Below are 60,948 nucleotides of genomic sequence, written 5' to 3' on the forward strand. Positions count from 1 at the left end.
CCCTCCCGCTACGACAAACCTTGATCAACACGACCGTGCGCCTTGACAAAACGTTCTCCTGGAGGCCTCTCTTAAACTAGTACACATTTCTATCAATCATAGCGAAAAACAGATAAATCAATTAACTGCTACTACCACCGCCCTCCTCCGCTCGAGTGACCCCCTGTCGACAGAGGAAATAACAACCTTAAAGGCTATTGAGGAAATGAAGTATCGAAGTATCATAACCACCAAACTATGTAAGCTCGACCGAGACAAGGTTCCCAACCCCACACTACCTCCGCTGACTCTATATAATTATAGTACCAATATACAACCCCCCAGACAGCAAACAGCTGATGAACAAAACATCACCGAACCTTGTGACACCGCAATTGTTAACTTATCTAAAATTACCTTATCATCTGACGAAAAAAATTGCTTTCAAAAGGGCAAAACTTTTGCCCAGCAACAGGCTTCTTGACGAATTCTGGTTACTCCGAGACCTTGAAAATTTTGCAAGAAATTTAAGATTGCGAAAATACTTCTTAGGCAGGCCTTCAAACTCTCAGAACATGCAACAACGTCCAAAGAGCAATTGGACGCCGAAACCACATCGCAATGGCTGCCTCGATCTTTACATAGCCGCTCTACAAAGAGACATAATGCGGGAATACCATAAACAGAAAGGAAAACGGTACAACTTAACAAAATCGGAAAGGGATTGCCTGAAAACTCTGGGAACAGGGACCGATATAACGATAAAGCCAGCTGATAAAGGGGGAGCAATTGTGATCCACAACACTGTCGACTAACTCGAGAAGGATACCGCCAACTTAATGATCCAAAATTTTATGAGCGTCATGAGGGGGACCCAACGATTCACTACTCATGCATTGTAACGTCAAAACTGAAAGATCTCTTGGACACTGGAAACATGACCCTTAACAAACATATTGTAATGAAACCACTAAATCCAAGACCAGGTGGCTTCTACATGCTTCCTAAAATTCATAAAACTGGTAACCCAGGGCGCCCAATTGTATCAGGTATATGTACAATCACCGAACCTATCTCCGGCTTTATAGACAAATTAATAAGCAATATTCCTACAACTCTGGATTCGTATGTCAAAGACACCACTCAGTTTCTAGGAGAAATCTCGGATATGTGCGTACCCAAGGGAGCATATCTGGTCGCTCTTGACGTTTCTTCCCTATACACAAACATTCCCCACGATGACGGATTAGGTGCCCTAATTGACATGTACGACCTTCCTAAGAGACCAGATACCCCGGATTGTCATGTCATTTTCTGTTTAACGAGGCTGGTCTTAGAACTTAATGCATTTGGATTTGATTAATGAATATTTTAGGCAAGTCAGCGGAACCGCTATGGGCACTAAAATGGCCCCCAGTTATGCCAACTTATTTATGGGAAAGCTAGAGTCCAAATTTCTTTCTGAATTCCCCTAACGCCAACCTTCTACAAGAGATACATAGACGATATCTTTCTTATTTGGACACACAGCGAGGAGGAACTGCTGGATTTCGTAGGCTGTTACAATTCTGTACACCCGAACATTAACTTCACTTACGCCTACTCTCAAACGGATATCAACTTCTTAGATGTAACTGTAAAAATTGAACATGGCAAACTCTCCACAAATCTCAACCGTAAAACGACAGATCGACAACATTATCTTCATTACCAGAGCGACCCCCCCCCCCCCCCCCCATTGCAAAAACAGCGTCCCCTACAGCCAAGCCCACCGTTTCAAACGGATTTGCACGAAAGAGGAATATTTTGATGCGAGCGCCCAGAACCTAAAGACAATGCTCGGAAAACAAAAATATCCATTACGTGTAATTGACGACGCAATTCAAAAAGCTAAACGATTGAACCGCGAGGACTTAATTGCGAACCGGCCCCCCCAAACCCGACCTACAACGCACGAATCTATGCCTAACTTACAGCACAAACTTTCCTAATGTAAACGGTACACTGAGACGGCACTATAATATTCTAGAACAAAGCGAACGTCTTAAACGTGCGTTTCCGTCCGCCCCCGGTGTGGTCTACAGACGATCACGTAACCTAAGAGACTCACTTGTAAACTCTCGGCTGAATTCGTCATTGTCAAATGACGAATGCAAGACGTGCACGAAACCGGGATGTCTGGTCTGCAAACAAATGCAACATACTAGCAGCGCTAGCAGCACACAATCGCAATTCTGCTCAAAACTTTGAGGGAACCTGACGTGTAACTCTTCAAATGTGGTTTATCTGCTTGAGTGCAGTGTCTGCAAAATGCAATATATAGGGCAAACGAAAAGAGCATTCAGGGAACGCTTTAATAATCACAAATCTCATTCAAAATTCCTCCCAAGCCTACCTCTTTCCAAACATATTAGCCTCCCACATCATTCGTTCGGGAAACTTTCGGTAACAATCCTTGAAACCGGATTTAAGTCAGACCGCGAACGGGAGCAGCGCGAATCGTATCGCATATACCGATTCAACACGATCGATAAAGAATAAATGAAAATCAAGGAACACTTGCAGCGAATAAAACGTTGTCTAAGAATTAACTGGGAACACCAATGCTCACCCTGACCAAGTGGCACTCTATTTGCTGGTGAAATTGGACCATTATTGTGTGTGTGTGTGTGTGTGTGTGTTTGTGTGTGTGTCTGTGTCTGTGTGTGTGTGTGTGTGTGTGTGTGTGTGTGTGTGTGTGTGTGTGTGTGTGTGTGTGTGTGTGTGTGTGTGTGTGTGTGTGTGTGTGTATGTATGTGTGTGTGTGTGTGTGTGTGTGTGTGTGTGTGTGTGTGAAACAGTGATCCTTCCACACGCGCTTCTGTGCACGCTGCGTCCTTTTTCGTCGGTCTACCCACTCATATGCGAGATCCGCTAATATTCCATTTTCTTTTCAATGAAAGGCGAAGCAAATCTGCGCTTTCCGCACAATGCTGTCCTGCTGCCCACAACCTTACTCGGTCTTTACCCTAGGCATGCGTATTTATTTCTATTTATTTTAAGTTTTGCTTTAATGATTTATCTTTTAAATTTGTATTTTAATTCTCTGTCCGGTACGACGACGGCTTTGCAACTATCCAAGGGCATTCGCCCCACCCTTACTGCGCCCCCCCTGCCCCGCGATCTGCTCCTTGCTACCCTCTCCCCCTTCTTCCGCGGCGTGCGGCGCCCGAGGGGACGCGGGGTGACCGTCGCGGAGACGGACGCCCACATCGGCTTAGCCTTACGGGCAATTGGTACCGAACATCTCGTTCCAGAGCCTATGCCGTCCGTTTATGACCTATTGTACCCACCGCAGTGTCGGAGATCTCATATACGCCTCTTTAGCCTTGAAACACGCCGCCCTAACGTGGGATGCGCGCTCAAATAAAACTTTTTTTTTTTCCGGGCGTTTGATTTTGTTTTAATATGTTTGCTTTTTTTCATATGTCTTTTTACTTTTATTTTTCGTGACGTCCCGTCCTCCTCGTCCCATTGGCCGCTTACTGCTTTGCGCGGTCTGATGCCCTCACATGTATGCCATCTCCTGACGAAGCCGAGCCTCTCGGCGAAACTGTCGTAGTACATGCAATAAACTCGTAGCATAGCAACTCCGCAAGTACGGATCTCTGACTTCTCACAATCTCCCGGTCCATTGTTCTCAAGCTACTCTGCCTCACCTATATATATATTATTGTGAAGGACATCCGCCCTACACTTCACTTCCGCTAGCTGCAGTACGAGAGCAGGGCTTGGGAGTTTGTGACCGGTGTTATTCGTGATCACTGGTGTGGCACTGATCCGTATTTTGTTTTGTACCGTCACCACCTCGGGCTCCGAAGATTCACAGGCCCGTGGCACTGCAATATGCTGAATCGATTCGCGAGCTCCTTCTCTGTTGACGTCGTTTTCCTGGTACCACTCGTGAATACTGCAAGTGATTAAACAGTTAGCACCGTCTCGCCTACGTCTCCCGTGAGGTACTGGACCTGTGGAAGCTCGCACGAGATTCCTCCCTCATATGGTGCTAATTAAAAACGAGGCTTGTGTTCACCCTGCGAAAGTCTACATGATTCCGCTATGCCAGGAACCGAACCCAGCCACCTTGTCGCCGCTGGCTGGCCGGCCTAGGGTGCCTTCATGTGCGCTTTGCTTAGGGTGGAGACATCTGGCCATTTTGTCCTACACGTTTATTTTTATTTTTTGTTCAGAAGCGCGTGAAAGAGCGTGTCCCTGCACGCGTCTGCGGCGCTGACTGTGCTATGGTGACATTCTGTTTTCGTCAATTTCTTTGTATTTTCTCTGTGAGGACGTATTGTCGGCATCGGGTACTACAAAGGGTGGCATATCACCGTAAACAGAAGGACATTGAGGCACCCTAGGCTGGCCCCGCCGGCGGGTGGGTCGTCGCGCAGCGGACTGAGTGCTCCCCCGTGAAGGCTTGGCCCAGTTTGGCCAAGCCTCTGGTTCGGCCATGCCAGGAGCCGAATACAGCCGTCTGGTCGCCGCTGGCGGACTGGCTGCGCGCTGCGCTGCGGTCTGGGTGGCCAATCATAAAAGCGGCAAGAAGAAGCCTCATAGTACTGAGACCTGATATGCATGAAGGAACCAGCCGTCGACGCCACGTCTCTTCTCATCTCATAGTTACACGGGCCATTTTAACTGTGGTTAGGCAAACGGGAATTAGCGGTCGCTAACCGTCGTTTGGCCAAACTGAACAGAGATGGCGTTACACGGCCATTTTGCTTGCAGTTAAAGGGTTGAAGCCAAAACGAAAGCAACTGCAATGTCAAGGACACGTTCTTATATCCATTTTAGCTGTTTAGAACGAGTAATTAGACCCATATTTTATTTTTTGTGCGTAAGAAACTATTATCAAAACCCTTAAAATAAATACAAACATGAGCGACATGAGGGAAGCCGCATTGCCATCGACCAGAATCAATGGCAGCGCCTGAGGAGCGCGGGCTTCGCCCCGTCCCGCGACATCGCGTAATTGCTTTTGCTGCGTATCTGTTTCCGATACATATTTCTTTCCGCGGCCTTTGTCTCCACGGTCCTTTCTTGGTGTGTCCACTGGCATTCCGGTGCTTCAATAGCCGGCAATGCTGCGGTCACCGCCGAGGTGATGCGTGTTTTCGAGGTCGGCAACGCGGTTATGCGTGTGAGACCGAACCCCCCCAAAACACGTTTTTACAACCTCGCATGATTTTTGAACAAATTGTTCATTACGCAAGGTGTAAATCTATGCTGCTTTATGTAGATAACGTGTTTTCACCCCAAATATTCACCAGATACACGGGAATTTTTAACAGTGTACATCTGAGACATTACACGCCCATTGGGGCTGACTAACTTCAGGCTGTATAAACATACACCCAACACAATTCATTTTTGATGTACTTATATTTGTTGTTTTTACTTTCACACAATGGTCTTTAATGCTTCGGCCCTGAGAGTAAATTAAGGAATTAAGGAATTATTTATTTCTCGAAGCTCGGGAGAGCGCCATCGTTGTGTGCAATAACGTGTAAACAACAAAAGCCCTTGAATCGTCCTTAAAGTTTATCTCGCATGAAATGTAGCATTTCCCAACCAACCATGAGCGTACGGAACAATGAACAGTTCGAGGATACAGCAGCGTTGCTTGCTTGTCAACCAAGCTCCAGTGCAATAACAAACGTTTCGGCTTGCTTTCATAGTAACAAAAACAAAACAATTGAACAAAAAATAAATGTCAAACACGAAACCTCTTTCTGGTATACAGAAGTTACCAAATGTTAGCGCTGAAAAGAGCAGAAGTTTCGAAGAGGCGCGTCAGTTTGTAACATCTATTTGATACATACGATACATGAAACACGGCATTCTGACATTTGGCAAACGTCTTTTCACAAACAACTTCTACGTCTTCCTACATCCTTTTTCTGCGGCAGGCTTTTGTCATTTGAGTTCGAAACATCGCTGTAGTCTCCTTTGAGTGTTGAAAATATTAATTTGTACTTTTGTTTATTTGCACGCTTCCGGCGTTTTCCATTTTGGCATTTTCCAGTAAAAACCAAATTGTCAAAACCTGTTCGGTGGGCAATGTTCAGCCTTATCTGATCAATATTATATAATAAATACACAAATATATAAACAGCGAAACAATCTCGAACAAACAACATCACTCCCGTCACCAGCCTCGTTGAAAATTATTAAAATTTAGAGGAATGGATACAGACGGTGATGAAGAAAAAACACAGGACGAGCGCTCGTCCCATGTGTTTCTTCTTCGTCCTCGTCTGTTTTGCGCGCTGTGTCTTACGATGAATATGTATCTTTGTGTAGTACGTCGAACCCTTCATGGCCGCCAAACATATCTTGCCATCTGAAAATGTAGGTGCTTCTGTAGTTACTGACAATTTATGGAACGCAGGGAGTGGCTAGTCACGAGCATTTCATTATTTCTGCGCTTCCCACAAGACTGCGATAATTTGCGCTAACAACATCACAGTCCGATTCGCAAAGCAAGAAGAACGAAGATGGTAAGCCGAGCCCCGCCTTTCCTAAGCTGTCATTTACTATACTTTTAGAGCGCAGCTCTTAGGCGACCGTTTCCGGCTTGAGCGGCGTCGCCGTTGGCGTAACCACGCGTTGCATTATGGACGTTTCCCATTGTAGAGGTGCGTTCTTCTGCCTCACGGTTTATTTACAATATTTACAACATGGCTCACGTCCTTCCGAACTTCTCGTCTTCGCTGCTCGCGAGCCTGGTTGCCTTGTCCCAGTGATCGCGCTTCTTTCTTCTCTTCTTTTCGTAAGCGGTCACTACAAGTACTCCCCCCCTAGTGAGTAGATGGAGGTGACGATCGTTTACGTTCCTGGGGGAGCTATTGTCGAGAAGTTTCATAAGTTTTGTCCCTATTCAAGTTCCATGCTTTGTCTGTCAGGGGGGAGCTATTGTCGAGAAGTTTCATAAGTTTTGTCCCTATTCAAGTTCCATGCTTTGTCTGTCAGGAACTTAGCTTGTCGAGGTCTTCGAAGCGGTGTTGCATCTTGTACACAAAAAATCTGAGTCAAGGTGGGCAGCCTTGACTCTGTCTAACAAGACGACTTTATCGTTGCCTTTTACGAGAAGTGTCATAGTTTTGTCACTGCGTATTAGAACCTGAAACGGTCCATCGAATGTGGGCTGTAGGAGCTTCTTGACTCCGTCGTTTTTGAGAAAGACGTGTGTACAGAACAGAATATCAGCCGGAATGGACGTGTAACGTGTCGACGGTACCCTTGTGTATTAAGGTCGGGGGTCCTGCATGAGGATACGGAGTCGTTTCACATAGTTTTCGGCACTTTCAATTCCGGTCTTACTTGATTGGTTGAAGAATTCTCCTGGCACACGGAGTGACGTGCCGTACACCAACTCGGCCGTGCTACAGTTGATATCTGTTTTGAAAGTTGTTCGTATGTCGAGCATAACCAATGGAAGGGCTTCCGTCCATGCAATGCTGTTTGGCTCAGCTTTGATTGTTGCCTTGAGTTGACGATGGAATCGTTGTACCATCCCATTGGATGTCGGATAATAAGCTGTGGTATCGATGTACTTGACTCCGAGAAAATGGGAAAGGCATCGAAACAGTGATGATTCGAATTGTCGTCCTTGGTCGGTGGTGATGGTTTGGGGAATTCAAAATCGACGTACCCACATTTCAATTTGCGATATTGCAACTGTTTTGTGTTGTGATATCTCTCATCGGAGCGACCTAAGGCTACCACGTAAAACGATATATGGCGGTCAAGATGTAGCGGTATTCATGCGATGGGGGAAATGGTCCTACAATGTCAACATGAATGTTGGCGAAGCGGGCATCTGGTGAGCTGAACGCGCCTAATGGTGTGATGGTATGCCGGTGTCTTTTTGCACGCTGACATTGCACACATGTCTTGTCCATGCTTGCACATCAGAGTCTATGCGCGGCCAGATGAATCTTGGAACAATAAGACGTTGCGTGGCTCTTATTCCTGGGTGGGATAGGCCATGGAGAAAATCGAAGATTGTCCGGCGTAAATGGATGGGACTGAATAGTCGAGGTTGTCCTGTCGACATGTAGCATGCTACCGTGTCGTCAGAGCCATGCATCCACATATCCTCGACGAAAGTGTTGCTGAAGTTTTTTGGCGTTTTTTGTAGTTCGGCATCAGCGCGTTGGGCTGCTGCAAGCTCCACATCGGGGACCAGATGAGGCTCGAAGAAGCATCGATTCACACCGATCCTGGAGAGCGCATCAGCCGCAGCATTTTCTGTGCCTTTGACGAAGCGGATGCCTGTCGTGAATTCTGAGATGAAAGCCATCTGCCAAACCTCTCGCGGAGTGTGTGGTGAGCTGTTAGATGTTAGTGCAAATGTCAGTGGTTTATGTTAGGTCAGGACAAAAAACGTTTGGCCTTTATAATAATGCCGGAAGTGCTTGATTGCGAGGTATATAACCAGCAGCTCTCTTCCAAAGGTGCTGTACCGAACGTCTGTTGGTGACAGTTTTCTTAAAAAGAATGCCAATGGATGCCAGTTTTCTTCTCTCTTCTGTTCTAGAGCAGCTCCCACTGCACCATCAGAGGCGTCGACCATAATGGAGATGCGTGGCGCTTCGGGTGTTTTAGGAGCGTGGCGTTGGCAATGGCATTTTAACTGCCTCAAAGGGATCCTGGGCAGCCTCATTTCACTGCAGTAGTGACGTTTTCGTCTTGTTTCCTTGCAGCATTGAGAAAGGTGGTTGACTTATATGAGCGCAATGTGGGATGAATCGACGAGAAAAATTAGAAAGCTCCAAGAACTCACGGAGGTTCGTTGTCGTCGTCGGTGTTGGAAAGTTTTTGATGATGTCGACCGTCTCAGGCAGTGTTCGGATCCCGCTGTTATCTAAATGGTGTCAAGAAAACGTGTTTCTTTGACACCGAATTCACATTTTGTCACATTGACGATGAGCCCGTAGTCTTACAACTGAGAAAAGAGCTGTCGAAAATGGTCGGCGTGTTCTTCAGGTGTGGGACTGAACACAAAGGTGTTATTGATGTAAGCGAATGTGAATGTCAAGCCGCGAAGGACTTGATCAACAAAATATTGGAAGGTTTGCGCCGCGTTTCGAAATCTAAACGGCATTCTCAAGAACTCGAAAAAACCAAACTGTGTGACGATCGCAGTCTTGGCAATGTCTGTAGGTTCGATGTTGATTTGGTGGTAGGCTTTAAACAAATCCACTTTGCTAAAAATAGTGGCCCCTTCTACCATGCCGCCGAGGTCTTGGATATGTGGGATCAGGTAGCGACCTGCTATTGTAGCCTTTTTTAGTGCTCGACAGTCCCCACAGGGTCGCCAGTCCCCGTCTTTTTTTTTTGGTACCATGTGGAATAGGGAAGACCACGGACTCGAAGAAGGAAGCATATAACCAATTTCGAGTCTGTGGTCAAACTCATCCTTGGCGACCTGAAGACGGTCGGTTGTCAAACGTCGTGGTCTTGCGAAACCCGAGGGGGACTTAGTCTTAGTGTGATGGGTGACATTGTGCTTTACGCTTTCATCATAGACCGGTGGGCGGAAGAGTTGAGGAAACTCGTTTACAACGTTCTTCCAGGCAGTGGCCACTTCCGCTCGTGGGAGAGACGGACTGAAAGGCGTCACCTTCGATAAGAGGACTAGAACGCTAAGCTACGTGTCGGTGTCGAAGAGCATGTTCCTTATCAAGTCAACTGTGAGGGCGAACCTTCGCAAGAAGTCTACTCCGATTATGGATTGTTGAACGTCGGCGATGATGAAAAGCCAGCGGAACATCCTGCGGAGACCCGTTAACTGGTTTGAGTGGCGGAGATTCTTGGCGTTGCCGACGTTCCTCCATCGTAGGGGGCACATCGCTTACTTCTGCACCAGTGTATATCAGAAAACGAACCTACGTTTGGCGTTCGGTGACGTAAAATAGTCGACCTGAGGTGGGGCTCTCGACGCTGCTGGCCTTCAGCGCGTGCCTATGCCGCTCCCGAGTAAGTACACGTCGAGGGACATTGTCTTGCGTGTTTTGCATAGCGTCGGTGGTACCAGCATACCTCTGACTCGGGGTCGGTGGACTCGTTGCGTGCGTAGCTCTCGTGGCGGCGGACATTCCCTCTCGTGGTCGAACAAGGCGACGGTCGTACGCGTAGGCTGCGGAGCTCTTGACTCAGCTGATCCACCTTGACCTCCACGCGCTTGTTGAAGTCCAAGATTTGAGTGAGATGAGCTCCAACCTCAGATGGCGTTGGTGGCGGTGCCGATGCGCTTTGTTCCGGTGCAGAAATGCTAAGACCACCTACATCTATAATCTGGTACGCAAAGCGAGCCAGAGTGGCGATCGAGCCTTTCATTGTTGCGCTCAAAATCATGCGCACTTTGGCCGGAAGGCGTTGAAAGAACTGCTCCCTCAGAATTGCTGCTTTAATTGTTGTTGTCACGTCACCGAGGAGCTGTTTTATTCGTCGAAGAAATTCGGTAGGCTTTCGATCGCCCAACTCCTCGCAAGTCAAAAGCCGTTGCAGTCGGGCCGGATCGGATTCTGTTGTGCGTCGTATCAGCTTCTCCCGTAGTTTCTCGTAAGGTTGGTCGTCCGGAGGTGAGCGCAGTATGTTCCGTACCATGGCCGCTGTTGCTTGCGGTAGAGCCGAAACCACGTAATCAAACTTCCTCGCGGACGACCTATTATTATGCTTTCGGAAAATGCATTCTGTCGTTAGAAACCATATTTCGGAGTCGGCCGACCAGAACTCGGGAAACTTAATGGTTGTTGTCATCGCCCCCAAGATTGACGGAGTCCGAGCAGAGCCGGTGTCATCGCCTTGACTCATGATGTAAGTAGAAAGCTGAGCTCACCGAGACCTAAGGTTCTGGCGCTGTTTGGCTGGGTCAGGGCAGTTGTCTTTTGTTACCGGGTCATCACATTGTAGAGGTGCGTTCCTGTACCTCACGTTTTGATTTACAATATTTACAGTGTGGTTTACGTAGTTCTGAACATTTCGTCTTCGCTGCTCGCAAGCCTGGTTGCCTCGTCCCCGTGATCGCGCTTCTTTCTTCTCTTCTTTTCGTAAGCGGTCACTACACCATAATGACGTTACACGTGTCGTCATGTGTGGCGTTACAAGGGTGACGAGTGACGTCACTCGTGACGTCACGACGCGTTGCATGATGGGTAAATTTTCGCGCTAAATTTAGCGTTAATAATGCCCCGCTAAATTTAGCGGAAAAGATTGCCCGCCAAATTTAGCGAAAAAAATGTCCCGCTACATTTAGCAAACAAATTTCACGCTAAATTTAGCGGGAAACTTTGTCCGCTACATTTAGCGGGAAATTTAGCGAAATCTTCGCGCTAAACGGGAGGGGAGCAGGAGGGAAGGATCCCCTCCTCCCCTCCTGCTCGAAAGCAGGAGGGGAGGGGTACGGACGAGGAGGTGGGGCATACCCTACTCTCTGTACCATACCCTACTCTTTGTACCTTTTCCTCCTCTGTCTCAAGAGCTGTGTGTAATTATGCGTTACAGGGGATTGTAAACGTCTTTCGTTTTTTGTTTTTTTTTTCTCATGAGAGTAGAAAAGCTAATTAGTGCAATCTACTGTCTGCGCGAATGAAAAATCCGTCAGTGTAACCCAGTTTGGCAGTCAATGTTTTCTAGTGGACCGCTGACTGTGCCTGACTGTACGTCAAGCATTTCTGATGGCCAAGTTACTCCGGCCGACAGTCAAACTGCAGTCAGACTCCGCTTGTCGGCTTTCTGATGGTTTCCTGGTGGCAGTCGGCCGCCGCGAAATGCCATCAAGATGTCTTGGGGGCAATTCTGATTGTACATCGATTGTCTCTCACTGTACGGCAAAAAGCTTTGACGTGCAGACATACCTACGGTAAAAGGACGTAAAGTTCGTTCGGATACCACTATTTCGTCAAATCTATGAATGCGAAAAAAATTCAATGCACGAGGAAACGATTTCGGGACGTGAGCCCATAAAACAGCTGATGTTAGAGATATGACACGCAACCGACCGACAACCCTGATCAGAAGCCCGCCGAAACGCCGGACACGCCACTTTCGCTTCGCCCATTGAGGCTTCGCCAGCTTCGCCGAGCTTCCATGAACGATCGCTCTCGACTCGTTTTGTTTGACCGCTTGCTCCAACCTGTCGATCCTGCCCGGGCTCTACAATGTCTTATGTTTTAGTAGAATTTCTACTCGACAAGACCCAGCCTGTCGTGAGTTCCGACAATGTAAGGGACTTTATCGCTGTAGTTGAAGACGACAAAGTGTACCAGGTCTACTAGGCCGGAGACGCGCGAACAAAAGGATCGTTCTACGACGCAAAATTACTCTACATGGCAGGTGACTAGAACTGAAGTACGGCGGTTGATGTTCGAGTGCTTTGCAAAACATGCTGAAGGCTTAACTGCATATGCGGCCGAAGCATTCTTTAGAGCGATGCGCTCATTGTCGGAATCTCGTGCTGCATTACTAAAATGCTCCTGACTCGGTCCGAGAGGTTTGGGCTAGAAAGTTTATACCTTTCTATCTGGCATGGGCTATTGGCCTTACCGCTGTGTCGCACCTCACTAGTATTGTCCGCGAACATCCGCGAGCTTAGTTCAAATATGTCTGCTGCTCGCGTTCGTCCGTCGACGCCAGGGCTGTAGCATGCATGCTTGCTCTCTAGCTTCAACGGAGTCGCATAGGTTTTGTGAATTAAAGTGTATACGGTCGTCCCGAAAGGTTCAGACATCGAGGGCGTTTCTTTGTAACATGCTCACGGTGCATGTGGTCCCGTTTGTAAACGAATGTCCCTTTTGTCTGAAAAACGCAAATTTCAAAAGGGGGAAAAAAACAAAGGACGGGTAGACACTTTTTCTGATTTTTGATGTCATGAATAACATTCATTTTAAGGATTTGTGAACCGCTTCACAGTCATGCAAGATGGCCACCTCGGCTTGTGAACCATTTCATAGCCATCCAAGATTGGCACCTCGGAATTTGAGCTTTATATAAAGAGTAAAACTATACGCACTCCGGAGTACACTTCGGACGGCAATGGCTATACGCACTCCGCTAAACTCGTATAAAACGAATGGTCAAATCGAGTTTCCTAAGCGGTGGAATAGCATAGGGGGTCTGTGGCCGACCACCGAAATGTTCGGACGCAGGATGACGAGCTCCCAAGGAGCGGTATCAGCGGCCGTATCTGGCCGTGGGTTATCTGATGTTGAAGGCTCGGCTGACTATAAGATTATTTTGCCACCCCTGCCCAACGGATACATCGCTAAAAATTCTGTTTTTTTACATTGCGACGTCCGCAACCGGCCGTATCGCATTCAAGATTTTTGAGAGGAACTTCTGCGTTTGAAGGTGCTTCCTGAGTTGGAGTCGGCGGGCGCCCACCAGATTAACCACGTGTGGATGCTTCGCATGCACACGTTGGCAGCGAAGCAGTGCCTAGTCGACGCCAAGGAGCTGCGAGTGAAAGGTGGGCGGTGCCTGGTACTTGACCCTTCCAAAACCGAGGTCAAGTTGCGGCTTCACTGGGTCCCTTACGACGTGTTTAGTTGCCAGGTACGTCGAGAACTCGAGCTCTACGGAAAGGTCTCGGACGTCAGCCGGGAACACTTCCGCGAGAGGGGCTTCGAGGGCGTCGAGACCAACACGAGGGTCGTCCAGATGACCCTGAGAGACAGCGTCCCGGTGGATGACATCCCTCATGAGATTCGTCTCGAGGGGTGCAAAGTCCTCGTGCTGGTTCCCGGACGAGCTCCTCTGTGCCTCCGCTGTCGGCGCAAGGGGCACATCAGGAGAGACTGCCACGTCCCCCTGTGCACGGAGTGCCACCGGTTTGGCCACGAGAGTGCGGACTGCGTCCGCACTTACGCTACCATGGCGCAAGAACGGGTGGACGACGATACGAGCGACCTGCAAATGGACGAGGCGGAGGCGGAAGACGCGGCCGGAGGAATCACACCCCCCACCGCAGATCCCAAGAACACGAGCCCGGACGTCCGCCCGGCCACTCAGGTCGAGGCCTCAACCCGAGTGCGACGCCTACCACTAGCGACGACCGCTGAGTCTGGGAGGAATGCGGCTAGCACCACCCAGCCTTCCTCCCGGACGACGCAGCGTCCGGTAACGTCCGGGGCCAACGCCGGGGACGACCAGCAGCCCCAGGAAGACGACAGCGGAGCTGCGGAAGCCATGGATGCCGAAGCGATCCTGGCTGGCAAGCGGTAGCTGGACGATGCTCTCGCCGAGACCGCTCCCGAAGACGAAGGCGGGGGCGAACCGCCCTGGCACCACATGGCACCCAAGAAGCACCGAAGAGCACCGCCCAAGCCCCGCATCCCCGCGAATGGTCGCCAGCGCAAGGACTCGTTGTGAGTGAATAACACTCGGACCCTTTCGTATGTGCTTAGTTATTAAACTAGTTTAAACGGGTGAACCTTTCCTTTTGGCGAAGGGTCGTTTAAAAGCCTTTTTTCTCAAATGACACCTGAACGTTACCAACCCTTTCGTTGCGCCACATTAAATGTGCGAGGGTTTAACTCTAGAAAAAAACAACACCAGGTGCAAAGGCTTTTAAACGAGGAAAACATCGATATCCTTGCCGTCCAAGAAACAAAAATGCACGAGGACGATCAAATTGCACTCGCAATAAGACCATTTTTAAGTGCGTACGAAGTGTGTGTCAGCCATGCTGTCGGTACATCCGCGGGATGTTTTTTGTTTCTTTCGAAGCGTATTGAGCTTACTGACCTTAAGGTCACTACAGATAGTGGGGGTCGCCTAATTTTTGGGACTTTTTGCTGGGGAGTTTGCAGTGGCGTGTTTTGTGTATTTACGCCTCAAACAAAAAAAAATTGGGTTGTGAATGTGTTTATACAGCCTAGAACTTGGTCTGCCTCACAGGGGCGACGAGTCTCCCAGCTGTAGATGAGAAATTTAGCCAGTGCGGTACAACCGCTAGCCTGGGATCTTTAACGTGCATAACGCAGTAGTGATACACGACCGTACGCCGGTACGATGCTCATTCAGATCGAAACGGGCAGGGATGGGGCTCGAACCCAGGATCCCTGGGCTCTGCAGCGCGAGCTTTCGATCCACGTGCTCAGAGCTGGTGTGCGCTATAGTCGGATGCAACCTAAGAACAATCTTTTAGCTCCACCCACAAGCGCATTGCGCCCATCTGAAGTGCCTCCGCCGTCGAGAAAGTAGTTCGCTAGCAACATTGCTTTTTCTTCCTCCAGGAAACGTGTCTTAAACTACTACAACATTTATTTAATTCATTCAGGACATTTAAATAATTTAGAATACGTTTTTGTCAACGAAATAGCTCTTTAGTAAAGAAAGAAAGTCATGTCCAAAGTGCCGTCTTCCCAATTCATTTTCTGTCCAAGATACTGTCTAACATACCGTCTAACATACCTCTCAGCAGTGCTAAGCCTTGCGCCCGCGTCGAAATTTTTGTTGGCGATACCGTCGCTGGATTCTTACGTTGTCGAGCAAAAACTGCTGCAAACGCAAGCCGATACCATTAAGATTTCGTGGCGTAACCTCGGGCACATAAAACACGGTGCAAAAAAGCAGAATAATTGTCACGAGAAACTAGCGTCGCGTTGCTAAGGCCACCAGCCATGTTGAGCTTTTTTTTTTTTTCAAAAGGTTCGCGATTGGTCCACGGAATCGTGACGTCATGAAAACGATTGGCAGGCGTTTCTTGGCTTAGGATTACATTTTCCTCTGAGAGGCATTTCCGGTTTTTTCTTAGCTTGCAACCAACTATAGACCACTCGGCCGCCGATCCCCCATACGACCCAAACAGAAACTGTGAGAGAGAGCTTTTTTTTTTCGTCAGATAACAGAATATATTAACTGCGAAAAATATATGATTTTTTTTAGGAGATTTTAATTGTGTGTATAATGTCCGAGATAGGGCATCAGCGAAATCGCCTCGCGATAGTAGTAGTACCTTGTTAAGAGATATTTTGGATGAGTATTTGTTGACCGACGTTGCGGATATTCACGTCGAACGTGAGGAACTTCGTTTCACCCACTTTCAGCAGTCATCGCATGCGCGATTAGATCGCATATATGTGTCCGCGGAATTAGGCCCAATTACAGTGGCATACTCTGTCAAACCTGTGTTTTTCAGCGATCACTGTCTCGTAGGCGTAACGGTTGGGAAAAAAAGTAAATCGTCACGAAAATTTAGCTGGGGTCTCTGGAAATTTAATGTCAACCTCCTCAAGGATAAAATCTTTACTGATGGAGAGATTAATATTTTAGATAAATTAGGCGAAAATAAATACTGAAGTTTCACTGAGAAGTGGGAATTATTTAAAGAGGAGTTTAAACTGTTATCTATAGAAAAGTCGCCCATCGCCAACTACGTATCAAAGAAAGAAGAAAATGGTTTGCAGCAGTACTTGCTCGCGCTTCTTAAAGACGATAGCGAGTGCCCTGGTAGATACGCTGAAGAGATAAAGGTAGTTAAGCGTGAATTGCAACGTTTTCAAAATAATCGTTATCGTGGTGCGGTTGTGCGGGCGAGGGCGGAGAAGTTTTTGCTCGGCGAACAGCCCACAAAGCGAGCACTGGCGGATGAAAGATGCTTTGCGCTGGCAAACGAGATAACCGTTTTGGACCATGAAGGCGTCATCTGCAAGGACAAAGACGGCATTCAAAGAGAATTTGTTGCACATTACACGAAGCTCTTTGGAGACAAAGGTGAGCCGAAAAAAACAGCCGCCTTGAAAGGTCTTCTCCAGATAGCACCTGAGCTATCCACAGAAACAAAGGACTGGATGGAACAACCCATCACAAAGTCGGAGATTGACCGAGCCATTGAGAACCTCGCTGCTCATAAAACGCCAGGTCCAGACGGCCTCTGCGCTGAATTCTATCAGCATTTCAGAAACCAGTTGTCGGTCTTCCTTTTCGAAGTAATCCGTGAGGCTTATCGACGTCAAGCGCTTCCGCCCTCGTTCCTACAATCGCACACGATACTGATCCCCAAGTCTAAAGACGAAGCCCAGAGACGTAAGGTATCGAGCTACCGTCCTATGGCGTTGAGCAACGTAGACTATAAGATCTTTGCAAAGGTGTTGGCGAGACGACTTCAGCACGTTATATGCCAGTTAGTTGGGGATCATCAGACCTGTGGAATTAAAGGGAGGGCAATTCAAACGAACATTCATGTCGCGAGGACTATTCTCAAAAACTATCGAGCAGAGGGAAGCCCGGTAGCGATGATTCAAATTGACCTAAAAAAGGCGTTTGACAGAGTATGCCACCGGGTGCTGTGGGAGGTTCTAAATAAAGCCAATGTAGGTAACATTGTTTTTGAAGGAGTCAAGATGGCGTACTCAGGTTGTACGACGCGTCTTGTCATTAACAATTCCTTGTCAGAAAAGATTAATGTCCTATCTTCTGTGCGACAGGGGTGTCCCGTGTCTTCTTTATTATTTCGTTTCTACCTTGAGCCGCTCTGTCTAAGTGTTATCAGAAGCGAGCACGTTGAGGGGTACACAATGGGGAACGTGGAAGTGAAAGTACTGGCATATGCTGATGATGTTGCTTTTTTCTGTCAGGACAAGACTAGCATTTTAACAGTTTTAGATTTGTGCAAAATTTTCTGTGATGCTACAGGTGCTAGTATTAACAAAAATAAATGTCTCGGGATATGGTACGGGCAGGGGGGCGATGCGCCGGTTTATTTTGAGGGGATTCATTGGACATGTTCCCAAGGAAGATACCTGGGAGCTCCTCTGGATCACACGGAAAAGAGTTCGCCTTACTGGGAAGGTGTGATAGAGGATTTGAAGGAACGCACGAGGGAATGGAGGGGTCGTAACATGTCTATTTTCACCAGGGCCTCTGCTTTTAATATCTTTTTAACCGCGAAGCTCTGGTACGTTTTTCAAGTGTTATACTGTTCGCGCTGCAATATTCAAAAAATGCATAGGATTTTTGCGCTGTTCATTTGGCAATGTGCTGGAGAACCGATGCGACGAGATAACCTTTTTCTACGTCCACTCAAAGGCGGTCTTGGGCTGTCTCATTTGTTTCTTAGGCAGTTAGTATCGCGTTTTATTTTCATGAGAGACAAGAGACACCCATTATTACAATTCATGTTTCAAACGAAACTTACCAGTCATTTGCCAGAATTTTTTGTATCGTCCGTTAACGGTTCCCCAGCAAAGATGATTGGGTTTGTTAAGGAAGTAGTTGCCGCCTTTCGTTTTTTGAGTGTACGGTACTCTTTGGAATACTTGGCCACCGTTAAAAGGCGGACCCTGTACCGGCACCTATTAGAAAGTGTTTTTCCTGTACCTGTTTATCTTTCACTATATGAAAACGGACCTGGAAATGATGTGTTAGGCCGAGTTAAGAAGATCAGAATACCTCCAACCGCAAAATCTTTTTTTCTTTCGCTTGCATTCTGGATCGCTGCCGGTAAAAACCTGGCTTTGGGAAAGAGGTTTGCCTGTTCCTTGGGGCGTTAACTGCCCACTATGTAAAGTCCCGGAAACAGTAGAGCACTCCTTTTTGTACTGCTGGGACGCTGTTTTTCTATGGGATGTTCTCAAGAGGACTTTGAAGAAAGAATTAGTCATAACATCCTATAATATACGTTTTCTGGCTGTTGAACGTGAAGATAATGTTCCCTATGATCTTTTTATGCTGCTAGCAATATTCAGTCTCTGGAAATCTCGCATGTCGGTTAGACATGCCGAGCACCCACCAAAAGGGGCAAGAGCATTTTTGATTGAACTGGTAACCCAGGTGAAGAGTGTCTATGAATACAGAGAGAGTTTGCCGGAACGGGCAAACCTATTTGATGATGTGATGAGAATGAAAGTATTTTAATTGTACGGCTGCCTACAAGTGCTGGGTAGTCGTTTTTATTGTTTTAAAACGATGAATGAAGAAAAAAAAAGGAATAGCATAGGGGTTAAGGTGTCCGCTTTGTACGCATGTGGACGCGGGTTCGATCCGCGGAGGACCTGCTTTTTTTTTTCTTGAACATTTTGTTTTGTCGAGACATTTGGCGATATTTATGAGTGCGTATAGCCATTTCGTTTGAAATGCACTCCGGAGTGAGTATAGCTTTACTCTTATATAAATGCTGCCCTTGTTAATGAAATTCCTTTGGCAGTAGCAGTCAGATGCCATCTGGTGGACCATCAGGGCACGTACCACCAGTGCTGCTGACTGCCAGTCAGTGTCCCAAATTACGTGTCTTGATGGAATTTTCAATAGGGTGTGGAAGACAAAACACCCAATAAAAATTATTTTCAGCTAGAAGCTTTTTTTCTTTCTCTTCATTTGCATAGGTTTCTTCCGTTGATTGCGGTGATTGGCTCGGCGAATGTTAGGCAGGAATTTAGATGCACAGAAGGTTGTGGTATGCGACAATAACCGAGGGCGGAGGTTGCGTTGCATATTAAACAACACGCCTATTGGAAGGGGGGGGGGGAGAATGAAATATCACAGACTGAATACGGGAGAAAAAAAGTAATGAGGAATGGGAATGGCAAATTGAGTTACTTCTCAAGCACTTATTTACCTTTGTTTTCTGCAAGAAACAATTGAATGGAAATGTTTAGTACGTATCTGACCGCCAATTTAAAGTAAAAGAGCAAGATCAAAGCACGCGTTGTAATTTATTTTACCTTGTGTAAAAATATGTATCGAAAGATGAAGCTCTATGTCGACGGAATCTGTTTATATGAGGGTCCTTCCACATCAAACGTCCCAGACGATACGCTCGATCACCTCCGATTTGTAAAAAAATAAATCAGGGTTTCTGCCCTGCCCTAAATTGCATTGCCATCAATATTTTTGAAGAAAAAACATTTTTTTTGATGGCGTGAGCACGGTGTTTTGTCTAATTTTTTGGCGATGCGATCTATACTTCGTCACACCCTACGATGGACTAGAGGCAAAAGCTACGGACCGTCATATCCAATCATGAGCCATTGAGAAGTTGCGTGGTATTTCGCTTCGATGCACAGATTGGAGCCCGCGTCTCGGATCACTAATGGGGATGGGCGTACAGTATCGAAGAGCACTGAGTGAGAAATACAATACAATTTATTTTCTTTTTTGAATACATTTCGCTCTGTACCCACGCAAACCAAGAAGGCTTGTGTGTGGGACGCGGCAGGTGACTAACAACCAGGATGTTTACAGTTTTAACTCATTCTATGAGTTTAATCAAACAAACAAATTATAAGAAAACAAGCGGTTCATACACAAGTACACTATAACCGGCGGAACGGGCCTCTATTAGGTACATACTGTTATGTAATATTATATCTCAAAGCGTTGTTTTAATAATCAATATAATTCATACCGTGGTTACGGTCGTATGTTGGTACTTTTTATTAATTCACATTTTTAATTTTTCTGTTCATTAATCCATATTCTTGCCCTTTTTTTCATTGCATATGGATATTTGCACTCAATCAGCTCGTCAAGGAGTTGGATCAAAAGTTTAGGCACATAATATTTTTTGTAGCCCCTTCATACTTTGTCTTTACAAATGGTTCAAAATATTTCATATTTTGTCGTGATGTTCTTTCTTTATCAATTTTTATGTTGTGGTAATTGATTTAAAAAAGTGATTATGTCATGTTTCAATTTATCAAAAAAGTAAAATACGCCAATTTGTTTATGTATATCATCTATTACATTTTCACATTGCAAAGAAAGCCACGACATACAGGCTCTTTGCAGTCTTGAAGCTATAGGAATGATGCAGCGCTTTTTTATTCGGAGCATTGTTCGTCCACCCCGTCCACCCCTAATCAATGTTAAGCAAGTCATACTTCAGAGTATAACGTGATTGGACCTGGCGGCCCGTGGCGTTGGTCTTTAGTCCATCGTAGGATGAGACAAGGCATAGTCGCATCGCGCGACTGCTCCATATCGCCCGTTTGAACATAAATAAAAACTACGCACAATACCGAGAAAAAATTACATCTTGTAATTCAGGGACGCTGACTTCGGTGAAAACAGTCGAATCCCAAAATTAAAACTATGGACCGGAGCTACCCTTCAAACGCTAATCGCGTTAAAATATGCCACAAAATACACCCCCAAATTTGAAGAAAAAAAATCCCGACAACACGAAACCCTAGCTATACCGCATTCTGTGTGCAAGAGTACTTTTCTCAGATGGACAGAATGGGCTGCACGGTTATTTTATACATATCTAGCGGGGATATATCATGCACACAAATTGCAAATATCCTTTGAACGAAAACTTTCCTCGGATTTACGTATGATAGATATTCTTGTTTGCAAAGAAGTAATGCGTGACTTGCATGGAGGTCGCAATATCAGCCATTGGCGTGGCCTTGTTGCTGAGAGCGTTCTTCCTGCAGCATTCAATTTGAACCGTCAAAATTGTTTCTATTGAACAGAACAAGTGGAATTGATTCCAGCATCCTGCGATGACGTCACGCCCAAGCCGTATACAGCGTGGTACAAGCTTCGCTGGGTTTGTGCTTTGTGCATGTTTGAGCTATTAAGGCGGATTTGCGAGTAAGCAACCGAAATTGCGCGAAATCTGGAATACCGTAATTACTCGAGTAATAGCCACGCTGTTTATGAAGAAAACTTGAGGGTTCCCTTCTCCCCGGAGCACCCGGATTACCAATCACCGCTATTGACAGCATGATTCCAGCTCTTTACAAGACAGAGAGAACGCATTCGTGCGAAGATACCATCTGTGAGGATCGCATTTGTATGGAGAATCGTGTTCTCGATCTGGTCATTCCCTATGTTATTTATGCGGAACGTAATGATCGGCTGTATTTGTCTTATGTAGTAAAGTAGGCGCAAGGGCCTTGTTCATAAATAGTGCGGCCATAACTCGAGTAAATACGGTATGTCTAATTTGTTCCACGCTATTTTTTTCCAAAAACCGAAGGTGTTTATTTCACAAGACCATGAGCCTGTTTTTGTTTTTCAGAGTGTCCGCGTTTTCTGCGGAATAAATGCGTTACGCTTGGTTTCTTTAGCGGCAGGACACTATTTTTTGTGTTCCAAATGTCACGCGATTTTCGGTTTGTTTTTCGAACTTACATTTCAATCTTTAGAGTTGTCGTACCATCGTGGCAGTTTTTTTTTTTTTTTTGAAGACTGGACCATTTCTTGCATTTATGTTGCATATCTAAATGAAAAATAAACTACTGCACTTCAATATAGTGACCTTCTGAAGTGTAAACAAGTGGGAACCAAGTTGTCACACGTATAAGACACTCGGTGCCTGCGGCTTTCAGATGTCTTGCTTCTGTATTTTCTAGATGAAAGGCCTGTCCTTTTCATTTTTGCCCTTTATCAATATTTTCCTGTCGTACTTCGACGAACCACCTGTTATTTGTACAACAATCGCGTGATCTGGGACTCTCATGAGAACCTGCAATCTTGTCAGGGAAAGGGCATACCAAGAGAAGAAACCTTTATAAAGGTGACCTTCAAGTGCGTGAGGACTCGTCAAAAACCAAAGGTGACAAACAAATCTTTTTGCTTTGTATTGTTTGAGTCGAATAATGCCAAATAATAAATAAGTATATATACGGCCGGAAAACTATCTTGGTTATAACGTTGAGGGCAAGAGAACAGTGATCATGGTTCTACTGAAAGTATTCCTCGTGCTTTGCTTCATGGCGAATGGTAAGTCTTTCGCCCGAGCTACACTATCACCTTCGTTTTTTGTTTCTATCTGTTTCTTACTCCGGTTTCTCAAGGAGGAAACTGAAATTTTGTGTGTCACTTGATGCCTACGCCGGTTTCAAGAGTCAATATTTAGAACTTAATGTCTCTTAAGGACCATTACCTAGGGTGTTTCCTTCTCAATTCATGCTCGGTTTTGGTGTCGAATTTCTATTTTCACCCAGAAATATGTTTTGGGGAGCTATATTGAAATGAAAGAGAGCACGAACATTAAGCTTGGTGGATTGCTTTTTTTTCGAGTTACTAATTACTGAAATGACCGTGGAGAAAACGGACGTTTCTCCGACCTGTCGGGGCTCGCATGTTTGACCGCTCGCTATTTTCTCACTTCTCAATATAAAGCTCTGAGATTCGTTTGTGACATTCCTGAAATGTTTTTCATTATGCTTAAGAAATATTGTAAAGAAGCACTACTTTATATGTTTCAATAACTTTTTAACAATGTCGAACTGTGTTTCATTGACGAGTTTTGGCAAATTAATAGAAATACTATATTTTATATTCAATAATGTATGTTGATAAAACATGTTACATGTGAAGCAAGAAATGTATCGAAAAGCTAGCAAATTCGGTATCGATTTTCTTCAAAAATAAATTTGTTAGTTTCCTTATTTTTATTGGTAGCAAGGTACAATCGCGACAGATGAGAAAATATAAAAAATGATATATAGTATTTTGTTGATATTTCCGCAATTAAAAGTAGAGTCTTGTTCGATTTGCGTTGTTAAATGGCAAGCTTTATTGTGAAATAAATAACTTTTTAGTGTCCATTCCGGACAATTTCACTTGTTTTTAATGTTACGCGTTATTGAAGTATCAATATTAGGTAATAAGTATACCACGCCACAATGCTGCACAAGTTAACACCCATGCAAGGACGCTGTCACGACGATTAGATATTTTTCTTGATTGAAGCGACCACTTAACTCTTTTAGGCCTCATTGTTGACAAGGCTGGCGGCGCTCTCTTTGCGCGCCATTCTTCTATCGGGCTAAAAATGTGAGAATTTATTAATTAAAATCTAGACTCTAAACCCTAAGAAAAAGTGAGCACCCCCGCTAGTAATCATATGCGTTTTGACGGCTGTAACTACCCCACAGGCTTACTTAACTACCCACTGGGCTCGAGCCATTGAGCGTTACCACCTTGTTGGTGAGTGACAAGCATGGGGTAGTCACGTCTTATAAACTCTTGAATTGAACATTCAAGTACATGCAGCCATTCAATAGTAAAAGTCACTTCAAAAATCTCAAAAAGTATTTGAAACTTGTTTTCTTTGTGCGTTGCTTACCATTTATTCAAATTTGAACCGGTCGAAACGGCGTATGGCTCAGTTCGCCTAAACTGGCAGAAAACAAACATGCCAAAGAGTACAGGCAACCTTGGTAAGCACCTAATAAAACCCGAGGCAGATAAAAAGTATCGCGGGTGTCCTTTTTGGTTCCGTCGCGGGTTTTACCATGTACTGCTAGTAAGCAGTTGGCAGCTGGCGTCGTGCTCGAGGAATTTAACCAAATTACTAGAAAAGCACAGGAAGCTACGCACAGGCGTGAGTTGACTGGAATGTTCGTTGGACGAGATAATCTTGTCATCTTTATTGTGCGGTTCAGTAAAGAGCGTGGTCTCATTAAAGGTGTCATCGGTCAGTTCTGCGTGCAGATCAGTTGCAAATGGCCTCCTCGGTTCCGCCGAACTTGCACGCCTGTCATACCCAGTTTTTTTGCTTTCAAGTGCAGTAAAGTATTAAGCATTGAACACCACGACTGAGGCCGGACAGGACGAACGTACACAGATATCTGGGATCATGCCTGTGTATTTCAGTATTTCTCTGCCTTGGAATATATGATTCGCCTTCACTGGCCCATTTGGCACATTTCATCGAGCATCCTCGATAAAAAATGCTTCAAACACGTGTGTGTCATCCAAGGGGCAGTACTTTGAGGAGGACTAGGATTTCAGGCCTTTCGGCACGCGTTCTTTTTACCTATATAAAGGATTCCAAGTAAATTTCCAAAAATAAGGCGTTGGCAAACATACACGTGCTATTCGGTTTAGATTTTTTTTTTTTTAAGTATTGCTGGAGAAGCCAGCAGGTGCAGCGCAGAGAACTATGTTCTCGGTGTTCTTTCATGTTTGAGGCCGGTTCACACACTTGCGTTTGGATGCGTTTGACAGCGTTGCGTCGAGAACCGAAAGCGACTCACCGGCACATCTGTGCTTCATATGAAGCGTGGAATTTAATTCAAGGAATCGTCTTGGCACGCCATATAAGCAGCAGGGATGTCCTGATTTATCGCTGCCGCAACGCAGTCAAACGCAACTGTCTGAACCAGTCTTAAGATAATTTAGAATACGTATTTCGCGTTCGCTGTAGGTGAAGGCACGGCCCGAAAACGGCAACTCTGCCCTGTCCTCTTGGCGCGAGCGCGAGCGCAGAGAACGCAAATTTGAAAGACACGCGCTTGAGCAGAAACAATTGTAGCGAAAAAAAAAAAAACTGAAACAACGCTTCGGGGAGGACCGGCGGACGGGCTTCGCTAGAATCGCTAGAATCGAGCGCGCGCTCAGTGTACGCAACATTTACTCAACCGCCGCTGAAGTTATTCGGATATGTAAAAAGAGATAAGAAAATGCATCAGCGTGTTCAGAAAGTTGTAATTGCAGAAATTGGTTTCGATAATTAATGCAATTAATTAAACAGGCTTCTGTATACTTGAAGTGTAGGCAAGCGAGAAAACGAAACTGATCAAAACGTAGCGTGTAGCGACTATTCAATTTGATTTATAAGCTGCAGTTCACTTTTTCAATGGATTACATAAGAGATACGAGCGCTTCCCTGAGGGCAGTAGAGAAAAATAATATATACGGATAAATCTTGCACAGTCTTTTCGTGTTTATGCAAAATATGACAGTGGTCACCATTCTAATCGGTCACAGAAAATACAGGAGTATATGAGCTGGTTGTGTCGACTAGTCGTGTATATAGGAATGTATAGTGTCAATATCTCATGTTGTGCCTTGTGCTGTTTGTGAACGCGTTCGTGTGCAATATTGTGTGGTGTCTGTATGTCGCGTATGTGAAGTGTGGTGTGGAATATGTAATACGTGCATGTCAGGCGCGGCGCTCACAGCAAAGACTGTTGGTGTCTTTTTTCTTAGTTTGAGCGCTGTCCGTTAGGTGGCGCGTGTCGCCGCCCTATTCAAGGAGTCGCGCGTTTATGTGTCTACTTATTTGAGTGAAAAACATGGAGGCGCTCCATAGCTCCACGGAGCAGCCACGAAGGGTTCGGTTCTCGGCCTCTCGTCCCAGTGGGATCAGTGGATCAGTCCCATAGCCAGTTGTATGGGTGTTCCATGCGGTGAATAGTGTGTGCACAGACGCGGTGGGGTTTACCAGTGACCTGAAAGTGGATAACGAATGCTAACAGGTGAGCAGGAGCGTTGAACGATCGAAACCGACGCCCCTTGAATCGGTGATGCCTCGCCTCGCTGCTGTCAACCGAAAACGCCGGATCACTTGCGGCAAGCACATCAAGCGGATTCTCTGTTGAATAAAAACATAATTTTATTTGTCGCTATACGATGCCTTCTTTGAATATTTTCTGGCCGCGAAGTAAATGCAGCCGGCAGCGCGAAAGCAGTCGCGGACAAACCCCCTCGAATGCCCCCAATCCCATCGCCGCCACTACTCGTAATATAGTGCGGTGCCGGTGCTCTGAGGCGCATTTTGGAGTGTTTTAGTGCGCACGGAAGGTAGCGACCGGGTATGCGCACTTGAGAATCGTATTTTAGCAAAAAGCAGTCCAGCTCGCTAGGCCTTACTCGTATTGCTCCACTGTCGCTTTGCTAGCCGCCATGTCGCTTTTGGGGGTGCTCACTGTGACTACCTGTTGATTTCATGCCGCGTGACTACGCATGAGGTCGTTAGTATTACTACGGCGGGGGGTAGCGATATCTGTGACGGCTTCTGACTACCCCAATTGTAGTACCCTACGACTACCCTTTTGTTGAGAGTGTAGATTATTAGATTTTTGTAAATTTCTTCAATTGGCTTTCCATCTAATATTAACTGCCATCGATACTGCAATCGGAACATGACCCATATGAACGCATCTTAGTTCATTATCCAACTTATTATGACCATTATTCCCTCGTCTAACCTCCACCGAGTCTGATAAATCCATGGTGAAAACGACGCTCTTCTAACTCTCACCCATATAAAAAGAAATCGGTTCGCATCAAAATCAGACACCCTGTATAGTTTATTGGAAAATAGAAACCAGACGTTAGCCAGTTTGTTCTCCCGCAAAAAACGCTACGGCGCAACCACTGCACTCTATGGCGTCCAGCGGGGCTATGCCAGACAGCGGGACGAGGCGGGACGAATTAAGGGACGGCGACGTCGCCGCCTGCGGCCCGCTGACCAATCGCACTGGCGGCGACGTCCCAGTCCCTTCGTCCCACCTCGTCCCGCCGTCTTGCATAGTCCCCCTGTAGTACGGTCTAGTACGGTCACGGGCGACTGAGCATGCTAGGCGTCACATGATTTTTCCCAGGCTAGGAAGCATTTTTGAGCAAAACATTTTTTTTCGTTCGTCGAAAATTGAGACGTATCTACTGTCGGGAGCATGTTTGGATAACACCGTAGCGCCGACCAAATTGTATCGCCGCACTTCCTGACGGCGTAGCGTAGTGCGCACGCGCCTCCTCTCTTGTTTGCTGGCCTGCTCGTTGGCTATAGTCGTTGGCTATAGCTAAGAAAAAACCGGAAATGCCTCTTGGAGGAAAATGTAATCCTACGCCGAGAAACGCCAGCCAATCGTTTCATGACGTCACGATTCCGTAGACCAATCGCGATCCTTTTGAAAAAAAAAAAGATCAACATGGCTGGTGGCCTTAACAACGCGACGCTAGTTTCTCGTGAAAATTATTCTGCTTTTTTGCACCGTGTTTTACGTGCCCGAGGTTACGCCACGAAATCTTAATGGTATCGGCTTGCGTTTGCAGCAGTTTTTGCGCGACAACGTGAAAATCCTGCGACGCTATCGCCAACGAAAATTTCGAAGCGGGCGCCAGGCTTAGCACTGCAGAGAGGTGAGAAGCTACGCCGGACATCGTCTGCGTCGTTGGATTTCTGTCGCCTCTGGCCCACGTTGCTACTCAACATAGTACCGGCACCGGTGCTTCAATTCGCTGTGGTTTCCGCGGGGTGAGCTGAGATTGCCGTGCTTATCACTCGCAGGTGAGAGCTGTATATTGGGAGTCCCAGCGCGCAGTTCCGTCGTAGAATGGACCGCATAAATCAGTGGGCGAACGGAGCGCGATAGAACTTTCCACGGAGGTGTATTTAGACGGTGCGTTTATCATACGAAATTTTAATGAGCCTAGGTTTCCTAAACGAAAAGCGAGAAAAGAAATGCCGTAAATCCTTGCAGACTGGGACGTGGCCCGCGTCCCAGTCTGTCTGCCCATAGAGATTTACGGCTTTTCTTTTCTGGCTTTTCGTTTAGGAAACCTAGGCATGAAATTTTAGTATGATAAATATCCACGAAGGTGTATCCAAATACACCTTCATGGAAACTTTCATCAGGCTCCGTTCACCGACCGATCTATGCGGTCCATTCTACGACGGAACAGCGCGCTGGGACACTCTGTATACCTTGCGTGAGGTGAGCATAAAAACTTCCAGCACTGAGTTGCTCCCCCAGACGTCGTCCGCACTATTGGTGGTGCTACAGCAAACAAATAAACATTGCGAAAATGGGTTTTTCAGCGGTATTCATTTATATGACAAGCCTGCCGTTTTCAGTTTTCGTCTTGATCAGTCGTAAGGTAACATAATTGTCATAGCACCTTCCGTCCGAATAGCGACCTGATAAAGCCAGTAATATTTGAGACTCAAACCTTTCCCTGGTGTCATTTTGGTTATCATCGTGCAGGAGACGTTGGTCAGTGTGCGAGATAGTTCAAACCCTGACTTGCACCCCTAAATCATGGGCCCCTGGGGTCAACCAACTTGAGACACTGCAACACTACCAAAAAGAGAAACACTGCTACTATGCCCTCGACTGTGAAAACCAGAGCACCTTAAAACCAAAGAATACCGTTCATTCCAAGCAAAAACAGTTCCAGAAGCAAGTCAGGCACAGTATTTACTCGAAAATAAGTCAACCCCTATATATTAAACCCCATAAAAAAAAGAGAAGATAATACGAATATAAGTGAATGTGTATAATAAGACAACAGTACAGGAGCAGCAGCAACTGGAGAACGACACGGCCAGAGAAACAACTTAAAAATAATGATAGCAGGTCGAACAAGGTTCGCAGAAGAAGAACAAAATGTGACGGAACTAACGAATCCACCCTCGCAGTCATGATAATGTTTTGTACTTCGCTTCTCTTTTCTGCAAGGTGGAGTCACTGTGCATGCCACTGTTGTTAGCTCTTTTCAGTTTCATGTTGTTAACCGAGTTCCATTATTTTGATCTGTTTCAAGATGATCGGTATGAACTGAACACACTTGAAACATGTTTACAGACGTACAGCGCAGATGTAGTGATGGGCGCAAGGGCAGCCCATGATCTTTGATGACGATTACAAGTCGACATGCTTTGGTCACGTTGATCTGGGTCCCCCTCAGTCTTCGGTTAAAGTTGTTGAAGGTGTTGTTGTTGAAGGTGAAGTTGTTGAAGTTGAAGGTGTAGGCTTCACACTTCCTCGAGCGGCTCCACACCAGACAGGTCGCTCTCAGATGTGTCGTCTTCACCCAGTTCGAAGACGATCGGCTCTACATGGGCACTTGTAGCACCACCTCGTCTGTAGCCTTCCTGCACTCTAACGACATGCCTCACAGCATTGCGCCAGTTGTCAGCCGTGGCCTTTTCGGCTTCTTCCTTGAGCAGCCTTTCAACGTCGCTGATCTTGAACGTTGTGTTCCTGGCTGCAACGCCGTTCTTGATCTGTGCCCAGATGAGTTCAATGGGGTTGAACTCACAGTGGTAGGGTGGAAGTCTCACTACCGTACAACCAGCCTTCCCTGCAGCAGTATCGACGCGATACTTCAAATACAGTGGCTTGACCGACGCCACGATGTCAAGGAGCTGCTTCTTCTGCATCTTGGCATCCCACGAGATGTCCTTTGACGTGAGCCACTGCTGGATCACCTCCTTCCGGGAACCCGTCGTTGGCACTGCTTCCAACCGCCGAGAATGGTAGGAAGCGTTGTCCATTACGATGACACTCCCTGTCGGCAGCATCTGAAGAACAGCTTCGAACCACGTCTCAAATCGTGTGCCGTTCATCTCCTCGTGGTAGTCGCCGGTCTTTACTCCGCGGAAGACGTCCAGGCACCCAGCGACGAAGCCGTCCTCGCTGCCGATGTGCGTGGCGATGAGGCGCTGGCCCTTCCCCGACGGCTGCTTCAGGCCCGTCGTCAGACCCCTCATGAAGGCGTCGTGGGACGAGGTCACGGTGCAGTCCACCCATACCGCCGAGACAGTGTGCCCTGCCGTCACCCACGTTTCGTCGAGGTAGAAGATCTGCCGACCCTCATGCCTGTGACGTGCGATGTCCCGCAAGTACCTCTCTTGCCACGTGATGATCTCGTCTCGCTCGATTATGCGCGAGTTTCGACCAATCTTCTTTCGCTCGAAGCCAATGTCGTGCAGAAGGCGAAGCACAGTCTATTTCTGCAGCGAAAGGAGCTGAGGGCTTGCACAGAACTCAGCCATTATCTTTGCGACGGTCGGGATCTCGTTCTGGCGAAAAAAAAACGGTGCACACAAGATCCCATTGCACAGAGCACAAAGTCGCCGTACTTCACGCTGCGCCGTTGCTTGCCTGAACTCGCAGGTCGCTTTCGAAAGGGTGTCGCAACCTGTCCGTCATTCTCCTTCGCCTTCTTCCTGATCGTGGATGCTCGACACACCGACACCAAGCAACCGGCTGACAGTTTTACAGACCTCGTTGACTGTCAAGTCTGGCTCGGTATGTCGCGTCCGAACGTAAGCGTTCAGGATCAGCTCCCGCTGGCCGCTGTTCAAAACCCGACCTCGCTTGTGCTTCTTGAAGAACCGCTTTGGTGTCGCCGGTAAGGCTGCAGCACGCTGTTTCGTCCAAGAAGAATCAGGGGAATCGCTTTCCGATGTCACCTCAGTGGGATCCATGACGGAAGACAAAGAGAGCGGGGCGCGGTGGTGGTGTCGATGACTCGGGAGGGTGCCGATTTGTCAAAACCCGAAAAGTATAATTATTCTTCTTTTCTATTCATCCAACAAAATAAAGGCACACATTTCGTGCTCAAAGCCCACAAAACTAAGTAAATCACTAAATATTTATTATTTGCAGCAACTATAAGTGCTTCGCTTTCCCTCAATCGAAGGCGCTGGAAGACGGTATGTTAGACAGTATCTTGGACAGAAAATGAATTGGGAAGACGGTACATTGGACATGACTCTCTTTCTTTACTAAACAGCTGTTTCGTTGACAAGAACGTATTCTAACTTATTTAAATTTCCTGAATGAATTAAATAAATATTGTAGTAGTTTAAGACACGTTTCCTGGAGGAAGAAAAAGCAACGTTGCTAGCGAACTACTTTCTCGACGGCGGAGGCACTTCAGATGGGCGCAATGCGCTTGTGGGTGGAGCTAAAAGATTGTTTTCAGGTTGCATCCGACTATAGTACACTCTAACAGCGTTCCACACTAAGTATGAAACAGAGTATATATACCTATAATAAGTATTCACTGGCGGCCATAGCTGTGTGCGCGACTGCTGAGTGCGTGTTGATGGCGAGCTTCCACAGTTCTTTTGTAACGTGCATTCCGCACCCTCAAGATTGCCGGTCTTAGCAGCCTATTAATATGGGCTCGTTCTGAGCATGCGCTCCAGGAGGGAGGAAGAACAAGGCTCATCGAACGTTAGGTTCACAATTAACAAGCTCACCGCCGAATCCCGATTTCGGGACCCGACGATCCGTTAGAAACCCTGGACCCGACCCCCCATCTATCCCTGGAAGTCAACGGCACCGAAGAGGACCTTCAGGCCCTTCCAGCCACTACACAGGACTCTCAAGCCGCGAGGAAGATTCGACCCGCAAAAAGTAACATGGCGCTCGCAACCCCATAGTCAAGAACGCAGGAGGAAGCTTCCGCCTCAAAGAAGGTAGGACGCGTTATTTCCGACGAGGAGTGGGCAGAGCTCCAGGCATTCAAAGAAAGAAAGGAAGAATACGCTCGCATGGGGCTGAACAAGAAGAAGTACACCACTTATGAAGAGCACAAAAAAGACATAGCAATGTTCTTGCAGAACAAAAACGCGTTCTACAACTACATGAACCAAATCTCCAGTGACAACACCGAGTCACAAGATTTGACTCCTGGCACCGAAGCTTCAAGCCAGGACACACAAAATCTCGCCGGTGGCGATGGTACTGCGCCCCCATGGAACAACACAACCAAGATGGCATGTGGCAGCAATACACGAGACGTCGCCGACGCAACCGGCCCGATAAATCCACGTCAAAGACATCCACGCACACGGTCGTCCTTAAGCCCGTGTGTTGTGAAGACGTTTACAGCATTGCGAGCAAGAACATCCGCGACGCTATTACCAAGACCGGCGTAAGCGACAAGGAGTGCTCAGTTCACACGAATGAACGTTCCAACACCATCGCTATCACCACGAAGAACCGTGACGCCATCGACAAGCTCATGACAGTAGGCAAAATTGACCTCAAAGGAAAAGCGCTTGAAATGAAGCCATACGTGGCGACCTCAAGCTCGCAAATCAAGGGAGTCTTTTATCTGCGAGGATACGACAACGACGAGACTCCTGATTCGCTAACGAAAGAACTCGAGTGCAAAACCCACGAGATCTCCTCGGCCAGAATTATCGGCCATTCAGGAAGAACGGTTCTTATTACCTTTCAAGGCCCGTCCCTACCAAACTACGTCCGATACGCCTGCGAGGCCTTTAGGGTAACCTCATACAGACCTAGGCCCTTGGCGTGCTATACCTGTCACCTCCTTGGACACAAAGCCGACGTCTGTCCTATAAATATCAAGCGCTGCAGCAGTTGCGGACAAGAACACGACGCGTCCGGGAACTGTAAGCTGCAACCCAAATATGTCAACTGTGGAGGGTCACACGTTGCCACGAGCAATGATTGCCCCAAACTCACGATCCCACCCAAGAAAGTGAAACTTCCACACAAAAAATTGCAGAGCAACAGCTCCTACGCGAGTGGGCACTCAACAAAAACCTCGTCCCAACAAACACCGTCGCCGGAGTTTCTGCAATCATTTAGAAATTTTCCGACTCTGCCATCAGCCATGAAGCCCCTCAGCCCCATGCACAATGCGTGGAACTACCCTCTGCATCAGAGTGGAGGAAGCAACACCAGCTCGGACGCGTCATCTCCCTTGGGATGGATCGCGGAAGTACAAGCCATTCATGGCAGAATTGACGGGCTTGAAGGGAAAGTTGGATCCCTCGAAAGCAAGGTTCACAAGCTATGCGACCTCGTCTACGCACTCATCAGCAAACAGCATGGCAAGTAGCGCCTCGGCGTCCAGACCAAAATTGCCACGGCAAAGAAAGAAAATAACCAACGTATGGGTCCTTCAGTGGAATTGCAGGGGTCTCCAACAAAAACTTTCGGAGCTTAAGCTCAGACTCGAAAAACTCAAAGAAAAGGCTCCCGATGTTATCCTCCCCCAAGAAGCGAACGCAAAGAACCTCAAGATTCAAGGGTACCAATGCTTTTCTCCAGCCAATAATTGTCAGAAAGAATGCTAACTACGGACTAACAGTCACGCTCGTTAAAAAATCCCTACCGCGAACTCAGATCGATACCAAAAATAAATGCAACGAACATCGTGAGGTGGTTGGTACTCGGATTCGATGGGGAGACACGACCGTTGATGTTTTTAATGCCTACATTCGTCCAGGCGCCACAGAGCTAGACGACGCATGAATACGAAGACTTATAAACACCCGAACACCAACTATACTGGTAGGAGATTTCAACGCCAAGCACACAGAATGGGGCTACAACTCCAGAGACAACAGAGGCAAGGCTATTAAGCGTGCATGTGAAAGAAAGAGGCTCGTTCTCCGCAACGAGAAAGCTATCACAACGAGGCTCGCACAATCTAGCAATCAATCGGACAACACGCCCGAACTCACGTGGACCTCGAGACAACTTAGAGCGAGTTGGTGTGTGTTACCAGATGCCATGGGTAGTGATCATTTGCCCATCGAAATTGCTCTTCCACTTAGGACCGCACCAAAGAAAAAAGTATGTTTTATCAAGTGGGACGCTTTTCGCACCCACGTTCAAGATCTCAAAGACACTCCAATGGCAGAAAAGAGTCTCCAGGCGGTCAAGAAAGCCAAGACGGTTTACAAAGTGAAATGAGACACGCCGACTCCATACTTACATCTCGTAAACCTATGGGACACGAGACTCAACGCTCTCAAGAAGTACAGGCAACGTAAGACTTTAGGCAACAAGATTTCCCTAAACAAGACGACGGCTAAGGCAAAACGCTACGCCAACGAGCTCTGTCGAACAAAATGGAGAACACTATGCAACTCGTTTAACGAAAAGACTGGACTACGCAGGGTCTGGAGGACATACCGCGGCCTTGCGGGCAAGACTAAGGCACAAAACACAGGCAGTAACATCGCCTTGAAAGTCAAGATTACAGAACAACTTGCCGATCACGCAGGAACCCTCTTCTTTCCGCAGCAGCATCCACCCCCAGAGGCCGATATCTATCAGCCACTTCAAGTTGAAGACCCCGCACCCGAGAACGCACCATTCACCATGGGCGAGCTACTTGAGGCACTCACGGCAGCCAATACCAACTCGGCACCGGGACCCGATCAAGTCAGAGTCGCGGCACTGAGAAACTTGCCTAAAGAACAACTTGAAGAACTCCTCTAAAGTTACAACGACATTTGGGACGGCGGAGAAATTCCGGCTCAGTGGAAGGAATCAACTGTCATCCCGATCCCCAAGCCCGGAAAGCCACTCAACACCCTACAAAATCTCAGGCCTATTTCGCTAACATCGAACTTGTGCAAAATTCTTGAAAAGATGATTCAAACGAGAATTTCATGGATCCTCGAGACTCGAGGTGACCTGCATTCGATGCAAACGGGTTTCAGACCTGGCTTGTCCACCCAGGACAGCTTGACAATGATACATCGTGACGTGTACGAGAAGCCTCAGTTCAAGAGACAACCAAGAACCATAGTTGCCTTAGACATCAAGAAGGCATTCAACAGCATTCCTCACAAGACGGTCATCGAAGCAGCACAAAGACGCGGAATCCGAGGCAACATGTTAAACTTTATTAAGTCGTTTCTCAGGGAGAGAAATATCAAATCGTTATTGGTGGAAACAGAAGCCCCTGGCGGCACAACAACACCGGCGTCCCCCAGGGTGCTGTGATATCCCCAACACTGTTCAGCATGGCTATGACAGACCTAGCGATCTCGTTGGATGCCATTCCCATCATCAACTTTTCTATATACGCGGACGACGTTACACTCTGGACCGTCAAGGGAATTGCCAGAAAGCAAAAAAGAAACAATGCAAAAAGCCCTGGATGTAACACAGGTCTTTGCGAGACAATCAGGCCTCCATCTCTCACCTGAAAAGACCTCCTTTATGATCGTCACGAAACTCAGAACCACACGTTTCGACAAACAAATTCAACTTAAGATCGATGGAGCCCCCATCCTAAAGGCAAGCCAACTCGAGATCTTAGGCGTCACCTTTGAGCGAAATAGTGGAGCTGCGACCGGGATGAAGCAAACAAAAACCCAATGGTCGGATGGACTGAACCTACTTCGAAAGCTCACGACGAAGGCCTGGGGAGCACAGACAGATCTACTAAAAAGATTACACCGAGCCCTCCTCGTTTCGAAGGCGGTGTACGGCCTCAGCTACCTTCGACTTAATAAAGTGCAAGAAGAGACCCTCAATGTACTCAACAGAAGCGCCATGAGAGTCATCACGGGTCTTCCCAAATTCACCCCTATCGCCAAGCTTGAGAAGGCTGCCCAAGTCAACAAGGTTCGAAAAATTTCCGACGAAATGGTGCTTGGGCAGCTCAAAAGGCTGTCTCGCTCGGACCATGCTAGAGTCATCTTGCAGAAATTAGAAAAGACCGCGGACCTTGACACAACAACTATTGCAGCACATCCGCCGCCCCCATGGGAAACGGAGGATGTCTCTACAGGTAGGCCAATCCCCCAAAACCAAGTAAAAGACCATAAGAAGAGGCGGCAGCACCAGTGTGAAGAACACCTAAAGAAGATTGAACAACTCGGAGGCGATACCGATGTCTTCTATACCGACGCGGCCAGAAATGAAGCTGGACGCACATGCATAGCATGGAGCTCACCCACTCGTGGCACAACATGGAGTGGGGAAACGTACAGTACGAGCAGCTCCAAGACGGCAGAGCTGTTGGCAATAGTGCAAGCCGTCAAGGAAGTCACAGACAATCCCCAATGACCCAATGTAATTATTTACACAGACTCGCAAGAAGCACTTCGTGAATGCAAACGATGCCGCTCGCAGAATGATATCGCGCTCCAAATACGAAGCGTTGTTAAGAACTCAAAACCCTATGTCGTCGTCGTTATAGACTGGATTCCGGGCCACGAAGGCATCCCGGGAAACGAGAGGGCGAACGGGGCCGCGAGGGCGCAGCTAAACGCAAGTACCCTGCCCTCACAAGGCCACGATCCCCTCCTCGCACCTCAAGAACAAGACAAAAGGCCTGACATACCACCTGATCAGACGAAATAAAAAGAGAGGAACGACTTGCCCGAAAACTCAGGCTCATCTCACTTCTTCCGCCAAATTCTTATCCGATCCCGCCGGAATACAACCGGTGGGAGGAGGTAAGCATCAGGCGGCTCCAACCAATACGGCCATCACGCCCATCTGGCAGGCTAGATTTTATAAGCCTACAGACCCGAACGACCCAGGCATTGACCCCAACTGCGAATACTGCGGTGTCCCGGCGACATGTTTCCGCCTCATGTGGGATTGCGCTGAAAGTTCGCGGTATCGCGAAGCAGCGTGGAAGAAGCTTCCCCCGCAGGCGAGAAGACCGACAACGTATGAAGACTGGACCCTTCCGGACCTCGCAAACCAGCACAGGAAGCACATCCTCGACTCCCTGTTAGACTTTCTCCGTCTTTCAGGGGTGGCGAGGCATGTATGACCCCCTTTCCTCTTTCCTTTCCCCTCCACGTAACTCCGGATGATGCTACTAAGAGGATGTGACGAACCCCTTTGTACATACAATAAAAAATGAAAGCCGCTTACAACTCCCTGTAACGCCGAATTAGAGCGCAGCTCTTGAGGAGGAGGAGGGAAGGGCACTGGGGGGGGGGGGGGGGTTAAACTAACCAGGGGGGGGGGGGTCACGTTACCTTGGGGGTCACGTGACCCCCAATGCCGATGATGTCATCACTGACGTCACTGATGACGTCATCAGTGACGATGACGATGCGGGTACCGATGACGTCATTAGTGACGTCACTGATGACTTCACCAGTGATGATGACGATGACGATGCGAATGTCGGTGACGTCATCAGTGACGTCGCTGATGACGTCATCAGTGATGATGACGATGACGATGCGGATGCCGGTGACGACATCCGTGACGTCACTGATGACGTCATCAGTGATGATGACGATGACAATGCGGATGTCGGTGACGTCATCAGTGATGATGACGATGACGATGTGGATGCCGGTGACGTCATCAGTGATGATGACGATGACGATGTGGATGCCGGTGACGTCATCAGTGATGATGACGATGACGATGTGGATGCCGGTGACGTCATCAGTGATGATGACGATGACGATGTGGATGCCGGTGACGTCATCAGTGATGATGACGATGACGATGCGGATGCCGGTGACTCCATCAGTGATGATGACGATGACGATGTGGATGCCGGTGACGTCATCAGTGATGATGACGATGACGATGCGGATGCCGGTGACGTCATCAGTGATGATGACGATGACGATGCGGATGCCGGTGACGTCATCAGTGATGACGATGACGATGTGGATGCCGGTGACGTCATCAGTGATGATGACGATGACGATGTGGATGCCGGTGACGTCATCAGTGATGATGACGATGACGATGTGGATGCCGGTGACGTCATCAGTGACGATGACGTCATCGGGGGGTCACGCGACATCGGCGGGGGTCACGTGACCTCGAGGAGGTCACGTGACCTCAGGGGAGTCACGTGACTTCGGGGGGTCACGTGACCCCCCACGAGGTCACGTGACCTTGGTGGGGGGCTCGCGCGGTGCATTATGGGACATTTCCCATGATGCACCGCGCGGTTACGCCGACGGCGACGGCGACGGCGACGGCGACGGCGACGGCGACGCCGACGCCGACGGCGACGCCGCTCAAGCCGGAAACGGGCCCCTAAGAGCTGCGCTCTAATACGTTTCGTATATATGTACATGCGCTCCAGACAGCACCCACAAATATGGCGCACAGTGAATACTCCTTATAGGGTGTATTCACTAGCGGCCATATCTGTGTGCGTGGTTGCTGAACGCGTGCTGACGTCAAGCTTCCACAGTTCTTTTGCAACGCGCATTCCGCACCCTCAAGATTGCCGGTCCTAGCAGGCTATTAATGCAAGCTCGTTCTGAGCATGCGCCCTAAACATCGCCCTCAAACATGGCGTCCGGTGAATGCCCCCTATTGCTAAATTACCCAAGCATCATGAAGAATGCAGGGATTGGTGTTCTACGCGCCGCACGTGCTGGCGTCAGCAGTTGTAACTTTTCTAAAGCAAATACCTAAGACAAATGGCGTCTTGCACGCTCGTTCGTCAACGCCTTATTTTGGTTATTTACTTCGAATCTTTTAAACCGGGAAGGCGTGCACGTGCGGCGCTTGGAACATCGATCCCTGCATTCTCCTTGATGCTTGGGAATGCAACAAATGGTCTATTGGCGACGTGCGCGATCGAATGCGTCGCTGTGGTCAATCGGCCATGATTGACCGAATGCTGACTGTGTCGTCAGGAGAGGATTTCTCATCGACGAAATAAGAGAAATGTAAGAGCTTGAATTTTTGCAGTTTTGGCAGTGTCGCTTTGAGAGTGTAATGATTTTAAGCTTCGCCATGCTCACTGCAAACACCATCGAACTTGTTTTTCACAAGATGATAACTTCACGAGGGGGAGCCATGGGAGGGCGCCACCAAAACATCACGCCGCTAATAGGGTGACTGAAGTCACCAGTCTCGGTCTAAAAGGGACCATAAGAATCAGAGCCTACACGTAGCAATCTAAACTTCGTCAAAGGTTCATTTCACAGGTAAGTTCTTTCTTGTAAATTTGAAGAGCGTAGCTCCCTTTCTGTAAAAAAATTGGGCCAAGAAACTTGCTTGGGCCAACGGCGGGCGGCGACGCTGATGACCAATTCGAGTTACGGGGCGGGTTTGCCGCTCGTATTGATAGATGGCGCTACCTCCTTATTAAGACTAAAGCCCCTTGATAAAGGCTTTTTTTACAAGTACCGCCAACCATTGTTGTGGAAACGCGCGAGACACGTGCCGCCAGCGAGTGCTCCGCCGCCTTTCGCTTCCAAGGGCCGCTCATTTCAGTGCTGCACCGCCATTTGCTTCCAAGGGCCGCTCGAGACATGGGCCTCGTGCGCTCGCGCATTTGACGCTACTTGCAAGACACGTCAACACATCGAGGGGCTTTAATTAAGACTAAAGCCCCTTGATAAAGGCGTTTTTTTCAAAGTACCGCCAACAATTGTTGGGGAAGCGCGCGAGACACGTGCCACGAGCGGGTGCTCCGCCGCCACTCGCTTCCTAGGGCCGCTCATTTCAGTGCTGCGCCGCCATTCGCTTCCAAGGGCCGCTCGAGACGTGGGTCTCGTGTACTCGCGCATTTGACGCTACTTGCAAGACAGACACAAACACATCGAGGGGCTTTAATTAAGACTAGAGTTCCTGTACGGGCTCCCTACGGGAGCCAGAGTTGCGCGACTGTTTTCCACGTGCCGCCGCGCCGCTATTCGCCGAGATTCGATCATGTGAGGAGCCGGATCAAGTACCGTGCAGCAAAGTAGACGTTGCATGCGCACCGCCGTGCGTTCCCCTGCCTCTGAGCGCGCTGCGCGCCTCGAACGCGCGACGCCGCTATTCGCCGAAGTTAGTCATGTGAGGAGCGGGATCAACATGCCGTGCAGGAAAGACGGCGCTACGGGGATGAACGGGCAACTCTGGCTCCCGTAGGGAGCCTATACAGGAACTCTAATTAAGACTGCCCGCGACCGCCATGTTTCATTAACCTCAGACCCCCTGTCCCCCCACGGGGACATTGGTTTACAGGCCGTGAAATAAAAAGTATGGTTCTTGCAGCGTAAAGACCCAATGTTCCTCTGGGAGGCCAATGGTTGAGGCGCCATCCATGAAAAGCTCAGCAAAATTGTTCGTTCCTTTGTTGAGAAGAGATGGCAGCAATCCCCACGTCCACGTCTTACGCACGACGGCGGGGTAAGTCGATTTTAGAGCGCAGCACCTAGGGGCCCGTTTCCGGCTTGAGCGGCGTCGCCGTCGCCGTCGGCGTCGTCGTCGGCGTCGGCGTTGGCGTCGGCGTTGGCGTTGCCGTCGGCGTCGGCGTTGGCGTCGTCGTCGGCGTCGGCGTTGGCGTCGCCGTCAGCGTCGCCGTCAGCGTAACCGCGAGGTCACGTAACCCCCCCAAGGTCACGCGACCCCCCTTCTTGAGGTCACGTGAACCCCCCCTGAGGTCACGTGAACCCCCCTGAGTTCACGTGAACCCCCCTAAGGTCACGCGACCCCCCGAGGTCACGTGACCCCCCTGACGTCACACGACCCCCCTGAGGTCACGTGACCTCAAGGAGTCACCTATCCTTCAGTACGTTTCCATCCTCCTCCTCAAGAGCTGTGCTCCAATCCGGCGTCACAAGCAATTGTAAACGGCTTTCATTTTTTTTGTTGTTCATAATAGTTGTGATTCAAACCAACTGCGACGCGGCCTAAAGGTTTAATGCCTAGAGAACACGTGGATGCCATATTTAGAAGGATGTTCTCTTTATGGAGACATTTGTAGCTTATGGAGTGTGGTGTCCTCCCACAGGTACATTCGGTCCATGTGTTTGAATATTTTGAAGTCGGTGTCTCTTGCAGAGCATTTTTTTCTCGAAATTCAGTGGGTGCGAACCGAACTCTAAAATATACTTTGCATTGGAATTTCAGGGTTATCCACAAAGAAGGCTGACAAAGTTTTGCAATCAATTTGCGAACAGGAAATCTCCGATATTTCGGACTTGGAGAATGAAGACGACGTGAACAACGTGAATGCTGTGTACGATTCCGACACTGAGGAGCATGCTGGTTCATGTACTGACAGTGACGACAAGGACTCCAGCGGCGCAGACATTTCGCAAAGGCGCGTTTTGTGGAAGGCGGCAGATTCTGCACCAACAAACGACGTGCCTGTTCTCGAAACTGGGTTTGTATTCTCAGAAAAAAAGATCGGAGTTCTCGCCTGTTGACTACTACAGGCAGTATGTAGATGACATCAATCTCGAAAAATGGCTGAAAAAACAATCTAGAGAATTCTGAGTGTGCGTGGAACCATAGCTAAAGTCACTGGCCAGGAAGTGAAACAGTTTTTTTGTTTGTTCAATGCTAATGGGAGTGATTGGCTATCCCAGAATACGATTTTTTTTGGAACAAGGGCTTGGATGTTAGTTCAATAGCTGACACCATGCCACGAGATCGGTTTTTCTTATTGCGATCTAACCTGTGCTGACAACTTGACGATGACGTCAGTGATGGCGATAAGAAAAGGGCCAGATTTTGGAAGGTTGTGCCTTTCGTAGAGATGGTGCGCAAGAGCTGCTCGGGCTTGGAAAGACCCAACTGCTTTTGAGTGGATGAGAAAATTATCCCATTTTCAGGGCGCTGCCCCATGAAGAACTACATTCCTAACAAACCGAACCCTGTGGGCCTCAAAAACGTTGTTCTCGCAGGAAAGGACGGGTTGAAAAATGATTTTGTAATTTACAAAGGCAGAGACGTTTCCAGACGTTGGCCTTGGCGTATCAGGCAACTCAGTAGTGAAGCTAGTTGAGACACTGCCTGCGTGTTCCACGTTGTACATTTACCTTTGGTTTTCTTCGGTCCGTTTGATGGACGAGCTCAAGAAGATGAACATTTTCGGCGCCGGCACTCTGATGAAGAACAGAATGCCAAAGAGGCCCATTTCACAAATGACAAAGAAGTGTTAAAGAAATCACGGGACACTTCGGAGGAGCTGCTGCGACAAGACCGCACGCTTGCGTGTACAAAATGGATCGACAAAAGAACAATTGTGATGCTGTCGGCTGCCTTTGGAGTGGAGCCTGAAGATGAGTGCAAAATGTGGTGCAAAAAATAGGAAACGTTTGTGGATGTCCCGCGCCCATACGTTATCAAGAAGTGCAATGAAAATATGGGTGGTGTGGACTTATCTGGACGAATGCTCGCCTTGTATGCTCAAAGGAGCCGCACAAACAGGTGGACACTGCGCACAATGCTTCACATGTCTGATGTTGCTTGCGTCAACAACTGGCTTCAGTACAGAACAGACAAAAGACAGAGGGAATCCAAAGAAAAAACATTCTTGACTACCTTGATTTCAAGATTTCTGTGGCTGAGGCATTGCTATGGCAGAAGATGAGCCCACCATCCCAAGACGATGCAGATGACCCGAACACTGCGGCAAGGAAGAGGCCGCCTCAAGACGACGAACACGACATAAACAACGCGCCAAGAAAAAGGCGAAAAGCTCTACCATCGGAACATTTTCGCAAACAAGACGCACTTCATTTGCCAGTAAAGGACGACGTTCAAAGTGAATCAAGGTGCCGAAACGCTGGCTGCAGGAAGAAGACACGCCACCGCTGTGCTCACTGCGACGTGTACCTTTGCATAGAAGTTCGCAGAAACTGCTTCTATGAATTTCATTCGTAAGTGGAGTCGGAGAACAATTAATTTAGCGAGTTAAGTTACTAATATGAGGTGTGAGGAACATACCGAACTTGCTTATGTGGTGTCTTGAGTGCTTCGAAAAATGAATCAATTTATTTATTTCTCATTTTCGGAAAAGCGCAGCGTCGAAGCAGTTATTTAGCGGCCCTTTTCGAATACACAAAAATTTACAAAATTCCTACCCATGTTTAAGAATGGACCCAGTGTCCCTGCCGGGGGACAATCAATTAAATATAGTTAGTCGCTGCGCAGATTAAAAATAATTTTGGGGGGTTTTGTTGGAACCCAACTGTAAATATAAGGACTTTATCAAAGTTATTTTATTGTGGCATTAGTGTCGGGTCTGAGGAGGAAGGAAGATAATGTTTTTGTAATGTAGATTTGCTTAAATAAATGTGGACAATAAATCAAAAAAGTAAAAAAAGAAAAGGCGTTTGCAAAACGATGGCGCTCTTGTTGCCAACGGATTTCCTCTGCGTATACCGTCTGCTTTCTTTCGCTGGTGGGCTACACCTTCCGACGCTGCTTCCGACGCCATCTATCAATACGAACGCCAAACACTCCCCGCAACTTGACTCGGTCGTCTGCGTCGCCGTCCGCCATTGACCGCGCCAAATGTTGTGGCCCTAGAAAAAACCGACCTTTCAAGTACACGTTTGACGAAAAGATTAAATGGCTTAATGCACGCGCCGATTTTTACGGCCTATTTGATATTAGGGAGTTTTAGAATAACGTACGCAATTTTAGCGCACGCTAGCGCTAAATTTAGCGCTTGTATTAGCGCACGCGACGCAGGAGAGTTTTAGAATAGCGTTTCTCCGCCGCGACGCAAAAGCCCAAGCATCTCGCGCTTGCGATGCCACCAAGATACAGTAAAAAATTTTATTTCACACACGAAATGGTGTAACTTTAGAAAAAAAAACGAGTTTTTTGGTCCAGAGTAGCATTTCAATTGTTTAAACATGAGAACGCGACGCGAGCGGTTGACCGGTCGTGTCCGCTTCCGTCGCCTCGGCAAGAGAGGTCTCGTGTACTGACTGACCCACTGACCTTCGCACATCGTTCGTTCGCCGTGAAATGTTCGCGCGTCGCAAGCATCAAGTTTCCGGTGATCGCTGCCAAACCGAGTACAATGTCGTCCCGTATTGAAAATTGCAGTCGCGAGGATGCCGCCGACGTCGAACTCACGACGCCGCCAAAACAGCCGCCGACATAATCCTGGAAGCCGCCATTTTTTTAGCTGTGCTCGTCTTGGCTTTAGCCAACTTCTCATCACAAATCCTCCTTGGAGAAGCGCAAAGACTCTTTGCGTACGCACGCTATTTCCGAGAAATAGCGCGCGCTAAAATTGCGCACGCAAAGCGCAAAACCTGGTTTGCGTTCGGAGCATGCGCAGTGGCGACGACGCTATTCTTTGCGTGCGCAAAGCTTTACCGTGCGCTATTCTAAAGCTCCCTATTGAGACGGGTGTCTTCAAACACCCTATATATAAGGTATTCACTGGGTGCCATATTTGTGCGCGTTATTCACAGCAAATGCGAGGTAGTTTTCTTGGCTTTTCTGCCGGCAGCCCAGAAACACTAGACTACAGGCTAGTGTTTCTGCGTTGCCGGCTCAACATAGACCATATCTGAACAAAGAAAAAAGAAGTGCAAACATTTCGTTCCTGCACCCCTTTAAAGGGGTGATGCAACGATATTCAGTTGGAATGCTTTTCACTTAACATGAACTTACTGGCACTAGTGGAACTCCAGGATACTCGCACGCAATGCCACTGTTCAAAAACTCCTCTGTTGCGGTGAAACTTTTAAGAACAAAATCGAGCATTGCCATTCAATCTCTCCTTCGCGAAATTTGATGACGTAACTGGGGGATCGCGGTGTCCTCCAGTAACGATATTTTGCTGCGGCTCAAAGCTTGGACCTGAGCATTGCATGGGCACTCGATTTGGGCTCGTGATAAATAATAATAAAATAATAATAAGAAGAATAATAAGAATAATAAGAATATTATTATTATTATTATTATTATTATTATTATTATTTATTTATTTATTTATTTATTTATTTGCATACAAACTTGTGATCCTGGGCGGCGTGCACGGCTGTGCAGAAAAGTTAAAACCCGTACGCTAGTGCGCCTGCCAGCCCGCCACCCAGAATGTGATAATCAATTGGCGACGCGCGCGACCGAAAGGGTCGCTGTGGTCGGCCTTCCACGATTGGCCCAAAAGCTGACTATATCGTCGGAAAGGGTATACCCAGAGCCGTTTATACTGAGAGAGTTTGGCCTTCTTAAGGAGATTTTGGCAGTCTGACAACCACAGCAGCGTAGTCTGACAACCGGGGGATGACTACTTCCGTCCGCCATATTGTGGATCTGACTCATAGGAACTCTACGCGATTTCACAGGAATGAACAAGACAAAGAAGTAACGCCATATTGTGTTATCGCGAAATCCGCTGGTTCTAGCGGCCAACAAGCTCCGCCCATCGGCCAAACTCTCTCAGTATAAACGGCTCTGGGTATACCATCCACGGAAATAAGAGGAATGAAAGAACTCTAATTTCGCCGGTGTTGGCAGTGTTGCTTTGAGAGCGCAATGATTTCAGGCTTCCGCCATGCTATTTACAAACACCATCAAACTTGTTGTTCGCAAGGTAAGGACGTGCAAAAGGGAACCATAGGAGGGCGCCACCAAAACATCTCGCCGCTAATAGCTCGAGAAGCATTCGTTTGGTTGACCGTGTCCAATCGCTGCAATGAAGGCAATAGCTGAGCCATAACATTGTCTGGAACTCAGCGTGTGTCCTGTTCCCTGCCAACCCCAGCGCGTGGCTATGACCAACATTGGCGGCATATGATAGGCACCAGATCACGTGGTGGCTTGTTCTAGCGGCGAGTTGAGGGGGATAGTGCTGCTCGTTTTTCTTTAATTTTTTCAGCAACTTCGATTTCGTGTGGTGAAAAACGAACGGGTGTTTCACGGGTCCTTAACGTCGGTTCTAAGCTTTATGTGTGCAAAATACACAAATCGTTACATCGTCCCTTTCACGGTTCCCATCTGCAAAGACTGATCTCGCGAGCCAGTTTCGTTACCCCGCCGCAGACAGCATGTACCGTGGGAGCTATAGTCTTTCGGCACGCGAGACAACCCCGCTGCAAGTCTGCGAGAGCAGAGCACGAGACAACTGGCCCACGTGCAAAAAAGACAAGTTCCACGATTCAAACAGGCTGTGGTGGCATAACTACAGTGTTCTAGGGGGTGCAGTGGCAAGAGCGGCGCCCGCTTATAATGAAGCGCGTGAAGACGGTCGATGTAGATATCGCAAGTGGCGCTGGAGTTCTGTGCCCTAGGAGAATTAATGGCACGTGTCCGATGAACGAAGAAGACGACGAGGGTAACGCGGTACGCTTCTCCAAAATGTAGCACAGTAGAACTTCTTTTGCAGCTATTAAGCCTTCAGCCCAAGTGATAGCGTTTCTGAACGATGTGTCAGTACTGGGGGGGGGGGGGGGGGGGGTCGATATTAATTAAATAATCACCCTCAAAACACGGGAATATTTCAAGTAGAGGATAGCAAACACTCTAGAGGCATTAGTCCAAAGGCAGAACTACAATTCACTACACTTCCTTTCACCTTATGTTGTACCGTAACGAGCTCATAGCGTTGGCAGCTGCTCTTAATTCACGAGAGCGTGTGCCCCAGAGCACGGTGCCCAGAGCAAAGAGCTTGCGCTTGTAGCCTTTCCTACGGTACATCATAAGGTGAAACAGAGCATACAGAACAACATTAGCAGTTGTTTCGCACCGCGAAAAGCTCCGGTCAAACCACAGTACTAAGCGCCTAACAGCGCTGATGATGGTGCTGACAGGGGCGCGCTCCTAGGGCACAGAACAGCAGCGCCATGGTGTCGTCTACGCGCAAAATCTTCACAAAGCGGCTGCCGCTCTTTCCACTACAACCCCCTCTAGAACACTGTAGCATAACTATTGCCGACTTGTGCGATCGAAAGCGTCGCTGTGATCGGTCTTCCACTATTAAGCGTGTTTCACATGCAGCGGTTTTGGCCCTAGAGTGGCGAGATTTCTGCCGTCGCGGCGCTCTTGCCAGCACCAGCGCAGAGCCGTTTATACTGAGAGAGTTTGGCCGATGGGCGGAGCGTGTTGGCCGCTAGAACAAGCGGATTTCGCGATAACACAATATGGCGTTACTTCTTTGTCTTGTTCATTCCTGAGAAATCGCGTAGAGTTCCTATGAGTCAGAGCCACAATATGGCGGACGGAAGTAGTCATCCCCCGGTTGTCAGACTACGCTACTGTGGTTGCCAGACTGTCAAAATCTCCTTAAGAAGGCCAAACTCTCTCAGTATAAACGGCTCTGCACCAGCGGTTGAGCGGCACGAGCGCCGTAACGGCAGAAATCGCGCCGCTCTAGGCTCAAAATCGCTGCACGTGAAACTTTAAAAGATAAAATTACAACCCCCCCAAAAGGGAGGGAGGTGGACAAACGCCCGAAGGCGACTAAAGCCCGAAGGCTACATTAAGCCCGAAGGCAACACCCGCCCGAGGGCAGGTGTACAGTGCTACTCGGCCGGCATTGCTCTAGCCACCGCGGGCTACACTTTGATCTTAGCCAAAAGGCCGAGAAGCGTGAAACATGCTTCAGACCACAGGGTCGCTAAACTCGTCAAGCACAACTTTGTGTCCGAAAGTTGCGGAACGCGCTAATTGGACTCTCGCGACGCTGACGTCGCGCCGAGCGAGGTGTCAATCATTCAAAGCAAAGTTCATCGAGGCGCGCGTGCGGCGCGTGAGGGGCGCGAGGAGCCCGCTGATTGAACGGCTTCGCCGATGACGTAGCGCCCATTTGTCCCTACATCCCTACGCCAAGCTAAAATTAATGCTTTGCAGATTGTCCCCAGGCGACCTGCTGACGCTCAAAATCCCTCCGAAGTTTGTGTAAAAAAGAAACCTCGTTTGTGGAAGTTGTTGCTGACGTCAAAGTGACGTTTCTGAACTTTGCGAGAGCCGTGGTTTGCGCTCGAGATCTTCGCTTCAGATTGAGGCGAAGTTAAACTTTGTCAACATGGCGGTGCCGTACGCTGCGGCCGAGCTTATCTTCCGCCACCGTCGGCGTCGCTACTGAGACCACCAGGGACGCCTTTCAACTCCCCGACGACGACTTTCGGCGACAGTACTGGCTATCAAAAGCCGTTGTGCGTTGACTCTGCGACGAGCTTCGTTCGCCGCCTCGGACCGTGGAACAACAAGTTCTCTGCGCGCTTCGGTTCTTCGGAACCGGTAGCTTTCAAGGCATGGTGGCGACTGACGAGCACCTGTCAGTCTCCCACATGACTGTGACCGGGCTGTCAGAGTTTTTGCGGCTGCCATCGCTTTTTTTTTTCTGTAATATCCGAAGAGGCACTAATAAGCTGGTATACAATTCAGAATGTTGGAAAACAAACAAGAACCGGGGTAATTCTTGGGTAGGTTCGAGTCTCCCGGCAACCGGCAGAATTATTTCCCCGAAATTCTACTGGCAGTCGTCACTCATTGGCGGTCAAATCAGTTCATCGAACGAGGTGTCATCGCCAAATCGTTTCATCGGCACGCGATGTAATCACATGAAAGAGATTGTCTTCCGTTAGAGGTATATACACATTAAGCACTTTCCCACCTTTAAACATGTAAGTGGGGTGTCCCATAACTAACACCCGAATAAGTGTAGCGATGGACCTTATAAAAGAAATGTAAACTTCACACCTTTAAAAATGTGTGATTTTTTAAACACGTTTCTTAAAACGTGTGATAATGCCTACACCTTTTTATAAAGATGTAAAACTACAATACCCCTTCTCGTCGGGCACGTAGCCAAGGGGAGGGGGGCATAAGGCCTGGCCTTCCCGCCCCCCCGAAATTTTCCATTTTGCTGGGGCCTCCTCTCCTCCCTCCCCCTCATGAAGCACTTTGTCATCGGCGCCCCCCCCCCCCCCCCCCCCTTAAACGAAAATCTGGCTACGTGCCTGCTTCTCCTCAAGGTGTAATTACCACAGTACATTTCTTTTTTGGGGTGTACACAGTGGCCCGGGACCTATTAATATGACTGAACAATCAAATTACACAAACGAGTCGCCGAAACAGCACGTTGCTTCTTGGCGAGTGTCGAGGCAATATCGTCCGAAAACCGGCTTCAATATTGGCCGGATGTACGGTTTTGCGCCTCGTCCCAACATCCGGCAGAAATGGGAGTACCGATGCAAATAAACGATGTATGTCTAATAGCACTGGCACCACTGATTTCTTAGGAGGCTAGATCGTGGATAGAGGCCTGTATTGCTGGGGTCGAGCGGCACCACCAGCAGTCATCGCTTGACACAACTCAATTTTATTACGTTAGTAGGTTGTTCTCTACCATGGAACTTCTGTCATGTTTCCGCAAATAACAGTTAATATTGTGGGCAAGAATATTAACGGGTTAGAATACCAATCTTGTTTAACTAAATGTTGTGTGGTTGAGGGTCCAGGGCTACTTTGTTGGGCGTTAACTGTTATGTGTTTAATGAGACAAGGGCTACCGAGAGTTATTGTGGAGTCATCCGTGATTTCGGAGTCATCAAAGCTCAGCAAACGATAAGTTAGAATGCCTTTACTGGGGATTTTCGCATCGTTTTGACCGCTTGTACATAGTGCTTCATGGTGAAAGCTTTTTCTTTGAACTCCTGTGAGGGCATCCGTGACAAACTGAAACTCGGAGCGTGCCGTTCAGTCGCTCGACGTGCCATTTATTTAGCAACCGAAGCAAGCGACGTCGGTAAAGTCAATCGTGCTCCGGCCAATTTTTTTTTAATCGATGTTTAAACGCTTGACGAATGTCTATTTGATCTCCAAGAACCCGACATAATCATCGCAGCACGTCATAAAATGTTCGCCCTCGAGCACCGCGTACAAGCTTCCAATTTTTGCATGTTTCTTCCTTAGACTTGCGTGTATTGCCTCATGATGTAAAAGGCCAAGGCAACAAGGACGAAAACGAAGGGAGAACTAGACAGGATGCGGCATATTGCCTGTCGTCAAGCAATGGCCGCCGGTGAGGCCAGTGACGGGCTCCCAATTCGCGATACAGACTTGCACTGTGAGAGTTTTAATGCATTACACCCGCCGAGTGCTGCACGGAGAACAGGCCCCGAACGAACTTGCCGAATGCACCCAGTGCAGACTGATGCTGTCGCCATAGATGTTGTAGAAAAGTACCGACCTCAAACCGAAACTAGCGCATTTTTGTTCGACGTGATGGGTGGGAATGCGAGATTGCAGTCGCTGCCATCGTTTAAAAGTTGGTTGCTGCAACGTGGAACTTACATTTGCGATGACTTCCACTTAAGCAATTCGGCTGTCAGAGATATCTACAGACGGCGTAAGTTTCCGAAACAAGTTCACTACAAAAACAGCATACGCTTGAGGAAATTCATGGCACGGTACGCGCAAGAGCTTGCTTGAGTGAACCACTGAAAGGATAAGTCTTAAATCTAGTTGTTTGGAACAGCTAGCAATACGTTTCGTAATACTTTTTATTTCCCTAGCATTGAGAACGAGAGCTTTCTCAAAACAAAATATAACGGGGCGAGATAGCTGCCGTTCAAATATGACTTTGCTTGAGTCTCGGGCAACGTCTTCATGTTTAGCCTTCCCGGACGCTGAGTGAATGCGTCGCAGGTTTCTGCTGTGGGAGCTTTGTCGAAAAATGTTGCACTTTTCACCCATTTCACAAATGATGCTAGATCTCGCGGCCCCTGTGGTTGTCCTGGGCCTTTCATTACACACTGGTAGGTTTCATCGTCTGTACGGCTGCAAAACGACTCAAATTTCGCAAATAAAAGACGAGCCGTCGATTCCTCCCTTCGTGAAATATCAGACGCTTACAATTCAAGCTCGCGTTTGAGTTTGTGGCCCGCGGGACGCGATTTCGAGCAGAAAACCAACTTTTTCTTTCAGTTCCGCTGTGCGAATGCCTCATCGTAGCAGACAAACTCTCGTCGTCTGCTCTGGCTCCTCGCCTGGGTGAGGCATGACGGGACTGTCGGCGCTAGAGAGCTCAAAGACGACGTACAGCGAGCGGCGTGAACGCTCGCCTACCCGCGCTGTCAAGTGCTCTCGTGCACCGCCTAGGGATCGCGGGGGATTTTTCGTCAAAAGTTGCGATGTTGAGCGCGCGCAGGGAGGAGGAAACTTTGCGGCGTTCTTTTCGTCACTCCCCCCGCTACGTCAAAAAAGCGAAGAATGTCTTGCTCCACGAGTTTAGCTACCCTGTACTGACTATGACGTGAGGAGAGGATTTCTCTATGACATAAATAAGAGGAATGGAAGAACTTCAATTTTGGCGGCGTTGGCAGCGTTGGTTTCAGAGCGCAATGATTTCAAGCTTGCACCATGCTCATTACAAACACCATCGAACTTGTTCCTCCCATGGTTCCTCACGAGAAGGAACCATGGGAGGGCGCCACCAAAACATCTCGCCGCTAATATACTTCGTCTCACCTTACCATGGACTATCGTTAGTCGTGCATGCTAAACGCGCGAGCTAGTGACTTTGGATGAAGCTTCTTCGGCTGTATGAGCGCTCATGCAGGGAGTGCTCCAATCAAAGCAGTCAAGGGCAACAGCTCGCGCTTGCACAGCCTTCGCAGTTAGTCTAGGCTAAGCTGAGACCACCGTGGGTGAGACGAAGTATATACTCTGCTCACCCATTAGCTGAGTCTGCAGTACACCGTGGTCTGCAGCCAAATCTAGAAGCCCGAGCAAGCCCGCTCTCCTGACTTTGAGACGTACATTTCTAGCGCGAGTGTTCGTTCCGCGGAAGAACGCTTCAAGGCAGCAACCTCGAGCTCTCGTGCTTGCGGCATGGGCTGCAGTCTTAGTTTAAAGCGGAACGGTGTATAAACTGGCTGGTGAAGTCTGACAGTTCTATTGAAAATATAGAAAAAGTTAGAAAATAACGCAAAACAATAAAAAAAAAACGATTTTTTTTTTAATGTGTCACGGAGTCGCGCGAAAGAGCCCACTGAACTGCCCCTGCCGCAGAGCACGCGAGATCGGTCACTCGGCTGCTGTCCTGGGGCTCTAAACTGGTCAAACACAAAGTGGGAGCCGCAGCTCACGGAGCGCACCAATCGGACTATCACGACGATGACTTTGCGTTTTTGTCGCCGGAATCCAATCGCCGCGCTCCGCGAACTTTAGGCTCCAACTTTGTGTTTGACTAGTTAAAGGCCCCAGAGCGATGAGCGAAGATTGTGGAATCACGGCTGCCGGAGCGCCATCTCTCGCCGGTTCGATCAGACCGGAGCGCGTCACGTTGAAGCGAGCAGACGAGCAGGCCAGCGGATAAGGAAAGACGCGAGGGCTCACTGTGCTGGTCTGGGAAGCTGGCGGAGCTTAGCGCGGCTATGCCACTCGGTCTAAAGCGCAGGATGGATCTTCTAAACAAGTACGGCTAAGGTGGTGCATGCGGTTACTCTTTTAAACCAAAAATGGCGGAGCGTCACCGCCAATCTAGATCGTCGCAATGGGGCGGCGCCAGCATCTAAAGTACACCAATAGGAGCCTGCTTGGAAACGGTGGCGCGTCACCGGCAGGCACAAGAGACCAATAGGAGCGTGCGCGTCTGGACGTGGGACCCGCCATGAGTCAAAAATGGCGACGCGTCTTGGCATCCAATAGGAGTTCCCGCGGCGCGATCAAACGATGGTGGTACTTGGATAAGTCAGGATATCCAGAGCTTTAATTCATTCGGCGCTCCGGTGTTATCCAAACTTCGTGGAGTATAGGACAATTCAGTGAAGTTGATGCAGATACACTTTCTTAGAGTGAATAGTCGCAAGTATTTCATATTAATTTATCTACTAGATTCCGTCTAGACCTTATATTTCTCGCCAATCTCAAGAATATATCGCATTAACACGATATCGTGAAGGAGGTCATGTCGCAGAAAATGCGGTGTTGGTGGTGTGATGACAAAATCTGGTGTAGGTGGCGTGACGAGAAAAGCCGGCTTCGGTGGAGTGCCACGAAGATCCTGATAAGTCAATAGGGTCATGACGTCACAGCCACATGACCTCGCGCTAGAAGTTCAAACAACCCAGAAGGCTTCCGTGAAACCTGGCGTTACGCGGGGATGAAAGAAATTAAAAAATGGCTGTAATGCGAATATAATCGCCGCATATTTCAAATAATTTATTTCTAAAAAGGAGTTCATTTGACTTTAAAAAAAATTTCAAAAATATTAGGCGGAAATTCAACCCAAGACCTTTCGGCTGCAAGCTAGACACACTACAAACTTAACCAGGCAAGACGTTTTTTTTTTTTTTTTTTTTTTTTTTTTATTGCCAGGCAACACACGCTTGCACAGCTTCTGAACGAGTGGGAATTTATTTTATTTTTATCTTGAGCTCTCTTTAAATTTTTATCCCGACAATCCTCAGTCTGATAACATATTCAAATCTGCAGTTACTTACCTATAGTACAGTGCTATGTTTGGATAATGATTTTTCTCTTTCCTTTGCGGTCATGTTCATATCCTATTTTTTGTAAAAACAATTGAGTTGTGTGTATGTTTATACAGCCTACAACTTGGACTGCCTCAACGGGCGACGAGTTTCCCAGCTGTAGATAAGAAATTTAGCCAGTGGTGTACAATCGCTAGCCTGGGGTCTTTAACGTGCACCACGCAATAGTGATACACGACCGCACACCGGTACGATGCTCATCTAGATCGAAACGGGTCGGGGTGGGAATAGACCGATCTCACTAAGCGTTGGGCGCATGCGTAAAGCCGCCATAACTTTAGTTGACAGGAGGCAGACGGCCGTGCACGCGAGGGCTCGAGCCTTCTCGTGCTCTACACACGAAGAGCTCCAGCGAGGTTGTCGCACGTGCGAAAGACTAAAGTTCTTTGATGCATTGCGGCAGCGGTGGCGTAGTCAAACTGGCCGGTGAGCGCGAGCTTTCTCCCCACGTGCTCCGAGCTGGTGTGCGCTAGCACACTCGGCCGCCGATCCTTTTTTTTTCTTTTCTTTATTGCCAGGCAATATTCATTCACAAAAAAAAAAAAAAAAAACTTTCAGAATCACTTATTAAAAAAAAGGGCAAGCTGAATTACGACCGGCGCACAAATTAACATGAACTTAATGTGACCAGTCCGTGTATAGGATTGGCAACCAATGAGGCCCCTCTCCCCAAAACCTTATACACTTTTCCAATCTAAATAATGCCCTGAGCAAAATAGTGACACATGGGTCAATCATACACATCAGCATACCGGCTTTCTGCGCAAGATACAGCTCACAGTCCAGGGAACAAATACGCACTTTTCGTCCAACCATATATTAACCGGAAGTGTTTTCTCGCTCTACCTGGTAAGAGACGAAGAACGGCTGCTGCCAGCGCGTCGTACACTGTTAGCGAAAATGTAATATTACGCCTGTTTACACCCCATTTTCACTCGTTAGCATATTCTTACACGCTCGGCTAGTGGTAAATCGTCAAAAAATTACTTGGGGTAGTAAAAATTGGTGTTTCGGTTTCGGTTTGCAAGACTAGGCGTGTAAGCAACACTGAAAACACCCCAGCCCAACACCCCAAAACGTCGAGCGCCATGTTGCTTCTGCCTCGAAGCGGTACGGCGCACGTAGCAGTCGAAGGTGAGTGTTTGATTTTTTTTTTTTTATCAAGTTTGTATAGAATGCAGCACGTCTCAGATTTTTATTACGTGCCGTTCAAGAACGTTAGATTCGCTTTGAGCAAGCCGGCTCAGGCGTTAAGCCCGATTCACACAACCGGCGTTTAGCCACCCCGTCGATTGGAAACGACTCGACTGCTCGCCGGTTCTTCTGCGCGAGCTTTCGCTCGGGCGCTGTGAACCCTATGAACTGTGGTGCTCAAAGCTAGCACAATTAGGCACGGCTAGCGTCCCGGTGGAAGCTGCAGAGAGCGGAAACCGAAGACACCGTCGCATAAGAGTGGCGAAGCCGCGATCCTGCGCTGATCGTTGTCCCGCCGCTCTCTCCGGCAATATCGACACTTCGCTGCTGGGTGTCTCGTATTTCGACGTTGTAGAGAAACTTGGCAAGCGCGAGGAGTGCCTATATCGTTTTCTCCGTCGCCTGCGTGGAGGAAACACGGTGGCGATAGAAACATATGCTCATGCAGTCAGTCAGTCAACTGGGACAATCCCCCTGTTGTTCCTCAATCCTATCGCATTCTTTGACTGCGTTTGTGACAACAACAACGTTTCCCCAGTGTGAAAGCTTTCAGTCACAACGGGCTACAAACTGTGTTGTGCATTGCATGTAGCGCTGAGGGAATTCTTCGCCGGAGACACCAGCATATTAGTTTCATTGGTAAGGTGACCGGCCACTAACGTGTTTGGCAAATGAAGCGATCACGGGTAAGTAGAGATGCAAACAATGTTGAATGAATATTAAGGTGGTTGTAGCCAGAGCCTGCCAGTTGAAATTTATAAACAGCAACCTTTAACAGTATAGTCTGCGGTAACTTCTTTTTGCACTTGGGATTGCAATTTTAAACACAAAGCCACTCCACATAGCTGTCGAAAATTGTGTAAACAACAGCTGTCATCATCCCCGGTTCGGATGAGCGAAGCATTAGCTTGATGAAAAGAATGGCGGCCTATACTTCTTGGTTGTTTCAATCACAACTTCGCACAGCTGAACACAAAAACAAATCAAGGAAATATATCCCGCGCTGGCTTGCAAATCACAGCATACAAGCAGGGTACATAGCAGAGCAGAAAACACTGGCAATGAGCACACGGAGGCATTCAACTTCCTTTCTTTTTCCCTCGGCGAATGATTGGTTTGCTGGAGCATTCCGTACGCACGTCGACATTCAAAAGTTGTGCCTGATCTGTCTTGCAGTGCCTTGCGGAACGGCAAGTATCGCCCACCATTCCACAAGGCACTGCAGGACTCGCAAATGTGTGAACAATGCTTTGCAATAAAGGCCATGATCGGGCAGCAGGTGCCCATCTAAAGACATTTAATATTGATTGGCATTGAACTAAGTCTTGGGCTTCATCACGTAGGAAGCATGAGTGAGGTGTAATTCAAGAACATTTAATGTTCGACGAGTTTAATACTTTGTGGTGCTTTCCCATTTGTTTCGGTGTCATGGAGTGCGGTTCAAATTAATAAAAATAATTCAATGATCCACTCTGAGGATAAACGAGAAATTACGGGAAAAGAACAAAAGAGCTAAGTTCGACCAGTGACTAGCGCTAGCCCCTGGTGTATAATCAATAGAGAAAGACGATGACACAGGGAGGATAAGCAAACAAAAGATTAGATTTAATAAAGTGAAAAACTAAGCTGCACACGGCAATAGAGCACTCAACACAAACCATACTCCAGCTCAAAGCTATGGAGCCCTGCGAGCCAGAAACTAATACTAAAAAGACTTGACGCTCATAAAACCGGAATAAGCCAACAAAACAGTAACGAAAACCCGACACTAACAACGAGAGCAGACCGAGATGGAACTCGAACGTTGCCGTTACACACATGGGATAATCCCCCAAAACAGTCATGACAGAAAGTAGCACTGCGTAAAAATCTTCCCTATGTTGAACAGTTCATACTTCAGAGCCAGAGGATGAAGTAGACAAGTCGTAGAAAACCAGGCTTAGCTTTCCGGTAGGTGCTGAGTCCAGAGTAGTCCGTAGTCTGGAGTTGTCGGCCGAAGAACGACGTCTCGGAGTCCGGCGGTCCGGTTAGAAGCTTGATGAGGTCGACACCGCGCACCACACAACCACGCGAGCTTCAGCACAACAAATTCGAACACTTGCCCGACAGACAGGACAAAAGCCAAAAATTGCTCATTCCAAGACTCATCTGCAGGGAGTAACCGCGTCGAGCAGTGACCTGGCTAGCTCCGGGGTTTGACTACCTCCTTTGTTCCCGAACCCCCTTTTATTGGCTCGTCTACCGACCAACCTCCCGTTTCCCCGCCTTTCGGGTCAGTCAACTTCCCAGAAAAACAAAGGTGCCCGGCATCGACCCAGATGGCAAAACCTATTACATTTTTCCAACAACCAAACATACGTGCCCATCCATTCCCCCGTATGAGTCCAAACACATCAATTATCGCCGATACGTAGAACACGACAACCACGACAGGTGACAGACTGGGCAGAGCCGTTGCCTTCAAAAAGCACGCTAGCCAGCGTAAACAACTTTGTATCCCGGCGGCACCCCCGCATGTCCAATCGGCACCATATGCAAGCCAGCATACGCACCCCTCCGTCCGTAAGGTCAAAGCCACAAACTATGTGCCGGGATGATCCGCATTGCCCGTCAACAAAAACCCATCCCGCAAACGAGCAAACCTGTTAGGGACTTGGAAAGGAACTACGACTTGACAAACTGAGATTACAAGTGGCAGCTGACCGTACCGACACTTAGAATGGTCAAAAAAAAAAAAAAAGGTAATAAAAGTATTAAAAAAAAATAAAGAGAAGCCTGAATTTGTGACACCCGATTTCTCCATCCAGTGTTTTTTTTTTTTGAGCTTTTTCTATTACGAAGCAAGACATTATTCCAGCTGTAGGCACCAGATGTAATTCCCGTCTGCGATCATAAGATTATAGGATCCTAACTGCCGGCAGCTAAGTGTCAATTACATCCGGCATTGTGCATACAGAGCAACATCTTTTGCTATTTAACCGATCATCACTTTACAGCCTGGGTATCTGTTCTTGTAAACGACAGTAGTGCTACATGTTAAACGGCTCTAAAGCGATAGAGCAAACTCACATCTCATTATCTTTAGCTGAATAAATTGTTTGTTTGGTTATGCTTGTTATCCAATCTTTGTTTTAAATTTAATTTTTTCATATAAACACCTTACATTATAGAAAAAAAAAATTTGTAGTACGGAGGTGTCCATATTAAGAAGACATGACTGTGTCATCTTTGAAACTAGTTTGCCACAGCCAGTGTTATAATATGTATCGATTTTTTATGCAGTGCCTGCCTTTCCTTGCCCCTTGTGAGGACGACTGTGAAAGCGACTTTGCGCCACAACGACGGATGGCAAGTATCCCAAGTGTCGTCACCTATAGTGGTCATGTGCTATGTGGTCGCAGCATTGTAGGCCGACCGTGGAGCACTTTCAAACGGGAACATTCGCCGTGTGCACAGTATGACCGTGTACAATACGGGGCACGTACAGTTAGAAGAATTATGAGAGGGAACATGCGGGCGCGTGTCACTTGGTACAGGCAGAGCAGCCTAGCAAGTGTCATGCTTGTGCACTGAGGGGCCCTGGTTTGAAGAGCCGAGGCAGAAATTTCAGCGGCGGTGTCACCGCCCTGGCGGCTTGTCGCCGAAGCAGAAACGGGGTTAGCTAGCTTTGCTCGTGGCTGGCTTTGTGTAGTGTGTGTAGACGGGGAACGTAGGCTTATGAACTTCGGCAACTAGAATACTACGCGGCTTTGGTGTTTTGGTACGAGCAACAAACGTGACACTATCTGCTACGACTAGCTACGACCACCCACCGCAGCGGTGAAGGCGTCGAAGAACCAGAACCTGTGTATTACGCCGTTGCCGTAACCCAACAGTGCTCATTTCTCATGGAGGGCTTTCCGCCCAGAGACTTTGCTCGTCACAGAGTGTTATTTCCCCTGTTTCTCTTTGTGTGCTCAGTGGCTGGACGGGCCTCATACAGCAGTTCTTCAGGCTCAAAGGTGACTAAAAGTTGAGGGTGGATGGACTTGCAGCAATCCCCTCGGTTGGTGCATGTGACAGAACCTTTGTACGGCATCATCGGGAGGACACTGTTGTAAGTTAGCAAGTTGTCCAATTGTATGTTCATTATGCTAATATTTGAAAAATCTTGTTTAAAAGGATGCTGGACCAAAATATGAATTTCATAAAATAAGGCCGCGGAAGCTTTCAATGGGAGCTCCACAAACTCCGAAACATCACTCATACATTAATATCTCAAACGGATGGCGGTATTGTTGGAAAGGAAAGGGCGCAATCAAACAAGTAATGTGACATCATACTTCTCCTGGTACACTTTAGAATGAGGGGAAGCGGCCTCGCTTCTCTCATTCCCGCTTCGGTTCACCTGCTTAAGGGGATGAAGCCTAGAGGAGAGGGAATGAGAATCGCGACATCACATGTCTCGTCGGCCTTGTTGAATCCCACACGCTTGCAAAAATACGGCCATCCGTTAGAAATAATGCTCTATGTGTGATGTTTTGGGGGTTTTGCAGCGTCCCGCCTACCGCCCCAGTGTTGTTGTGCAAGCTTCAAATTTCGGTTAAGCATACCTTTTAATATGAATAATTGCGTCATCAGAATGTTAGAACATGTCAGTTCTACGCAGCTACTCTCAAACATTTTCGAGTGGTCTCGCCTGCCAGATTCAAAGGGGGGGCAACATGTACATGTTTTTATGTCTACAGCACAAATAGTTCCTATCATGCACTGTAAATAGCTTTCAATTGACAGACTGGGTAAAAGAGTGAGCACAAACAAGTCTAACTACCAACAATGCCGTCCATGGCGAATCTTGGACACCATGTCTTACGTTATGTGGCCTCAGCGGTCTTTGTATAGCTCTTTTCATTGTTGCCGGTAGAGCAGCTACCGATAGGGGGCGTTGCGAGGACGTCAACTTTGAAGTGCAGTTTCTTCACATAATGTTTGCATTTTGGGAAGTTTCTACACTACGCTACGACACGAAGTTTCTACACTACGCGATTGTACGGATGAAACAACGTTGTAAAAGTGCCTATGAAAACTTTGGCAGGGTTCTCTTTAACGTGCCTGACTTACAACAAGGCTGTCCAACTTGAGAAATTTCACTGGTGGGAAGCTTATTTTCATATAAGAATGGTGTACTTCTTCACAGCGCTGTATGCATGCAACAGAAACTCCAGATGTGTTCAATAAAAGTAGCATTTGCTAATATTGTGTTTTCTGTGTATCTGATGCCCTAGGTTGTATTTGTTTTGAACGCTTGCTACGTTTAGGCTATAAAAAATAGTCTAAATTTTATGAGCATTCAAAACCAGTTCAACTTAAATCCGACAAGCTTATTGAAAAAGAAGTGTTTGGTCTGAATAAAAGATTCCAGAAATTACACTAAAATAAATTGCTACTTGGGGTAGCAAAAATGTTGTTTTACAGTCGACTCTCATTATTTCAAACTCCAGGGCCCGTTTGCTCGAAGCGCTAACCGCGGCTGAAGTTAGCCGCAGTACCTAGGAGAGGGATTTTCAAGTCACGTGACTGGCTCGGTAGGGATGCGGGGAAGCGTGGCGGTGCCCCGGTGAGTCAGCGCCGCACGCTTTGGAACTAATATGTCGTAGCTGCAACACCGGACGCGTTAGTCAGCAACGAATGGTGCAGGAGGCTTTCACTTTGCCTTACCTCACTTCATCACAAAGCATGAGCAAGGCTCTCGCCGCATTTTTTAGATAGTCTTTCGACTTTGGCCATTCCTGAGCCTAAATGAATGCGGTAATTGTCGGCTTGGCAACATCTTTTGAAAGCGGATTGTCTTCACTCAGTCGGTCGGGTATTGATTGCACACAAAAGCAGACAGCATCCCTATAGGCCTTTTTCTAAATTACCAAAGCTTCGAGAAGAACGCTGGAAGTATAATTCTGCGGTCCGCGCGCACTGGCCTTCCACTTATAAAAGATTCAAAGTAAATAATCATAATAAAAATTTGACCAACGCACGTGCAAGACAAAATTTGTATTAGACTTTTTGCTTTAGAACAGTTACTACTTCAGACGCCAGCACGTGCAACGCGTGTAACTACACTTGTAGCATGCACCTCGGTGCTTGGGAAATTTATAGAGAAAGGTCTATTATGGCTTATTGGGACGCTGTCTGCTTTTGTGTGCTATTAATGCCCGGCCGATTGAGTCAAGGCAATCCACTTTCCAAAGACATTGCCATGCTAACATTTATCGCATTCATTTAGGCTTATGAATGGCCAGAGTCGAAAGATTACCTAAAAATTGCGGCGAGAGCCTTGCTCATGCTTTGTGATGAAGTGA

At 47.7% G+C, this 60,948-nt stretch overlaps 1 protein-coding gene and 1 pseudogene across 1 annotated transcript; one reads left to right on the top strand and one right to left on the bottom strand.

The window, feature by feature from the left end:
* Window positions 1-29,470: 29,470 nt before the first annotated feature.
* On the bottom strand, window positions 29,471-30,208 carry LOC115324859. Its single transcript, XM_042293599.1, has one exon. The coding sequence runs from the start codon at window positions 30,206-30,208 to the stop codon at window positions 29,471-29,473; it is 738 nt and encodes a 245-aa protein (XP_042149533.1).
* A 10,969-nt stretch (window positions 30,209-41,177) lies between these two features.
* On the top strand, window positions 41,178-41,754 carry LOC115329274 (annotated as a pseudogene).
* Window positions 41,755-60,948: the final 19,194 nt, after the last annotated feature.

Source organism: Ixodes scapularis, unplaced genomic scaffold (genome assembly GCF_016920785.2).
Source record: "Ixodes scapularis isolate PalLabHiFi unplaced genomic scaffold, ASM1692078v2 PGA_scaffold4__175_contigs__length_147842914, whole genome shotgun sequence".
NCBI lineage: Eukaryota > Metazoa > Arthropoda > Arachnida > Ixodida > Ixodidae > Ixodes > Ixodes scapularis.

Excerpts from the sequence above, each read along its gene's own strand:
- LOC115324859 (XM_042293599.1), bottom strand. The coding sequence starts at position 30,208 with ATGAGGGGTCTGACGACGGGCCTGAAGCAGCCGTCGGGGAAGGGCCAG.